The sequence below is a fragment of the Carya illinoinensis genome, chromosome 16 (genome assembly GCF_018687715.1).
Source record: "Carya illinoinensis cultivar Pawnee chromosome 16, C.illinoinensisPawnee_v1, whole genome shotgun sequence".
Taxonomy (NCBI): Eukaryota; Viridiplantae; Streptophyta; class Magnoliopsida; order Fagales; family Juglandaceae; genus Carya; species Carya illinoinensis.
The window spans coordinates 10,490,116-10,562,204 of record NC_056767.1 but is presented as its reverse complement, the minus strand read 5'-3'; the positions used below and the strand labels follow the sequence as shown (position 1 = coordinate 10,562,204).

Sequence of the window (72,089 nt, the reverse complement as noted above, 5' to 3'; positions counted from 1 at the left end):
AAGCCGCTTGTAGAGAGTCCAGAAAAAAAAAATGTTGAGTGAACAGAGCTTCGGCCGAAGGCCTCTGAAGAAGTAAAGAAAAGCTTCATTTTTTTCATTGTGGTTCGTATTCATTCCGTTTTATTTCCCTTTTTCCAGCATTTCACCACTGGTAATGGTTGAATGGTACGCAAGAATCTGACCAACTATCAGTTCGGTCTGGGGCAAAAACAGCTGCTGGAAATGGTCCAAAATCCAAAGGGCTTTGCTACACGCAGTCGGGAAACGCAGTCGGCTGTACGGAATGAATAAAAAAAAATTATAAAAAAATTATTTTATATTCAGGGAGACCTGCATGAATTATAAAAAGCTATAAAAATAATTTTTTTTTTTCATGTAGGTCCTGTATTAATTTTTTTTTACAGCCGACTGCACGCCGACTGTATTTTCCGACTGCACAAATCATTTCTCAAATCGGAATCCCGAAGACCATGGCAGGCTACTAGTACAGATCTTGTTTAGCCATTCATGCATACACATATAATATATATACATATATATATAAATATATATGCATTCATCATGGCTACTACATATACCATATTTGGTGAGCTATATCCATAAATGGTACGTGTGTTTGAGGGAGCTAATGAGTTTATCCACAAAATTGTTTACGAATGTTAATCAAGTCGAGCGAAACGTATACGAGTTTATATCATTTTATAATTGGCTCCAAGTGATTGTAATCAAATTGAGCCAAATTTGAGTTTAATCAAGTAGAAGGCCAACATCTCTAAGTTGACCTTCTACTCTATTTCTCAAATGAGAAAATGTATGTGTTCAAGAAATTAATTGAAGGAAAAGAAATGATATATAAGTTTTAGATGCCTAAGTCTCATATAAGTCTTTTATAAAAAAAAAAAAGAAAAAGAAAAAGACTTTATTCTTGTAGGAAAGTATGAAAAACTCATTTTTTATTTTATGAGATCTATATTTGTACAAAAAGTTTGTACAAGATTTATACATTTGAGATTTATACTTAGCATTAATATCGAGTGAAATATTCGTGTAAACCCTTGTCAAAGAAACAAAAACCTCATTGATTCTTACGATGGATTATTGTTCCATCCAATTATTACCAAAACCAATACCAAAATCATAAATGAAGAAGCACTTACCCTGTAATCTGCCAATAATGATCCCCACTCTGTTGGGCAAAATGTGATCAAGTAATTCGACCTAGAGCAAGTGAAATGGCTTGAAAAACCATCATAAGAGCACTAGTAGTGAAATAACTATAGTCAAATTTTGGCCAAAGTTTATCTAAGTTGCATAAATTATATTCACATCAAACTCAACAAATATATAGTATTTTTAACCAACACCAAACTCATTGGCCAAATCTGGCTAGTCCAAGTTGCTGGCCACATCATATTTTGGCAATAAAATATTCCTTCCCATTTGTATTCATCGCGCACCAAAACACACGAAAACTCCAAAAAGAGAAACGGAAGAGACACCAACCTCTTCAATGTCTCCCATACAATCCAAAGCAGCCATCAGCCACTAGCAGCCACATCCACCATTCAAGAATCCCACCGTCGCCCTCAAACACCTTCCGGTAACCCTTCTCTGCTTTTTTGCCTTCGACTCTCTTTCAAACCTTCCCTCCCTCTCATTGAAAAATCATCTCTCTCAGTCTTCGTTTATAAAGAATTTTCAGCTTTCCTTAATGGATTGATTGGGTATCGCTGGTTTGTTGTGGAATATCGATCTTGGTGGTAAGTATTCACCTTTTTTATGTTTGGTTTCATATTGGGCATTCTCTGTATTTGATGAGATGTCTTATTGGACACAAGTTTTGATTTTTCATTAATTCCGTCGGTTTTAGAACTTTTGTATTTTATTTTACTCAAATCTCTACTTTGGAACTACACCGATTACATGTGGAATTTGTGTGGGTATGTGTCATTTTGGGTTGGCATCTCTCTTGTATAAAATAAATGTGGTAGTACTCTCACATGCCCATTAGGGGTGGCAATATATTACACGATCCATTAACCCAACACGAATACAACACGATAATAGCGGGTTAGGGTTTAGTCCGGATTTGGGTCAAAACGGGTTGACCCGTTAAGACACGATTGCTTAACGGGTTGATAACGAGTCAACCCGTTTTGACCCGTTATAACCCGTTATGACACGTTAAGAAAATTAAAGTTACAATTATACCCTTCTACCCAAAAGTAAAATTGTTAGAATTTTAATTTCGATATTTTTATTGTTTAGATTGTAATTTTGGACTTGTAATTAGTTTTATAATTTTTATAGATATTGTGATTTTAACATTTATAGAAAATTATGTTAAATTTAATCAAGTCAAACATGTTAATTTCAGGCCTATTCAACCTATTTATATAAACAGTTTGAAACAGGTCATATTGTTTCGTGTCAACCTATTTAGTAATATTCACTAATTAGTCAAAACGGGTTGACACGACACGACACGTTATGTTAATAGGCCGTGTTAGGGTTTGAGATTTTGACACGATAAACTTAACGGGTCGGGTTAGGGTTTACCTATATAATATAATATACATGCTTTAACACGACCCGTTAACACGATTTGACACCCCTAATGCCCATTTATGTTCTCTACTTTAGTGCCCTAAAGTTGATGATTGTGTTTATGCAAACACCATGCAACTTCAAGCTTTTTTTTTTTTTTTGATTTATCTGCATACTGCCTTTGGGATAATTCATTATTGAAAATCCTCATTTTTTTTTTTTTGGTGTGTGTTTTACTTATTGATATGCTAGACTTTGTTACTTTAGTTTCACTTGTTTATGCTTGCACAGATGGAGAGCAATCTTACTAAAGCAATGCTTTTGCTTAGCTTATGAAAACCTGATCTCTGAAGGACCCAAGATTCCCGATACAACGATACCTTCATTGTGTTTTATTTGAATAATTAATAAATAATCCAGTCCCAAAAGGCCTCGCATTTTAACAACCTTCTTGTACAAAGCCCTCAGGTTTTAATAAATGAAAATATCAAAATCAATATTTTAATATAATAGTAATCGATTTAAAGAGTTTGTTATTTGGTATTATTGAATAGTGTCTAGTTAAATTTATAAAAGTGAGTTTCCTAATAAAAAATTGGCCAAACTTTAGCTAGGCTACTACCAATGCTCCAAGGGTAGCTATATGCGCTCGGACATGCTTTCTTGAACATCTCAGAGTACTGAGTCCACGATCAAGTTTGTGGCATCGAGTAATCGTCAACACAACAAAACTGGGCCACATTGAACACCTTGCACATGCTCTTGCATCAGACCACCGATCCAGAAACATTAACCACATGCAACTCTAGCAGACAGTTGTTGTTCAAGTCAGCGATGCAGCCTGCATACTGGCAGTCACTTGTTTCGCCGGTGGCATTGATGCCCATGCTGGCGTTGTAGCCGTCGACCAAGCTGACATCGTAGAAGTTATTGTTGGTGGTTCCCAATGCAATGATGAATTGGGCTAATGTGACAGGCGTTTGGCCGTCTATGATGCAATTTAGCCTGCCACAATCACCGTTGAGGCATTTACCATTGCTTGAGGAGTCGAAGTTGCACCTAGTTCAGGCCCAAACCTTACCAGACCAGTCGGGGTTGGCAATGAGCTAGACCAATTTTCCTGGTGCCATGGAAAACCTGCCATCCCCAAGGGTGGGACCATTTACGGAGAAAGTTACTGGCTATAATGTGTACCTACATTCATTCACGAAGGAAAGAATGGATGTTAAAGCCATAGTACCTGCAATTTGACAATATACAAATGAGTAAAACTTCTTAATCCTTGGTCGAAAGTTAATTTGTAATTTCTGCACAGAAATTTCTAGATAAAAGAAATCCTAGTATCCCAAGATAAGGCTATTGATATTCTCAAGGTTTAGTTTTATCTAGAATTCTCTTTTCTTCTTCCTTTTTTTTTTTTATTATTTATTTAAATTAATAAGAGTTTTATTATAAAAAAAAAATAGGTACAACCCAAGTAAACAAGAGTTATACAAGAGAAATACCTACATACAATAGCTAAAATGACATAACAAACAAAAATAAATCCAAAATATCTTTACCATTCATTACATTAGCCTTAGCCCAAAAACATAAAAGTTTTGAATTTTTTTTTTTTCTAATTTCTTCCAACAATCGTTTTTTTCTTTAAAACATCTCCTATTCCTTTTTAGCTATAAACACCACATCAAGCATAAATGAATTATTATTCATATGGCAGCAATACGTTGACTCCTCTCTACACCTCTCCAAAATGCTAGTAAATCCATCACATGCTTAGTCATCACCCAAGCAATATCTATGATTCCAAAAATATCGTGTCGCGAACTTTTAGCCACCTCACAATAGAGAAACAAGTGATTTATTGATTCACCATTTTTCGTGTACATGGAACACCAATCTACAACACAAAGTCCACCATTCCATAGATTTTTTAGGGTCAGAATTTTATCATGAGACACCAGCCAAACAAAAAAAGCCACCTTACTTGGCACCTTAGCTTTCTAAATGTTTTTCCAAGGGTAGTCGCATACACCTTGAAAGATTAATACTTTGTAATAGGAATAAACAGAAAATCTAGAATTTCCTTCGTGAATCCACATCAATCTATCCTCCATTCCTTGAACAATCTTCAACTCATATAATCTACTAAACTAATTAGAGATAACATTAACGTCCCAGTCATTCAACATACTCTTTTATTAAAGTGATTCTACCCCTTTTCGACAAGTATAACTTTTTTAGTCGGCTAACCTCCTCTCCAATCAAAACAGATTTGTGCGTAGTGCCCAGGGGAAGACCAAGATACCTCAGAGCCAGCGACGATATCTTATACCCCAAGATATTAACCAAATATGAAATATTCGAAATTGAGCCCACTAGAACAATTTCAGACTTGGTTAAATTAATTCTAAAATCAGTTTCAAAACATAATAAAAAAGCTATTAAAGACTGAAGATGTTCTTGATTAGCTTCACTAAAAATTAATGTGTCATCAGCAAAAAGGAGATGAGAGACTTTAACACTATTTCAAGAATCATAGCCCTCCCGAAAACCCGACAAAAAGCTACATCCCACCACTGCTTCAATCATTTTACTCAAAGCATCAATGACAAGAACAAAAAGGAAAGTAGATAGCAGATTTTCTTGTCTTAAACCACAAGAACTATTAAAGAAATCAACCGGGTGGAAAATTTCAAAATAGAAATACAATGCTTAATCCACATACACCACTTCTCACCAAAAAAATATCGCCCAAGTAAATACAACAGAAACTCCCAACAAACATGGTTGTAATGTATTTTCCATGTCCAATTTTATCAAAACTCTAGAGTCACCCATTTTAATTCTATAATCCAAAAATTCATTAGCTATTAAAACTGAGTCTAGTATTTGTCTCCCTCTCACAAAAGTATTTTGTGACTTCAATACAATCTTTTTCATCATCACACTCATATGATTAGCCAACACCTTAGAAGTTATCTTGTAAACCCCATTAATCAAGCTAATTGGCTTGAAATCCCACATAGCCTCTACCCCCACTTTTTTAGAGAGCAAAGCTATAAAAGTAGCATTGAGAATTTTCTCAAATTTCATAAAAGAATGAAATTCTAGAAAAACCTTCATAATGCCTTCCTTCACTATGTCCCAACAAGCTTGGAAAAAAGCCATAGAAAATCCGTCCAAACCCGAAGCCTTGTCTTTTGACATTCCTTTAACAACATCAAGCACTTCTTCTTCTTCAAAAACTCTCTCCATCCATTTTGTAATCACCTAGTCAATAGAATAAAAAAATAAGCCGCCTCACCCTTTCCACAAAACTCTTATCCTCCAGCCACATATTTTCAAATTTAAAATATCTACGGCCTCTATTATGAACCCCCCCCCCCCCCATCCCCAAAAACAAATCCAATATAATAGAATTGTGGTCAGAGCATAATCTTGGTAACCTTTTATGCGACATTTTAGGAAAACAAATCTCCCATGAAGCCGTAACCAGAAATTTGTCCACTCTCGACCATTTACTTCCATTAGACCACGTAAAATCCCCTTCCACCATAAATTAGTTCTAACACAAAAATCAAATCAAATAAATCATTCATCGCATTAGTGAAATGAGAATCCGCCACTAGGAAACCATGTAACGTTGAAATCCTCCCCAAAACACCAAGAAAGATCCCAACAGCAGCAAAGGCCCATCATTTAATCCCATAAAGCTCTCATATTAATCTCCAGATTAGAGCCATAAACACTTGCAAAAGTCCATTCCACTCCATCCACATTCTTAAAATGATACACCAGCAAGTATTCTCCAACATAGTGATCTATCAACTCCACAACCCTTTTATCCCACATAACAATGATTCCACCTGACGCCCTATTCGCTACTAATTCCAACCACCTCACGTAGTAAAAACTCCACAAACTACTAACAATTAACCAATTTAATTTGTTTTCTTGAAAGCAAATCACATCAGCCCTCCACTTGCGGATCAAATTCTTCATATGGAGACTTTTTTTGGTAATCGTTAAGTCCCCATACATTCCAAGAGATTACCTTTGGTTTCATTAATAACTATTGGCAACCCTTCCTTGCCTTTATCTCTTAAGGCACTTCCTCCCCTTATATTATAATTAATCGAACAAGACAAATGTTGCAATCCTCTCTCCTTTTTTGAAACTGATTTAGTTAATAGTGGATGTCTAGCTTCAATAGCTATAAGGAGAGCTTTGAATTGTTCCTCATAGCCATCGCATGAAATTCTTATACACTCCTTAATTTCTTTCACCTTCCTTAGCACCCAATCAGAGAATTTATTGTCCCATTCAATTTTGGGAGGGATAGAACACAATGGCTTAGGAACAAATTTCTCATTCGACGCAACCAACTCCCCATATTCATTACTTTCCTCACCACCAAGAACCAGCTGCATCTTTGAATTATTAAACTGTGTACAAGGGACACCATTGACACACTTCTCGGCAGCCCCTGAGACCTACTCCTCTCCTTCATCTTCCTCAAATTCCTCACCCTTTCCCATCTGTACAATGCCATCAAAACATAGTTTATGAGATGCCAAAACTTGATTCGATGCCTCTTGAGCTTTAGCTTGTTTATTATTGCCCAGATGACTAACAAAATAGGGGAGTGAATTGGATTAGTTTTAAAAATTAACAATTATAAACCAACTACATAATATAAAATATGAACAAAATATGAAGCAACAGTAAATATAAAGAGTAAGGGTAAGAGAGAAGTAAACTCAATATTTTAACGAGGTTCGACCCTGCTGCTTACGTCATCACCTCAAGCTAGCCCTTGAAGATTCCCAAATTCACTATTCAACTTCTTTCAGGTGGAGATAGAAATCTATTATATCTTTGAGCAGCACCACTATAAAGAATTTGTGTAGAATATCTTCTATACTTGTAATCACCTTATACGTGGTGATTTAAGTATTCATTGTATAGAATACCGACACGCACAAGAGTTATACACACCATTTTACTGATACATGAGCTGGTAGTGTGTAGGTTATCAGAAAACACTCTTAATTAGTGAAATAAGAACAATATAACGCAAAATATATTTTTCTCAAAATGAACAAGGTTAAATACTCAATGATTAGAGAAGAGATTGAAAATTTTGAATGAATGTTGTAAAACTTACAATTGATTGTCCGTATGATCTTGTTGTGAATTTTAAATCTTAATTGAGCTATTTATAGGCATATAAGACTTTAATTTCAAATTTAAAAAGATCCACATGACAGAAAGGAACACCACTCACTTTTTAAAAAATTCAAATAAAAGTTTCTTATTTTTTCAATTGTCAAAAACAACATCATTCACTTTTCAAAATTTTCAAACAAAATCATCTATTTTTGCATATGTTAAAAAGAACATCAATCACTTTTCAAAATCTTCAAATCTAATTTTTTTACTTTTCGCATATGACAAAATTAACATTATTTACTTTTCAAAATTTTCAAATAAAATAATCTACCTTTTACATATATCAAAAAGAATATCAATCATTTTTGAAAATTTTCAAACAAAACATATACATGTGAAAGATAATAATCAATCATCTTTCAAATTTTCAAAATTCAAATTTTTTATCATGCCATGCATATGTGAAGGATAACAATTAATCATCTTTCAAAAATTTAAATTTAAATTTTAAAAAATATACACATGTGAAAAATGCAATTTAATGCTTTATAAGCCTTAATCTAATTTTGAATTTTATCAACAGATTTACAAAATTATTCTAAGAGCTTTATTTGTGATTTCGTTTCCTTTCTTTTTCATACTTGGTTTGTTTAATGTGCTTAACTCCATTATGTAAACAACTTGAAGTTGAGACTCCTTTATGCTTGAATTCATTTGTTATTATCAAAATTCATATGTAGATATATAATTATATGAAATTTGAAACCTTAAATTTAACAATCTCCTCATTTTTTATAATGATAAATACTTAGTAGAACTTTAAGGCTTGTAGTAATACTTAAGCCCCCGTGAGAATGTGCGTTATTTTTTCAAACAATATATAAACATAATTCCAAAAATATATAACAAGCTTAACAATTCAAATAATATTATTTTAAAATAAAGCATTGTAAAGAACATGTTAGAAATATTTGCAATCATACTGTTTTTCTATCTTTGATTGAACCCAAAAATATTGATGAAACACTTCTTGATGAATTTTGGATTCTAGCTATACAATAAGAGCTAAATCAATTTGAAATAAATGATGTTTTGACACTTTTTTCTAGACCCAAAAATCATATTATTATTGGAACAAAATAGATTTTTAGAAACAAGAAAGATGAGTTCGGAGTCATCACTATAAACAAAGCTTGACTTATAGCCTAATCTTTTTTTCGAAGATTTTATAAGCTTTACTATTAATAAAATATTCGAGAAAAATACATTTATCAAATTTTGCATCAAACTTGTCTAAATTATCTCTATCATTTAAAATGAAACATTTGCATCTAAATACGTGAAAGTAACTAATGTTGAGTTTTTTCCTATTCCAAAGCTCACAAAGGATTTTATTTAACTTTATTTACAACATAACTTGCAATACTTACTACTTCGCCCAAAAAATAATAAGGCAAGTTGTTTGAGTACTACCACAAGGGTTAGATGCTGCATATTGCTTTTGGACCTATATTTATCAAAGTTTTAGGCTAGAACAATAACATGTTCGTTGCTATGCTTTAATTTAAAATAAAATTATTTAAATTGTTAAGCTTATTGTATATGCTTAGAATTATATTTATCAATTGCTTGAAAAACTAATGTACATTCTCAGGGGCAGTTTAAGTATTATTACAAGATTCAGAGTTCTACTAAGTATTTGTCATCATAAAAAAAGGGAGAGATTATTGAGCCTAAAGTTTCAAATTTCATATAAATACATATCTACATAAGGATTTTGATGATATAACAAAAAAATTCAAATAAATTTTTTTTTATTTTTTAATTGTCAAAAATAACATCATTCAGTTTTAAATTTCTCAAATCTAATTGTTTTACATTTTTCATGTGAAAAAAGAGCATTATTTACTATTCATAATTTTTAAATAAAATCATCTACATTTTGTATATGTCAAAAAGAGTATAAATCATTTTTTAAAATTTTCAAACCTAGTCTTTTACTTTTCTCAAATAACAAAAGGAGTATTATTTACTTTTCAAAATTTTCAAACAAAATAATCTTCCCCTTTTGGCATCATTAAAAAGGAACCATAATAAATAATGGATTGACAAAACGTTGCATTAGTAAAAACTATAGAGAGTTGAATAGTTGGAGCCACTCGGGTCTCAACAACTACTGCAAAGTCTTGAAGTCTAGCACTATTAACCTAGTGCAAAAGGAGATTTAAATCGCCTGATATTGTTGACAACGGGATTTTGCAGATATTTGAAAGCTTTGGATTTCTATTTAAAAAGGACCATTTTCTCTCATTGGATACTGACAAAAAAAAAAAATCTCATATTGCTCCTTGACTTAGTTTCTGTTTATCTATAATGATAGTATGGCTTAGCAACTTTTTTCCATTAATGTTTCATATTTGAATCAGGAACCCTTTACGCCTCAACTACCAATTTTCTCTCATGGGGCTTTCAACACCATGATAGGAGTAGAGATGCATTTTTTTAATAGGACTAATTATGAGATTGTTGCATAATCAAGACTGATCAATGCTTAATATGCTGCCTCTGTTACAATCATATATCGGAGGTTACTAGTAAAGGTGAGTTAGGTTGGTCGCCTTAACAATTAAACATCTGAGTTGCGTCAAAGGCTTGCTAATAAAGATAGAAAGAATAAAATATTAAACTAAGAAAATAAGAAGTTGAAAAAATTTATGAATTGGTATGCTCATGAGCTGCAACCATGAATAAAGGAGCTGGAACAAGAGAAAGTTCAAATACAAAGTCAACATCAGCAAATAACAACAGAGGTTCAACGTTTATGAGGAAAATAGGGACAAGCTGCAATTAATCTTCCTGGCTTAGCAAAATAACTTTTGATAAGATGGGTCTAGCATATCTTGTAATTTTTGACTAAGTAAGATTTGAAGAGATGATCGCTTGTCTTATTCTCATTCTTTTTTTCTATAAAATCAGTCTTGAGTTTCATCTAATTCGTATCAAATATTCTTTACTCTCTATAATCCATCTGCATTCTCACTCTCTAAGCTTTTTCTTTTTATGATGAATCGGCAATCTTTTTCCAACAACCACCTTGATCATTATATGAGGTATTTTACATCTCAACCACCAGTTATTTCTGCATCTGCCATAGGTGCTATGATAGAACATGAGAGTGATATGATTAATAAGTCAAATGATGATGCCATTTATGAACTTGTGAGTCTTGGTACTCGATATTCATCGCCCATTGTCGCATTTTCCCGGCAGTTACAATCTAGAATTCGTGAGGTTGAGAAGTTTAATGAGAAGATTTATGTAATTCAACGATTTGTTCAAGAGTCTAACAAAAAAAAAAGAGACTTAAAGCAGGAGAATAAGAATTTAAAATCCTTACTCATCTCTTCATTTCGACTGCCTAAACCTTTAGATAAGGATGGCATGTTGATATATAAAGAGTAAAAGTGCTTGAAAAATGAGGCTTAGAGCCTCAAGGTTTTGTAAGTCGTTTCGGATGATAAAAGTAAATTTTTTTAATAGATATTCATAGCATGTGCATTCCTATTTATCTTCTAATCATGTATAGTCTATCTTCTGATAGAGGTTTTGTGAAATTGCTTGCCAACTGATCGTGTATACTTGTAAACTCTAATAGAATATTACCCTCTGTATAGGATCTCAAAGAAAATGATATCTAATATCAATATACTTAGTTTTAAAATGTTGTATTGATTTCTTTGAAAGATTTATAGCACTTGTATTATTACATTTGATTGGAATGTGATTATATTGAGTTTAAATTCTCAAGTTGTTACTTTATGTAAAGAACTTGAGCACAACAACTACCCATAGCAACATATTCTGTCTCAGCAGTAGATAATGCAACAGAGTTTTACTTTTTATCAAACCATAAAACAAGTGCATGGCCTAAGAAATGATATGTTCCACTAGTACTTTTTCGATTAATTTTGCAACTAGCATAATCTATATTTGAGTGGTTGATTTGATCGAAAAAAGTGTGCTTAAGATACTATAACTCTAGGTCAATTGTACTAACAAGATATTTAAGAATACAGTTAACTGCAGTCAAATGAGTTTCTTTTGGATATGATTGGAAACGTGCTCATAAACATACAATGAAAATAATATCCGGTTAACTAGCTATCAAATATAATAAACTACTAATCATAGCTTGATATACCTTTAAATGAATTGGCTTACCAATTTCATCCCTTATCAAGTTTGGCGAATGAGCTCATTAGTGTTCCAATTTCCTTTGTATATTTCATCCCAAACTTTTTGAGTAATTCTTTGATATATTTTGACTGTTTAATGAATGTTCCACTTTTTACTTGCTTGATTTGCAATCCAAGAAAGAAGCTAAGTTCTCCCATCATGCTCATTTCAAATTCTTTCTGCAAACATTTATAAAAAACTTAGCACATATTTTGTTGAGGAGCTCAAGGAACAGATAAATTATGCACAAAACTATTTGCATAATTTTTCTGCTCCTCAAACTCTTCAAAAAAATATGTGCTAAGTTTTTGCTAAGAGTATTGAGGAAGAATTTGAAATGAGAATGATGTGAGAACTTAGCTTCTTTCTTGGATTGCAAATCAACTAAGCAAAAAGTTGAACATTTATTAATCTGTCAAAATATATTAAAGAATTACTCAATAAGTTTGGGATGGAAGATACGAAGGAAATTAGAACACCAATAAGCTCATCCACAAACTTGATAACGATGAAATCAGTAAGCCAGTTGATTCAAAGGTATATTAAGATATGTTTGGTAGTCTATTATATTCGACAACTAGGAGGATATTATGTTCAATGTATGCTTATGTGCACTTTTTCAATCATTTCCAAAAGGATCTCATTTGACTGCATTTAAACACATTCTTAAATATCTTGTTGGTATAATTGACCTAGGGTTATGGTATCATAAGCATACTTTTTCAATCTAATCAGCTACTTAGATGCAGATTATGCTAGTTGCAAAATTGATCAAAAAAGCACTAATGGAACATGTTATTTCTTAGATCATGCACTTATTTCATGGTTTAACAAAAAGTAAAATTCTGTTACATTATCTACTGCTGAGGTAGAATATGTTGTTGCAAGTAGTTGTTGTACTCAAGTTCTTTACATTAAGTAATAACTTAAGGATTTAAACTCATGTATAATCACATTCTAATCAAATGTGATAATACAATTGCTATAAATCTTTGAAAGAATCCAATATAATATTCTAAGATTAAGCATATTGAGATTAGATATCATTTTTTACAAAATCATGTCCAGAATGATGATATTCTACAAGAGTTCATAAGTACAAACGATTAGTTGGTAGACATTTTCACAAAACCTCTAATAGAAGACAGATTATGCATGACTAGAAGAGAAATCGAAATGATGCATGCTATAAACATCTGTTAAATATTTTTATTTTTATTATTCGAAACGACTTACAAAAACTTGAGGCTCTTAATCTCAATTTGCAAGCACTCTTACTCTTCATATATCAACATGTCATCATTATCTAAAGGACTAAGCAATCAAAATGAAGAGACAAATAATGACTTTAAATCTTTATTCTCTTGCTTTAAGTCTCCTATTTTTTGTTAGACTCATGAACAAGTCATTGAAGTACATAAATTTTCTCTTTAAGCTTTTCAACCTCACAAGTTCTATACTGCAATTGCAGGGAAAATGCAACAATGGTCGATGAGTATCAAGTACTGAGACCTACAAGTTCATAAATGGCGTCATCATTTGACTTATTAGTCAGATCTCTCTCATGCAGCATCATGACACCTATGGCAATTGCATAAATAATTAGTGGTTGAGGTGTGAAATATATGATATAGTGATCAAGGGGATTGTTGAAAGAAGATTGTTGAGCCATCATAAAAAGAAAAATCTTAGAGAGAGAATACAGATGGATTATAAAGAATAAAAAAAATTTAATGCGAATTAAATAAAACTCTAATACTGATTTTATAGAGATCGAAATGAAAACAAGACAAGCTATCATTTCTTCAAATCTCACTTAGTCAAAATTACAAGGTATGCTAGCCAATGAGATTAATTGCATGTTGTCCTTATTTTTCTCATAACCGCTGAAGCTACGTTGTTATCTATTGATGTGAACCGGGAAAAAGCAAACCGGATTGATACAAACTGAACGAGCACGTTAAAACAAACATACCATGTACGACTTGAGCTTGGATATGGAACTCTGCATGGGCTAGAATCTGTTTAAGGAAACACCCGGCAGTCGTCTTCCACCTCGAGATGCAGGTCAGGTGACCACAGAGAGAGAGAGAGAGAGAGAGAGAGAGAGAGAGAGAGAGAGAGAACAAAATGAATTCTAAAGATTAAACTAATACACAAGCAATCAAAGCTAAATAACTAACAACAAGCTCTATGTTAGATTTTAAGAAAGGATTTTTTGTTACGTACCTGAGGAGATCAAAAGGAGAAGGAGAAGGAGAAACGGCCCTGAAATTTCTGCCCCCATTGGTGTTTCTGTGAGAGGAGGAGGATATTGAATGGAGAGACTGTTAAGGATACCTCTGGGGGGTATATATGGTGAGTTGCATATGTAACTTTTTATTACGAGGGCTGCTGCTACTGAAATATATATAAGAATCCCAGCTACTCACGTCGACCTGAAAGTATTAATTAAGTATCCATGATCATGTACAGTATTTCACCTACCGAGCTGTAAATTAAAGCAATTATGTTGTGCCACGTGTTGTATGATACAAATTAGTCAATACATTATTGAGGGACAAAATTATGAGCGGTGATAAATCTTTCCTTGTCCTTTCGGCCCCTGGAAAAATTGGCGTATGCTGCCGAGAAAAAGGACTAAAGTCATACGCATTTTTCATATTTACACCTGTCAGTATTTACGCATCTCTCTCGCCACAAAGCTCTCATTCGCTCCCCCCCCCCCACTTCACTCCATTTTCCTTTATTTTCATTCCACTGCCATGAATAATGCAGTGAAACTCATAGTCGAGAAAATTTTCAGGCTGTTGGGAGTGATGGTGGGGATGATGATGATACCTGGAGTGATGCTTGATTTATTGTGGTTGGGTCCATGATAAACAACTCACCTGTAGCTTTGAGTCCACAAAGTCGCCCGACAATCTACTTTTTAAACAATTAGATGAATTTTGGAGGTGGAGCACAATTTATGGTTCATATTTGAGGCAGTAATTTATGCATAATGCCTAAAAATATGATGATTTTAATGGGTTTTCTTCATCTGTTTGCTTCTCATTCCCATATTTAGTGTTGTAACTTATGAATTACACCTTGATAATTCTCAATTTAGGTCGTGTAACTACTATTTATTATTTTATTATTATTTTTTATCTATTTTTTATTATTATATATTACTATTTAATACTTTTTCATTACTATTCACAGAGTATCTGAGATCACCTTACTATCTAAACACAACCGTAAGTTGGACATCATTGTCTCAGTCATATCACCATGGAAATTTCGTGGCTACATTGTTGTTTCCCTACAATGGTTTGCAGGTCATCTTCGCTGTACGTTGGGTACTGAAAACGATCAAAGAAAGGGAGTTAGACGAGATATAATAAGATTTTGGAGACTAGAGAGTGAGGTGTGTGGAAAAATTCGCTAGAGAGAGAGATACGATGACCTGATCAATGAAGAAGAATATGATCAGATGATGCCTAGCTAATTTGTTGACAAGAGGGAAATAGAATCCAAAAGAAGAGCATTAATAGGAATAGTTAGTTCTGAGCAATATATTTGTATTTGCAGCACTTCCACCTATATATATTTGCAATGCTAGATATAATCGGAAAATGTGCAAACGTCGTACAATTATTTTAAAAAAGAGTAAGATATATTATTAAAAAATTAATTTTTTTATGTAGATCCTGTATTTATTTATTTTTTTAAAAATGATTACACGACTCTTGTGCACTCACGATTGTAACTATATGTAAATATTAGGCATTACATGATACATATATGAACTATAAATATCTTCTTCTTTTTAAACTTAATACTGATCGATTCTGGAATAAATTCTGAGATCCTGTACTTCTGGGACAAAAGGAAAAACCAGAAAGATTACCAGCATTAATAAATTTTTTTTTATAAGTATCAGAACAGAATCGAGTCTCTTTCATGCTGGATGAATTGAATATCCTCGTAGCATTATGATTGTGACGCAGTAACATCATCATAAGTCCCATTACCATTTCTCTGTAAATCTAGCTCTTTTCTACCATCAAATTCATATAAGGATCCAACAGAGGAAAAATGAAAAGCCACATCCAAATGAACAAATAAATAAGAAATAATCGCACAATAAATGCATCCTCAATGGTGCCTGCTTACTCTGAACAAATAAAAAGATATCAACCATCCCCACACGTTACTTTGCGGAGTGTAGCTAAAAGTCATTTTGTTTTACATTTATCTAATCAAATGTAGGACACTTTTATGCTCTATTAGTTATTTGATCATTTAGATTTGCATTTGGCTACTTCAATGCTAATGCTCGGGAGAGACTTAGGAGATATTTGTGGAATGATGTGATGAGAATCTTATAAATAGTAGTACGATAATTTATGAATACTAATAAGATAGTTTATAAATAGTAGTAAGATAGTTTGAATTAAATATATTTTAAGTTTTGAGATAGGAGAAAGAGAATAAATTGAATAAAAAATATTATAAAGTTAAAATATTATTAGAATATAATTTTTATTTTAAAATTTAAAAAAATTAAATTTTTTAATTTAAAATTTTAAAAAAATTATAATTATTAATTTAAAAATATTTATATTTAAACGATATTTAAATAAAAAAAAAATCTGACTAGATGAGACGAGAATTATATTCAAACATCCCTGAAAAGAGAGTTTCGTATGTGTGGCTATGCTTGCTTCTACTATAATTAATATGGAGATTATTCGCGCCCCTTTCATTAGATGGTGTAAGTATAGGACTGTTCACAATATCTTCGTAACGTCATAGTACGGACTCATCAATTGAAAAGCAATTATTCAGACAGCAGATTCTTTTTGACTTCCCTTCCCTGTTCTCTGTTCGTCTAGCACACAAAGAAGTCAGATGAGACGAGAATTATATTCAAACATCCCCTGAAAGAGAGTTTCGTATGTGTGGCTATGCTTGCTTCTACTATAATTAATATAGAGATTATTCGCGCCCCTTTTATTAGATGGTGTAAGCATAGGACTGTTCACAATATCTTCGTTCAACGTCCTAGTATGCACTCGTCAATTGAAAAGCAATTATGCAGACAGCAGATACTTTTTGACTTCCCTTCCCTGTTCTGATCTGTTCGTCTAAACACACAAAGAAAGTAGGCGGGATCTCATTTTCATGGCAATCGGCAACCGACCAAAACATCACGGGAAAATGATAGGTTAGTATCCTTCTATTACTAATTTATTATTATTTTATTTAATTTTTTTAATTTTTATTTTATTTAATAGTTAAAAAAATAACTATTAGTAAAATTATTTATTTTTTTAATTTTTTCTTAATAGTTAAGGATGTTAAAAAAATATTTTAAAAAATAATAAAAAAATATAAAAAATTCCTAATACTTTATAAATAATAAATTGATAGTAATAGGTTAATGACCTATCACTACCCTTTTCTAAAAGTTCTCTGTCCTGAAATGTTCAATTCAATTTGCAACACACACATACACACAGATATATATATATATATATATATATTAGTAGTGGGGCAATGTGCGAGGCAGTTTGCCCGGTTGTGACCCATTGTACCTTAAGAAATGATTTTTTGTTGATAGCTAGTCCGTTTGATCCTAATTTAAATGTCCAAAATTATTTTAATGATGTGTATTTTTTATATCATTGAACCAAGCCTTAACCATAAGATCTATTATTGGCTTGCAAATTATTAAAATAGATGAAGAAATAATTAGATGTAATGTATATGCTTTCCTTATATTTTAAATAATTATTTTACTAATTATTCTTGTGGGTTCTTTTTTCGAACTGGGCCTTTTGTTGATGGATTTGTATGTGTTTTATTCTATTGGGCCAATGGTGTGTATGAGAGAGCCCAACCTATGTGAATGTAGGAAGCCCAGCTCTTAAGGCCAAAAACGGCGTCGTTTTGGAATCGTTTTTCCCTCTTTCCCCCTGCTGCACCGCACCTCACTTCCCTTTGTCTTAGGGGTGCTACCCATATCATGCGGGGCGGGTGCACCCCTTCCCCGCACCCCGCCCCCGCATGATGCGGGGATGAATATTTCATCCGCACCCCACCCCCGTGAGGCGGGGGCGGGGCGAACACCCCATCCGCCCCGCCCCCGGCCCACTTCAAGAATCCCATATTTCAATGGGCTTAAAAAAATTTTTGTGTCTAAAAACATTATTTTTAGACCCAAATTATTATATAATTAAATCTTAAATTAAAATTTATATATATAATAATTTAAAAACTAATAACATAAAAATTATGTTACTAATTTTTAAATTTGTTAAACTTGTTCACAAGAATCACAAGACAGTGAGACTTATTCATCACAAGCTTGCATATGCCATAGGCACCCTAGGCCTCATTTATATAGAACTCTAAGGCCATACAAGAGTCTTACTTGAGCAATGTGGGACTTAAAAAAATAAAAAAGTAAAATAAAATATCCGAATGGTAATTTTGAAGAGGCAAACTTATGGGACCAAATATCATTTTCCTTTATTTAAATAGGTTACAGTGATTATAATAATAAAATCTAAAGATTAATAGTGATATTACTCATCCCTAATGTGTAGTTGATATTAAAATTTTAGATTAAGGCTTAGATTTCACCAAATCAAAATTCTTGAATTGAAATAAACATTTTATGGTGGTTTAATGAAAAAATGTGGTACTGCTGTCTATAATAGTTCATTCATAAGTTTAATACAAAGATAATAATTAATAAAAATAAGTTTAATAAAGCTTATTGGAATATGATTTTATATAGTAACGAGACTGGATTAAAAAAGAAGTGAATACATAAATTAGTTGTCTATAAATGTTCTAAGTATCATTTTATATATTTCCCTTAAAAGTTTCAGATAAAAGCGGGGCGGGGTTGAGCCCTGTTTGCCTCCCGTTCCCGCTTAGTGTTTTTCATGCAGGGAGGGATCCCCCACCTCGACATGTGCGATGCGAGATATTCCGTCCGCCCATGCAGAGGCGGGGCGGACGGGGGCGGGGTAGCGGGGGGCAGACCCCCGCTGCCCACCCCTACTTTGTCTCTCCAATTTTTTTCTCCGTACTTTTGCTTTTTCTTCCGTATTCTTCCTTCATGACGAGCCCCTGCATCACCGCCTCTTTTCAGTGACGTCACCCTCATCTTTCCCTCGTTCAACCATCTTCTCGTGTGAACTGGTTTATTATTATAGTAGAAATTATAGGAAAATGACAAGAATTAAAAAAAAATTAAGATTTTATTTTCTTATTACAAATTTACGAGCAATTATCATATTAATTTTAAAAAAATTGAACAGACTATAGACTAATAATTAAATTCAAAATCATTTATAAGATTATCTATTTCTCACATGTCAATCTGATGAGAAAATTTATGTGTTTTATGTATTTCTTAACTCGTTTATTTATAATTTTAGGTGTCTTTTGATAAGTGTGATTTTCACTCTTTTACTTATTAAAAGTATTCTTTTTTTTTTTTTTTTATAACTTTGATTTTGATTTACTTACTTTTATTTTTTTATTTATTCTTATTTATTCTTTTATCTACTTACCTTTGAAACAAGCATCAGGCACATGTATGGAATTTTCAAAGGAATGCAGCTACTGTGTCACCTCCACTTTACCTATCACGTGTACCGTTAGTTCAAAATCATCTTATCATTTTTTTCAATTTTCTTATTGATAATTTTTTATCATTTTAAAATATTTTTTAAAATTATAAAAAATATCAATATATTAAAAATTATTTCCTTAATCATTAAATAAAACAAATAAAAAATAATTAAAAATAATGAACGATAGATTTGAGCGGTACATTGCAGGAGGCAGCGCAGTGTTTTTGTTTTCAAATGTACACATGAGAAAGATGTGGGACCCACCAAATTGATGAAATTGTAAACAAAATACACGGAAGTGGGTTTTATTTTCTTGCACCTTTCGGTTTTCAATGGCCAACACAAGTCAAAATATAAAAATCAAAGGAATAAAAAAAAATAAATGGGGGCAAGTTGAAGATAGGGAGCATATTTTCAGAACACACTTAGATGTTGGACGCATGAGATCAAAAAGCAGATGCCATACACAATGGCTAGTTGTTCCCGTGGGAACCAGGAAGGTTAGGCACTTATTTGTTGGCTGCACATGGGTCTTTTGGAAATGAAGAAAAGAAACAAGAAGTTTGCAGGGAGGATGGGACACCGTTCATACATTAAACCCTAATTTTTTTTTTCTTCCCCACTATTTCTTTCTCTCGACGCTGACACCTCCCTTTATTTTCTCACAAAACCCTCTCAAACTATCGGATTTTTTATAATTTAAGGTTTATTAAAAAGTTTTGATCAAAATATCTCATGCATAGGATACGAGAAAACATTTATGGAGTGAACAGTAATTTTTTATATTTGGAGAACCATTATTTATTTCTTAAACTATTTTTTATCAATATTTTATTCTAATACATAAAATAAATTATTCTTTCAATTATCTACACTTTTTATCATACTTATATTTGTTATAGTTTTAAATAATAATTTTAAAAATAATTTAAATAATTACGAAAATATAAAAAAAATAATTTTAAAAATATTATCATACCCACAAAAAAATAATTTAAATTTTTGTTTAAAATATTTACTAGAGTAATAGTTCAAAACATAACAAAAAAAATATTGAGTAGTTAAGTTGGTAAATAAAAGTGAGAAAAAAAGTAATAAAGAAAGAATAGAAAATTATTATTTTAATAGAATAGAGAAAGTATAGGAAATGAGATGTATGAAGTTTTTGAAAGATGTATAAAATTTAGGAAAAACTTTTAGAGAATGTCATTTTTAATTAAATTATAGGAAATTTTTATGGAGAACACAATGTGAATGCTCTAACCCACCCTCTAGACACCTCTCTCCCTTCTCTTTCTTTCTCCTTATCTCTATTCTCTCTCTACCTCTCCGTCTCCTGCCTTTACCCTCAGCCACACCAACGCCAACCCCAACACGACACTGTCAACTTGCCTAGCCGTCGCTCAACAAAACAAAGAAGAATCCCACTTCATCATCTCTTTAATCTCTATGTCTCTATGTTTCCTTGTTTGTCAATTTATTTATTTATTTATTTTTGCAAATCCTTAAAAATCTTAAAAGTTTATTTCTCAGATTTGAACATTTTCTTGTTCATCTTTCTGCATATTGGGTTTTTCTTTTCCCTTTTTTGGATGGATATGCATCTTCTTGTGCGATTTGTGTTCCTTAGTGTAGAGAACATTTGTTTGGGTATGATCTGTGGATCTTTGGAAGTCATAGGTTTGGAGAAGTTGGATTTCGTCTTTGAATTTTTTTGCCTAATTCAAAGATTTTTTTAAGATCTACAAATGTATTATAGATTATGTTTGGATTTACTTTTGTGTGATTTTTTTTTGTTGGATATGCATCTTCTCGTGTGATTTCCATTGCTCGGTATGGAGCATATTTTTTTGGGCATGATTTGAGGCTTTGTGGAAGTCATTGCTTTGAAAAAGTTTATAGATGAGAGGTTTAACGAAGGAAATGAGGGTCTGGCTATCTCCTACCGTGCAGTCCAATATATTTTTTAATGGAGCGCCTACATAGCGATCAGTTATTGGTGGACTATTTTTATAACAGTACAGACAGATCGTGTGCATTAAGGTTTTCTCATTTACTATTACACGTTAACGGGAAATAAAAGTGAACGGAAAGAGAATGAAAACTAACGGGAAAATAAAAAGAATCACTGTAACAGTTAGATAGAATCTTATATAATAGAATAGATATATATATTATATATATACACACATACTAGATGTGTGCTTTTCCATTGATGGATCATGCATAATTGCATCCAATCCGGACGGAGGTTGCACCCATCCAATTTATTGGCTTATTGGCATCGCTATATATCTGGCACATGGTTCTCTCCTCTCCTCTCTTCTCCTTATTATTACTTAATGCCTTGATGCGGGGTGGCCGACTTCCTAGTTCCTAAACTTCTCCATTAATTTTTTTTTTTTTTAATTTTTAAAAAAGGGACTGTATATATATGACACTTGTATATAAATTTGTATGCGAGACCTGTATCCGAAAACGATCTGTCTGATTTAGGTGTAGACGTGACTTGACTCTCCAGGATCTTTCTAAAACTTTTTAGATCTTATGGATCAAATTTTCCGTAAAACAAAATAATAATAATAATAAATAAATAAATAAATAAAAAACCAAAGCCAAGCTAGAGGCTAGATCTTTTTATATTATATAATAAATTTTATGAAAATATCTTATTCCGTGGAGTAGTCTAGCAGCCGACATCACTGGCATTAATAGAGCAGTGTCTAGAGGGTACCGACTCCATGAGAACCCGACATAAAATATCTTGCCTAATTTTCTTTATTCATTATTATTGTTCAATCAACCTCTTTACGGCATTTTATATAATTTACTCAATCAACCTCAAGCAAACATGCTCTGAATTTATTTTTCAATCAACCTCTTTACGGCATTTTATATAATTTACTCAATCAACCTCAAGCAAACATGCTCTGAATTTATTTTTCAATCAACCTCTTTTTTATATAATTTACTCAATCAACCTCAAGCAAACATGCTCTGAATTTATTGATCGAACGGCATTTTATATAATTTACTCAATCAACCTAATCAACCTCCATCCCACCCAATCGCCATTCCAGACGTGTGGGATGACTGTCTCTTTACTGCAGATCTATTCTTTTGATATTGATCTATCTAGATTATCGTTTTTCCTAAAACGTGATCTTGTTAAAGAGATTAAAGATTTTTTCAAAAAATATCTCAAGATAATAGATTGCAGTACATCCGTTTAAACCATCTCCAAGAGTGGCTTACTTTCAGAACGTCTCTTAAGACGGTACCCTCTTTATAGAGCTTGGGTTGTAACTAAGCAATTGGTCTCAAAACCTATTTTGTTTTTGTTTTTTTTTTTTCACCACTTTTGCGCTATGGTTGTTGTACTAGAGTATTTTTTGGAGAACCTCATCCCCCTAACATGTATCATTTTTTATTTTAATGAAGTTTGATTGTTAAAAAAAAAAAATATTATGCATAGTATAATATATATATTAGGTCGGAACAACATGCAAAACACGTCCTAGTTGGGTGAGACAAGATTTTTAATAAATAAAATAAAATGATTTTTCACAAAAAAATTAATTAATGCATAATTTAATGCACAAAAACAGAAAAAAAAAACAAATTTTAGAAAACATCTTTGGATAATGATAAGTTAATGAAATATAATAATGACATGTTTGGATAGATTAGAAATGAAAAGATTTCTTCAAAATGGACCATAGTTTAATACAATTTGTGGAGTCGAGTAATATAGACAAATTAAAGTCCTAGTTTTTTTCAAAAGTAGAATAGACAATGCAAATGTTTTTTCAACACATGAAAATACTACTTGGCTTGTTTGAGGGATAGGTGATTATTCTATGTCTTCTTCTATGGGATTAATTGAGAGCACATTCAATTTTTTGTGACGCTGTTGGTTGAGTTGATCAAGGTCTGCACCAAGTTAATCACCTTTTCTCTTTGTAAAGTCTGTGTTGTAATGTTCTCCAAATATGGCAAATGCTCCTATATGATATGGATTTAATGCTTGTGTATAATCAATAAAAAAGTAAAGAATATAAATGCAAAAAAGTTGTGCTCAGTAATCATGTGACTACAATAACTTTTGTTAAATAATTATCACTTATAACAAACAAAAAGTGTTTTCAATTATGAGTATAAATTTTGAAATGCTATTTATTAATCAGTGATATATCAAATATAGGAATCCAACGCAACGCTTTCAATTATAGAGTGAATTTCAAAATTATGTTTGTTATTTTACCAGTTTTTCAATAAAATAGATCAAATAAGAATAAAAAATGTTAAATTTGTTATTTAATCATATTTTCATTTGTTTTAATAATTTACAAACTAATACTAGACCCTCAGTAATCAGTATAATAAAGGTAAAGGCTAATATGCATAAATATTTTCTGAACCCCATAAAGAAGATGGTCATGCTTGTGTTTTGAGAGAAGAAAACAAAAAGTACTACCATTTTTTAGTCCCCCGTGTGCATTAAACAAGAAATGAAGCAATAACATGGTGTAAAAATAAACTAAAAAATCAGAAAACCGGACTAGACCGGTTGATTCGGTCTTGTTTTTGACTGGTGTAGTCCGTAATTGGTTTCTTCATTTTAAAAATTGGTCAAATTCGGTCCGAAATTAGTTTTGTGTTTTTCAACACCAGATTAGACCGGTTCACATATTATATATATGTTTTATTAATTTTTAATATTATATATAATTTTTTATATATAATATATATAATTATGTATGAAATAATATGTTATAATTTATAACATAATATTTTAAAATTAAACATGAATATTTATTTGATCATATGTTTTAAATATAAAATATATATTAAATATATTTTATTGCCTAAAACATTCTCAACATATTTCTTTTGATAAATATATTAATAATACTAATATACTTAATATATTAAAACCGAAAAACCGGACCGGAACTGATAAAATCAAAAGTAATTGTTTAAGAGAGTAACCGGTGCGTAATCGATTTTATAAAATGTAAAACCGATTTTATCGATTCGATCTTAGATTTTGTCTAAAACCAGAACGGACCAATTACACTCCTAAGCATTAATTACACTCCCTATTTTATGTTATTTAATATTCTAAAGCATTTAACTTTTGTTAAAAAAATTAGATGGTGAGTTAAATGGATTAATAAAATTACATATTTACATAACAAAATATCTAACTAATTATAACTAAAATTGAGCATGATTTCTTATGTACCATATTTTGTTGATGTGTGACTTGAAACATCGAAATGTTCACTTGTAGTATTGAAGGATATTTTGCACGTGCTTACCCTTATAGTGTTACTTATTAATATTTATCGATTTAATACACGAAAAGTAAAATAATTAATGCCAATAATTTGAAGATAAAATAGTGCTTATAATCATTTCCTTAGGAGAAAAAATATTATCATGCTTTTCATCAAGGATGTGAAAAAAAAAATTAAAAAATTAAAAATAAAAACTATTGTTCATTAATGTAGCGATACTGTTTATCAAGGATGTGAAAATTACTGTTCATTATTATAGCTGCTGGATAGCCTCTTATTATAATAGAATATATATATATATACAATTTTCTTAAATTTTCATACAAAATAAAATAAATAATTTAACTTTTTTAAATTTTAATACAAAAATGATATTAAAATAATATATTTTATTCAACTTTCAGCTTTAATCTCAACTCATCTCATCTTATCTCTTTTTTAAAAACAAATGAAACTTTAATGAATAGTCATGTTGGTTGAGATATACAAAATGGAGCACCTCAAAACAAATCACATTTATTAACTTTGTAACACCACAAAAATAGGTGCACACGATACACTTAAAAAAAAAAAAAAAAAGGAAATTGATACTTGGACCTTCAAAGTTATCATAGAGTATTTAAATTTTTTTTTCTTAATAATTATGAAAGTGATTATTAGTAAAATTATGTATTTATTTAGTAATAGTTAAGGATATTTAAAAAAAAAAAATCAAATGTACTAGGGGTCACAACACTCTAGCATTGTCTAAAAAAAAAAAAAAGTAATGTTAAATATAATTCTATAATGTGTAAATTATGTTTACTTCATTTTAAAAAAAAAAAAGGTAAGGTCCAATGCTAGTTGGCTACCCAACTCTCATCATTGGGTGTGATCACTAGTACATTTCTCACTTTTAAAGCATTTTTTAAACATTTTTAAACACTTAAAAAAATATAGATACACTAGGGGACAACCCAAGGAGGCAAACTAGTATTTTCTTAAAAAATAATATTTTAATATGAGTCTTAAATTTACCTTATTTTTTGAAAAAACAATACGCTAAACTTACACATCAACTTAAATGTCATTTCTCTAAAAAAAAATAATAATAATAACTCTAACAAAACAACTCTTAATAACAGCCCGGTAGTTATACATCTCACACACTGTCACTGTTTTGCACTAAAAATACACAATAACGCCATAGAACAACATTTTCAACGTACCCAGCAGTGTACACCCACAAATGTCCTAAAAAGAATCCACTCGACACATGTCACTCACAAAGTAGCACAAATCTCTTACATCTCAGATTCTCAGGTTAAATTGTTTTGTTTAGAGTTGCACTAAGAGTATTAAAAAATATTTAAATAATTTTAAAAACTCTTTAATGGAAAATTTGAGTTATTCCAGTGTTATATATTCAAACACTATTAATTTGAAATAAGTAAAAAAATATGTTTGAGAAAAAATATTAAAATTATGCTTTTATTCAAATGTGCTTTTTCAGATAATACAGAACGTATTTCGAATTTTTAAAAAATTGTCAATAAAAGAAAATATCTTTATAATTTTCAGATAATTAGAATTTTAAAAAATATGGTCATAATCTTTCAAAATTCAAATAATCGTTTCTACATCAAAATGTATTTTTTTTAACTTATTTCCAAACAAATGTAACATATTTAAAAGTACTTTAAAAATATAGTTATCAAACAATAAATAACTTTTTAATAGTAAAACTTATTAATTAAGTTATAAGCTATAAGTTATAAAACTATAAGTTATATTTTCCACCACAATCTTAAACATGCACCAAGTATGATGGGCGGCTCAATACAAATTGAGATTTATGATAAAATTGAGGTAATTCGTAATTATAATATGATAAAATATAAATTATTATATGGAATATTTGTAAAAAATTTTAAAAGAAATGAGATTTTAATTAAAATCTTTAAATAAATATTTTTTAAATTTATATTTAATATAACAATTTAAAATGAGGCTCAATGAAAATTTTCTATCTCAATTTAGTAAGACTTTAAAAAAGTTATTTAAAAATAGAAATAATTTATTGTATTAAATATTAAATATAGTATTATGAGACCTTGTACACATTGAAAATATAAAAATTATTTAAATTTTTATTAATGAAATAGTTTTTTTTTTTTTTAAATTGAAAATCTCATTTTTATTTTTAGAGGTCTTGGATAGATTGGAAGCCCAATCGCCTAAAATGGGCTTGCCATTGAGTCGGCCCTCATTATCTCCCGCAGATTCTCTTTTATAGCCTTTTTAAGTCGGCTTCACTAAGCACATTCAGCTCAGCTGTCATCAAACGGCAGGAAAAGAGCTCTAGAAGGTTGAGTCCAGCTATTCATGGGCTGCCAACCGGTTGGGCATGAGCTTTTAACCTTTAGGCTGCGAAGAACTACATTACAAGGATAACTCTTTCAAAATGTAAACAAGCAGAGTGCCATATCGCTATTATAATTATAAATACAACAACAGGGGATTCCCAGTGACTCATTAGAAGCTGTTCATTCAAATGTCTTTAATACCGTCTACTGTTATGATTCTGAAGGTTAATGGCTTAATCAAATTAATATCTAACAGTTTTAAAATTTTTGAACTTATGTTAAAAATATAAATAATTAAATATACAATTTTCATTAACTTAATGAAATTTTCAAACCAAGTAGTGATTTCATAATATATTGCGGTTGTCACAAGAACTACAAATAATTATTTTCTTATGGATCTAAATTTACCTATTTTTAAAAAAACAAGTATGCAAAAATAGTATCTTAAAACTATAAATATCATTTCTCTTATTCAAAATTTCTAACTTCTTATGTTGCTAAGCATTTGGTTTTCACTAATCGTTTTAGGATCTTCACTAGTTTCGGCTAATTTAGATAAGGCATTTCTAATTAATCTATGGAGCATGGGATCTTATGACTTTGACACTTTCAATGCGACTTTCACAATGTGTTTGTGATAATTGGTTGACAGTCAAAATACCTTATCTTGTAAATCTTACCACTTTTTTTCTAGAGGATATAGCTTTAAGACATGAAAGACTTTAATAAATGATTTGATGATTTGTATGAGATATTTCTGTTCCCTTGTGGCACCATTTACTTGCCATTAAGACTTGATATGGTGGCTAATATACTAGCTTTTGGGCCATTTGAATCCAAAATTGGTTTAGGTATCTGTTTGACTAAACGAGATTGGCTTGAATCACAAGATCTCAATCCAGAAGTGTGACAAGGATGGCGATAACAAGCTTCGGGTCTGCCATCCAGCATGTTAGTCATATAATTTAGCATGTGGAGCTTCACTTAACTGCTCAGACCAGACCTTATTCAACAGTGAGGAGGAAACTGAGGGGCAGTGCACCGGGTCCAGTGAAATGAAACTCTCATTGCTTGATCGGATACTGAGTATTTTCTACTTTAGCAATAGTTCCTGGAAAGGAATGTCTGTAAAAAGTGGTAGCGTTAGTATTTTATTTTTTGGGGGGTGGGTGGGGGCTTAATCTTTTTTGTGTTTGTTGTTTTATCCATCTTGGCTTGTAATTGTGCCCCCGGGGGGGGGGGGGGGGGGGGGGGGGGGGGGGGGGGGGCTATGGTTTATGGGAAATGATACTATGTCGCTTGTTAATGCATAAAATCGACACAATAAGCTAGAAGGGGAGAAAGAGTTTTTCCCGACTTGCTGTGACGATTTGAGCCTTAATCAGTGTGGTGTGGGGCCCTCAGCAGTAGTTCAATGCTGCTATACAGTGTAAGTGCATGCATCCATGACAGTGAATAGTAAATAAATACAGAGAAAATAAAGAGAGATAGACACACAGATTTACGTAGTTCGACATTGGGCTTACATCCATGACGGGAGTTCTGGGAGGGAAGAGTCCACATACTTGTTTTACAACCTCTCACTCTCATGGTCTCTCATTCTTACTGTATAATTGATATCGGAGGTTTATCTTCTAGTGGAGACATCGTTGCTGAAGCTCTTGTAAGGAAGTTGAAGAAACCTTTTTGGATAAGTCTTACCAAAAGTCCCTTAAGTCGTCCAATTTCCTCCATCTTATCTTTTGCCCCCTCCTCTTTTAAGTTCCATCATCTATCCTTTATGTCACATCTATCATTTTACTCCTGACACACTCTTTCCTTAGTCTTTTGTCCCCTCATTTTTTCTCTCTTTCTTCCCTCCTGATGAGTCCCTCACCTTGGGCTGGACTTGGAAAACATGGGCCTGGTATATTTTATCAATTCCATCACTTAAGTTTGTTTATTCAATTTGATCGCTTATGTATTTTTTTTTTTAGAAATTTTTTTATTTAATGGTTAAATAAGTAACTAAACGTATATTAATGTTTTTTTAAATGTTTAAATATGTTTAAAAGATATTTAAAAGAAAAGACAAAAAAAAAAATACAATTTGCATTACAAGACATACCTAGTGGGCAAACCAGACGGAACTGGTCCATAACCCCATGGCATGCCCTGCAGGTACAAATCCATTCATACATATATCATATGAGTAATACTAGGGATCAGCCCCTGTAGCGACACACACAGCACACACCTTACGTGGCATTTTTTTCAACAAAACGAGCGTTTTGATTCAAACAAAGATCGGTGAGAATTTTTCTTTCCCATTCGAATTTTGTCCCGCGAAAGTTTGGAACCCCCTCCTCCCTCGACAGTAACTTGCGTCGCATCACCTTCCTCTGCCCGTGCCCTCCGGTGATGCCGTCTCTCTATTCAACGCCACCGAGAGACGCTCCTCCATCTACCTAGCGCCGCCACTCCTCGCGAGCTCATTGAACGGAGCAAACCCGATTTGAATCCCACAAGACCCCCTCCTTCCTCGCCAAGCAACCCGCGTCGGCCTCCTTCCTCTCCCATTCAAAATCTGCAATTCACTGGGTTTCATCTCCCCATTCAAAATCTGCAGTTCACTGGGTTTCATCTCTCCATTCAAAATCTGCTATACAACCTCCTCACCAACTTCTTCCTCACGCGTGGTGTTATAATTAGTATTGCCTGCAAAAAGGTGCCAACCCACCCATGCTCTCTCTCTCTCCTTCTCTCCCTCTTTGCAGATAATCTCCAGGGCCTCCTCTGCCATGGCCGCCTTTCCTTGCTCTAGGGTTTGTCTCTCTTTTCCTTTTTATTTTTCTTTTAATGTTTCTTTGTTTTTTTCTTTTGCATGAGTACTAAGTTATCACATGCGTACTTATTTTCTCTTGTTCCTTTTTTTTTTTTTTTTCTTGTTGGGTTTTGATTTATTGTGAGTTTTTGGGTCTTTGTTCCGATCCTTGTTGTGTGAATCTAATGAAATGACTTGTGGGTTTTCCTTTTGGTTGGGGAGCATTTGATCTGGAGTGGAATTGAAGAGAACAATTGGATTTTTTTTTTTGTCTCATTGTTTAGTTCCTTTTTCCCATCTTGAAAATGCTGTGTTTACTTTTGAAAGATTGAGCCAGCCATTCTTATATGCAGCGTTTGTATTAGAAAATATTATTCTTCACCATTTAGTATATTGAATTTTAATTACTTTCTCATAGGTGAGGAGTGGGCTTCGCGTTTGGCAGGGAGTGAGAACTTTGCTTTAGAAAAGGCCTTTTGTATGGGTTCCTTCGATTCTTGTCTACACCGTTAAAAACCTTGCGCAGAGCTAGTCGATCCCTTAGAGCGAATCAATTTTGCAGTGTTGTTAATCTGTTTTCGACATTGCAAATTGAATTGGTAAGCAGTTTTTTCCTTTCTTTTTGCTTTGCTGATGGGGGTTGGTAATGCTCAGCTGCTGATCGATTGGATATAAGCAGTATTCTTTTCAAATGATTCTGTTTTTTTTTTTTTTTTTCCCTTTGTGATAAATAGTTTCGCTTCTTTACATGTTGATCTTTCTTTACATGTTGATCTTGTACTACTCAGAATCCTATTGGGTCATGGCCCTCCCTGCATGTGATGTTATTTGGACTTTGGGGACCAAATAAACACAAAAATGATTTACTGCAAATCAAAAAGGAGGTTTTTTTTTTTTTCCACTCTTATTCTCTTTTAGGGTAGGTCATGAGTCTCAACTGACTCATAGATTTTTGTACCAGCTTCTCAAGTAATTTGATTTACCAGCAGTCACCAAAATGGTAAACATTTGACAAAGTAAACCATTTTCTCAACATTTTTAAGGAAACAAATCAATGTATTCCCAGTGGAGAAGCTTTTAAGTGTTAAAATCTATGGATTATGTTTATGGCTAGGAAATGCTTGCTCAATTTTTTTTTTAGGAAATGCTTGCTCAATTTTTTTTTTAGGAAATGCTTGCTCAGTTTTTTACTATCACATGATTTTGATGATGTTGTCTATGCAAGTAAACTGAACTCCATCTAGCCTTCTTTCCAACATTGCTAATACAAATGCCAATACCCAAACAGGCCAGGAAGCTAGTTTAGATGGAGCTGATATGGAGGTTGTCTCTTCATTGCTGCAAGCGTCTAATGCTTTGTGATGGAATGCTCTCTTGTACTATGACACAGTGTTATTTGTGATGGAATCCTTTCTTGTAATAAATATTTTGCTACAGTATTATTTGTGATGGAATACTTTCTTGTAATGCTGATTTTAATATTTTTTTGTGATGGAATGAGTTTACCATTTTGATTCAGTACAATCTTTAGTGTATTAGTTTTTTGTGATGGAATCAATTTACCATTTCTTACAATTTCCAATAATAAATGAATGATAGATAGCTGCTCCATTGAGTGGCCTTTTTTTAACCAAGGGCAAGTCACCATGTGCTTACCATTTTGATGGATACAAATCAAAATAGGACATATTCATCTGTTAGGAAAGATAAAAGTACCACTGTGCAAAACTACCACATGAAGATAAAATGCAAAACTGAAACTGATTATTCATTCTCAAGTACAAAATATTTACAATCAAGAGAGTAATGTTTACAACCAAGTTCTCAAATACATTGTCTTTACATTTACCCACCATAACTCTTGGTTACAAATCCTATATTATAGCGGAAGGCTCTTTTGAGAAAGCCAAAGCAATGACAAAATGATCACCTCCATAGATTTCAATATCTTTCCATTTTTGCCTTTTGGATGACTTGGCCACAAAAGGTTCTCTTGGAGGTGGCTTGGTACTGCATGCTTTAGTAAGGTCTTTACATAAAAAGTTGACCAATGAATCAAGTTGTGGCTTGGAGCTATATAGATATTCAGCAACATCAGTATCAGAATATCCCATGACCTGGAATATGATCAAACAGTGATTTGATCATAATGCTAAGTGTGGTATCCAAAATAATGTAAAAAGAGCCAAAAACCAAACAGAATCGTTTGGACAGTGACAAAATCCACATGAATGCCACAATTTAGAAGCTATTAAACATCCCTTTTGGCTTTACATGGTAGTATCTTAACCTGCAACCTCACCCAAACATAACATCAAACTCAAGTCCACCTTTATACCACCTGAGCAAGATCAAGGGGCAAACAAAGTTAAACAACTTGGTGCCAAGAATTCCATTAGATTGTAACATAGGACCTCTCTCATACTATTCAAAACTCTACCCATTTAAATGGTAAACCAAATAAATAAAAAAAGTTCACCAGTTTTGTCCATATTATAGCTACTTACTTTAAAGAAACAGAACTCCGTTGCCAATATAGAGTTACATGATAATAAGCAGACCAAGATATAAAATAATGCAAATCAAGTGACAAAATCTCACCTCTTGTCAAGCCCGCTCAATTGTTTTTGCACTCTAAATTGCATTGTCCTTCAGAGTCTTGTTCCACTAGCTGAAAACAGACAAAAATAAAATGAGTAGCCAATTCAAGGCATTGAAAGTCAAAATTATATTTTAGGTTGCCCAGAAAAGTAGAAATACATCAATACAAACTGGACTTATCATAACTTCTATTGACAGTAATAATTGACAAAACCTAACTAAAAATACAAAATCTCAAATACACAATTCATCAAACAGCTCCAAAAACAAACCTAGATACTAAATTCTTCTTACCTCCAACTTATTTCCTTGTTCCACAACACCTACCTATAAAATCCAATCCGCCTCAGCTTTCTTCAGATTACAAACATTCTCCTCTATCTCAATTATTTGATACTCTGAGATCTGATGACAGATACACAAGATACAACAAAACCATAGTGAAATTTAATGAAGGATTACCCACTTCTAGAATAAGCATATTGAAGGGAATACGAGGAAAGCCCAGATGAAAAAAACAATAAAAGTACCTTCTTGGGAGTGATCTCAGCTTGCTTCTTTTGGACCTGGTGGTAGAATTGTGCTGCGAGATTTTCACAGATTTCTGGACGCAATTTCATAGTATTTGGACTCACACCGTCATGAGGCTGAGATGAAGGGTTCGGTTTTGTGAGGGGACTGAGGCCTTCACAGTGAAGAACAAGAAAGGTCACGATGTGAGGGGGATTGAGGGTTTCAACGTGAAGAAGCAGAAGAAAATTTACAGTGAAGGGGGTTTTCGTTGAAGAGGATTTTGGAGGTGCTGGTGGGGGGATGTTGACGACGGAACGACTCGGACACACGTTCGGGAGAGAGGAGCTCGAGCTCTGTTTCTCAAAAATCAAATGTGAAAATACTGAGGGAGGGAACGGAAAGCTGGGGAGAATTTGGTCATTTACCCAACGCCACGTATGGTGTGCAATTGGCTGCTCCCAAACAGGGGCTGCTAATATTTGTTCATATCATAGAGTAATTCTATAGGGTAGCCGCTGTAGCACATCAGCCGTTGCACACGTTATGTGGATGTACTTAAACTAGCATTTGAATTTTGAACGTCGACCTTATGAATTGAACCCATCCCACTCCCGCGTCCCCCTCCCTCCCTCCCTCCTGTCGCCCATCACCCTCGAGCATCGCCGTCTTTGTCGTCGCCCAACACCGGCGAGTCGTCGGCCTGCCTCTGCCCATCGTCCCCCAGCCTTTCTTCCCCACAGTCCATTTCGAACAAGAGGGAGGGGTTCATGGGGACCACTTGTCGCCCAGCACGCCCTCCCTCCACCAGCGCCACCCAGCACCCGCGACTCATACCTCTGTTTCGCCATCCATCTACTCAGCAGCAAGAGGTAACTCCACATTATTAAGTTCTTTGTACTGGTTTGAGGCATATTTTATCTTTCAGATATGGGTATTAGGCTTAGGGCATGGAGATATAGAACTCCATTTATGCGTATTGATTAAAATGTTAGTGAGTTGCAGAAAATGCTTTCTTGAAGTTAATGCTTGCTAGTGATGATCTTTGTTGGTTTGAAGTCTCGGTTAGCACATTATTTGTAAGTTGTTGATGACTTGAGTGTTTGGGTAACAATTAGTTGAGTACTTGATATTGGCTGTGCAGCTAGAAATCCTAAACAACTATCTCGTCTGAGCGCTCTCTACCAATTGCATACCGTAGTTTATGGTATATTTTCTCTATATAGGAGAGATATAAATGCATCTTTGAATTTATTTGATTTTGACAAACTGAAAAACCGAATAGTGTTCTCCTTCTCTTTTGATTTGGTGGGTTGGGGAAAACTTATGGCGTGACTGTTGTGCCGATTCTCTCCTTTTGTGAAAACTGAGGTGATGCTGCAGGTCATTTTACAAATTTAAAGGCACTGTAAATAGCTTTAAAATTGTGTCAAACAATAGAATTGAATTGGAGACCTTCGTTTCACGGTGGTTGCAAGTGCATTTGGACTTGTGATTAGTTTTAAGTTGGTACTTTCATGCTCCATTTGTGTGCTTGCTGAAATATAATGACCTATATTGTTGGGTGGCTTACATATTACTTACACTACTTTGGATTGGTTGATCTTAGTCTCTTCTCATGGCTTAAAAATAAGAAGGGGGAAAAGAAAGGAAATTTGTTGTACAGATATAAATATAGACACATAGTAACAGTTATATCAGCAAGATCTAAAACATGATCAGGATTTACTTCCCAGCTAGTAAACCATGTAATTGCATTCCTTCCTAGATGAACCCAAGTGGATAAGTATTTTGTTGACTCGAGTGTTTGGGTAACAATTAATTGAGTTCTTTTAAGATGAAATGTCAAAATCTACTTCGATCTAGACAAAGGGAGGGGGAGGTCCTATTTTAGGATGCAGATTTGTCATCCATAAATATTCACAGATTGGTTAAATTGATAGAATTTTTAAGCTCGAGTTTCAGTAAAAGCCAACAAAGCTAATTAAGTGAAACTCCAGCAATAATAATATTACAATTTCCCCTTCAAACTAACTCCACAAATAAAATCATAGTTAAATATACGAATTTTATTTAAATGTTTTACCAAACTTCATGACTTCAAACCTATTTTTTTGCTTGTTCTATGACCCACCAACATAAATGGCCATGAAAGGTTGAGTAATCTCTACAAACTCGATATGTACTTTGTATTTAAAATAGTCGGATGAGTTGGATCATCTTTGCTTTTTCTTTTTTCTTGACAATTGGGTAAATTCTACATCACCTCAAGAAATGCTTCTGTTTTGCAACATCTAGTATCTTGGAATGAAATTAGATTCCAACAAGGAATAATACAGCCCCAATAGTACATGACATGCTTTATGATTAGGATTGTTGGAGCAAAACTTTACTGAAAATACATAAATTAACTCTCTCTCTCTCTCTCTCTCTCTCTCTCTCTCTCTCTCTTGCTCTCTCTCTCCCCTCCAGATTAACTTTAATTTTTCTTATGCATGCTTCCCTGCTATATATATCATTTTTAGATTAAACTTTACAGATTAGGAGTGATTCAAACTCTGTTTCTAGTCATGGATAATGTTTTTTTATTTTTTATTTTTCTTTTTGTAATCTCTATTTCTCATGCTTTGTTTACCATATTAAGGAATTCGATCGGTTGATATTTAATTATTTGCTTTTAATATATAAGTAAAGGGTTCTTAGAATTAAAAACCCACTTTAAGTAACTAAAGACTATATATAACTCAATAATCATAATATGTAAAAGCTTATCTCATCATGATCACTAATTAACTGATCTCATTTTATACAGAGGTAATTCCAAAGTTATAAGTTGGGTGTCAGGGGAAAGCATATAGCAATTATGGAGGTAATTACTGATCTTTAATGGAAAAACTTTTCCCTTTTCTCTCCATTTCCCTTTCTTGTGGTTGTTTCTGAATTTTTTGAAAAATAACCTCTTGATTTGCAGGTTATGGCTCTACAATGGGCGGCTACAACTCTAATTATGGATTTGTAATTACAGAGGATTCACTGAACAAGTTACTCTTTTTTGCAAAGATTTTGATTGGATCTCAAAATGTTCATTCCTGTTATGTATTTAGATAGCCACAATATTTATATAACTGAAATGATTTTAAGTATGGGGATCTATTCTTGTATTTGTATTAGTCATTTATAAATACTTTGATGGCATTTATTTCATGAACATGTGGTAAAAATTCTTGTTAAAAGCATTTGTTGAGGATCATCTATATTAGTTGAATGTGGTGATTCTTAAGAGTTAAGCGTAGGGGTAGTGTCGATTGATAGTAATTATGGTCAATGTGTTTTCCAAAAGCTGCATAATAACCCAAAGTTGCAGAATAACCAAAAAGTTCCAAAAGTTGATGCTCATCTATATTAGTTGTTCAACAGCGAGCGTATCTCATCTTAATGTGTTTTTATGGAAGCTGCATGACTACTCCAAAAAAGAAAACAAAAATAGTTAACAAAAGTGATTCCGAATGGAATGATGCCATGAGAAAAATACCTACGGCTTGTTTGAGCATTGAAAACCAAAACACATTCAACAGAGTCAGGACAAAATCCTGCAACAAACAGTGTACATAGCTAAAACCCAGGACAACATATAATGTCATTAACAGCGGCTACCAACAAACAATAGCAACAAAAGGCTACAACTCAATTTATGCAAAAAACAATAATTGAAGTGCATGGTTAAACATCCCAATTTCAATAGCTAGAGAACAAAAACCAGAAAAGAAAAATCTCATGAATTATAGAGTATATGATCATAATCGAGCAACATAACTACATAAAGACTTCACCTAAAGTTTACAAAGTCGATTGAAGTGCACAAGTTGTTTTCATTCAAAAACCATCTAATCCATACAACGTGCTTTTTAAATGAAATTTATCCGAACCAAGTAAACACCATTACAAATGTGACAATCCAGTACAAATACAATAATTTTTTCTTTTCTTTTTTCAGATTTGTCACTATCTCTCTCTCTATCTTCCCTTTTCCGAACTTCATACTCGCGTTGTAATATATCATCCCATGTCTTTCAAGCCTTATTCTCTCCTACACAAATGTTTTCTTCTAGAAATGAAGTGTATCTGCCTGTACGAAACATTCACAGCTCGCATCTCCCTGTACATAGTATGAATTCCCAATTAACATAATAAAGTACACCTAGCAAACAACAAATCAATATGCAAATATAACAAATATAATGTTACTCATAAGCACAAAATAAATTAAATCATAAATACATAATAGAAAAGTTAGATGCACAACTCACACCTCCTAGACTAAAAGTCCCAGGTCCTCAATTATTTCAGCTTGCGTAGGGGAAGAATACCCACACAGTATTGTTACAATATTTTCACAAAAATATGGAAAAAAAAATCCAGATATGAATGAGTCACATCATCATGCACGAGAAGCTCAAACAAATTAATCGAACATAATTGCTTACCTCTCCAAACCTGATCCATGGTGTGTATCGAATACGAATGATTTGACAATACATGCACATGCACAATATAATCATATATAAAATCATATCCAAATGAAGATAAAAAATACATCAGATTCAAAATGTATGCCTAAACCCTACAATTAAATAGAAAAAAAAGAGATGGAGTAAACCCTAGAATTTCATAAAATTTGTCACAAACCCTAAAATTTCATATAATCCTTTATGAAGAAGAGTACTTATACGAATAAATACCTTAGCCAGTGGCGCCGTAGATATCTTTCATAGATTTAATCCGGATTCTTTCTATTACAGCTCGCTCATTTACATTTTGAGGGAAATGTAAAGGAATGGAGGGGATTGATTTGAGAAGATGGGGAGACGAAGTTCATTGTTGAGAAGATGGGAATATGAAGAGGGATGAAGAGATGAAGATTTCGCACTAAGCCAGGAGGGTCGACGGGGCAACTTTGCAAAGGGGAGGAGGTGGGGGTGGGGGTGGGAGAATGCTGGGGGGAGGATGGATGAATTTGAAATGAAGCAAAAATCAGAAAGAGGGAACGAAAATGTACAGCAGGGAGAAAAAGGGAAAATCACCTAAGCCACGTAAGGTGTTCTCCGGCTTCAGCCAAATAGTGGCTGATGCTAAGATTAATTCTATCATATATGCATTCATCATTGCTACCACCACATATACCATGTATAGTGAGCTACATCCATAAATAAGGGAGCTAACAAGTTTAGGCAAGTTTTATACGAATTTGTTTACGGACGTTACTCGAGGCAGCAAAATACGAGTTTATGTCATTTTATAATTCGCTCCAGGTCAATAACTCATTTAATAATCGAATTGAGCCAAATTTGAGTTCAATCAAGTGGAATTCAAGTTCTGTCGGATGGCTTGTTTCTTAATAATCATTTTCTTTCCGACCAAATCTCTAACTTCATAGCTTTTTTTACCAGATAGAGCAAATAGAGGGTAGAAGGCCTATTAAATGAGAAAATGTATCTGTTCAAGAAAATCTCTTAACTTCATTGCTTTTTCCCTTGACTAGGGTTCTCAAGAGAAAAAATTCTTATGATAAACTCTTGTTCCATCCAGTTATCACCAAAACAACAAAACCATAAACGGAGAAGCACTTACCCTAGAATCTGTCAATAATGATCACTATCCAGTTGGGCAAAACGTGATTGAGTAATTCGACCCAGAGCAAGTGAAACGGCTTGAAACATCATCGTAAGGGTAGCTATATGCATTCGGACATGCTTTTTTGAAGTGTTCAGAGTACTGCGTTGGCGAGCAAGTTTGTGGCGTGGAGTAGTCGTCTCCACAACAAAACTGGGCCGCATTGAATGCCTCGCATGCGCTCTTGCACGCCACCACCGAGCCAGAAACAACCACCTGCAACTCCGGCGGACAGTTGCCGTTCAAGTCGTTGATGCAGCCTGCGTACTGGCAGTCATTTGTTCTGCCGGTGACATTGATGCGCATGCCAACGTTGTAGCCGTTGACCAAGCTGACATCATAGAAGCTATTGTCGGTGGTTCCCGATGCGATGATGATCTGGGCTAATGTGACAGGTGGCTGGCCGTCTCCGTTGCAATTTAGCGAGCCACAATCACCTGTGAGGCATTTACCGTTGCCTGAGGAGTCAAAGTTGCACCCAGTTCGGGCCCAGACCCTGCCGGACCAGCCGGGGTCGGCAATGAGCTGGACCAATTTTCCCGGTGCCAAGGAAAACCCGCCATCCCCGAGGGTGGGACCATTTCCAGAGATAATTGCAGGCCACACCGTGTAGCTGCATTGATTCTCAAAGGAAAGAATGGCAGCTGAAGCCATGGTACCTGCAATTTGACAATACACAAACGATTAAAACTTTTCAATCCATTGTTGAAAGTTGATTTGTAATTTTTGCCTATAAAATTCTGAATAGAACTATTTTGTTTTTCTCTTACAAAAAATATGGTATATAGGATGATACGTAGAAAAAAAATAGTTAGTATAGGAAGAATAAAACTATAAAAAAAAATTAAAAATTAAAAATTAACAAAAATTAAGAATAAATATGATATATGGGGATGATGAGTAACAAAACTCATAAAAGAAATCCTGGTATTCCAAGCTAGCTATTGATATTCTCCTTCACTAGATGTATCAATATTTCTTTTCCCCGAGAATAAATAGGTGTAGCTGCCAGCCTATGTATGTGTGAAGAAACCTAACAGTTGTAGGTGCAGGATTAAAAACAGACTGCTCATTGTATTCTATTTCTCTTATCAATAAAAATTCTATTTTCTCACAATGCTAGTTGCATATGCCAACAAATTTTGGTATGCTTGAATTATTTTTCCCCAAGTTAGAAACATTCTCCTGCAATGCTCCATAGCAGCAAATTGTAGAGACACTTTGTTTGCCTATACACCCAACCAAGTCCCTATTTTCAATGGAAAACACCATGACTACTGGAGCTCTCAAATGATGACAACATTCATCTCCCAAGATCTTGGACAGAAGAAAATCAAAAGCAGCATAAGGAGAATATGAAGAGAAGTGCTACTGCCTTAAGGATTACATCCCTGTATGTTAAGTATGAAGGCATTGGAGATGTTCTGGTTGTTTGCTTATATGTTTGATGATTTCATCTATATGGGCACAAGTATGAAGATTTTTGAGGATTTTAAAATAGCTATGATGAAAGAATATGATATGACTGATTGGGATTGATGACATACTTTCTAGGTATTCAATTGACTAGTAAGACAAACAAAAGTTGAGTTTTTATTTACCAAGAAAAGTACATAGAAGACTTGTAGAAAAAAATTCACATGACAGATTGTAAGCCAGTATCTAGACCTATGTCACCTAATGAAAACTTATAACAAAATGATGAAGCAGAGAAGACAAATGCAAAGGCATATAGAAGTCTTGTTGGTTCCTAGATTTATCTCTCAAATACAAGGCCAGATATTGTTCATTCTGTCAGTCTTCTATCGAGGTTTATGAATTAGCCCAGTAAGTTTCATTACGCAGCAGCAAAAGGAATCCTTCGCTACTTGCAAAGCACTAAAAAAATTGGCATAATGTACAAGAAGAAAATTGACAACAAACTCGTTGGTTTTACTGACAAATTTGAAAAGCACATTAGGCTACATTTCTTGATTGGGTTCAAAAGTTATTGCTTGGAATTCAAAGAAGCAAAAGACAATTGCCTTTGTCTTCAACAGAAGCCGAATACATTGCAGCAACAAATTCCGCATATGAAGCTTTATGGCTAAGAAGAATACTTTCAGATTTGAAGCAAAAAAAATCAAAAATTGGCATAATGTACAAGAAGAAAATTGACAACAAACTCGTTGGTTTTACTGAAAAATTTGAAAAGCACATTAGGCTACATTTCTTGTTTTGGGTCAAAAGTTATCACTTGGAATTCAAAGAAGCAAAAGACAATTGCCTTTGTCTTCAGCAGAAGTCGAATACATTGCAGCAACAAATTCCGCATGTGAAGCTTTATGGCTAAGAAGAATACTTTCAGATTTGAAGCAAAAAAATCGAAGAACCTACGGTAATTTGTTGTGACAACATGTCAGCAATTGTATTGATTAAAAATCTCATTTTTCACAAAAGAACAACACATTGAGACCAAGCATCACTTTATCCGAGATCTGGTTCATCAAGGAAAAATTCAATTGAAATTCAATAGAACTCCAAGTTTTCTAAGATAGGGCTATTGAAATTCTCAACGTTGATTAGATGTATCTAGAACTCTCTCTCCAAGTATAATAAATATGTATAGCTGTCAGCCTAAGTGTGAAAAACAATGTAACAATTATAGGTGCAACAGCTCTGCAGAAGTAAAAAAACTAAAAAACGGAGTACTCATTGTAATCCGGTGCTCTCTTATTAATAAAAATTATATTTTCTCACATTAGAAAAGGAACAGCAAAAAAAGCACAATAGCCTTCCAATACTCATACAATTGACATATGCAGCAGGTCAAGCACGATGTGATAATGAAATACTCCAAACAATCTCTCTCTTAACACCAGCAGGTCTTGTATAACTGTGTTGAAGACAGCCCATATTAGTCCATTGGATAGCCCAGATTTGAGAAGGCCAAAGGAAGTAGAGAAACCCATGAAACCAGAAGGAAAGAGAGTACCCAATGGAGAAAGATTGAGTGGAAAAGATAGAGAGAAATGGAATAACCAATACACAAATGAGTTATCCCAAGAGAGAGTGAAAACAACAAGTTGATTGGTATGAGAACCACCGTAAAAATACTGGGAAATGTAAAGAAAAGACCGAAAAACACCCTAAAATACCAACATTTTGTTGGGAAAGGCCAAAAAATATCAGAGCCGTGCCGGAAACGACCAGAAAAACCAGAACAAAGCTAGAAATAAGCTGAACAGGTAGAATATGTCCTAAACCGATCAGAAATTGTACTGAACGGGAATAAAAACAACTTGAGCATGGATATGGAACTCTGAATGGACTAGAATCTGGTTAAGGAAACACCCAGCAGTCGTCTTCCACCTCGAGATGCAGGTCAGGTGACCAGAGGAAGAGAGAGAGAGAGAAAAGATTTGAAGAAAATGAAATCTAAAGATTAAACTAATACATGACAACCAATCTAAGCTAAATAACTAACAAAAAAAAACAACAAATTCTATATTAGATTTTAAGGAAGGATTCTTTTTTTTGCGTACCTGAGGAGATCAAAAGGAGAAGGAGAAGAAAGAACGCGAATGCATTTTCTGCTCCCATTGTTGTTTATGTGAGAGGAGGAGGATATTGAATGAAGAAACTTTGAGGGAATCCTTTAGGGTATGGTGCGTTGCATCTGTGATCACTTATTAGGGGGGCTTGCTGCCTATAGTTGCTATGAGGAACCCAGCAAAGTTAGCAAACTAATGATCTCAGGCCTAGTTTGTTTATTTGCTAATGATCTCAGGCCTAGTTTGTTTTCATAAACTTTCATCTCATCTCATCTCATCTCATCTTAATCATTACAACTTTTTTAAATTCTTATACAAAATAAAATCTCAATATAACTTTTTCAAATTCTAATACAACTTTTTAAATCTCAATATAACTTTTTTAAATCCGAATACAACTTTTTCAAATTTTAATATAAAAATAATATATTCTAATAATATTTTATTTATTCTAATAATATTTTATTTAACTCAACTCATCTCATCTCATCTCTCTTAAACAAATTAAAAGTATCCATGATGTACAGACAGACAGACTCTACGGTATATCACCTAGCAACTTGTAAGGTAATGATACAAATTACGCAATTATTTGAGTGACAAAAATTACGGGTGACTGATAAAACTCATAAATATTTCCTTTTTAGCTCTAATATAAACTTTTAGATAAATTAATTCATATTAGACTATCTATCTTAAATCTAAATAATAATAAAATATTATATATTTTAATAATATTTATTTATTTAATAATAAAATAATCCATTGATTATATCAAACTAATTTCGATTATACTTTCTTTTGGATTCTCTGGTTCCAAAAGATAAATATCAAAGTAACAAAAAAGACCATTATTTCTGTTGCAAGCTTTTTTCCAAGCAACCAAAAAGGTCATAAAGACAACTCAACGCATCTGACATTAGGATTTCAGAGCTTTCCAATCTCGATTACTTTGAATAGAGAACAAAACAGAACCTGACTAGAACCAAACAAGCTGATACCGAGTTTCCAGAGATTTAAGATCTTAATTTCCGTTTCTTTTTCCACGATCTCTCGGGAAACAAACCAAGCATAAGCATTTGAACATAAAAAGTAGAATAAAGGAGATTATCACCACAAAAATCGACACTTTCAATCGGCAATCAAACAATTAATCAGATCATCAGCATAACAAAACAGAGCATAAAACTCATCCAACAATATAGAAATTCCCGTTCTTGTCTTTTCCAGTTGTCGGCAGCCAAAGAGAGAATTACTAAGCTAAGAACAAGAAAAGAAAAATTAAATTGAAACAAAATAAAAAAGGACAGAACCATTTGTGCAATGTCTGGCTTTGAGGATCTTCTGGGCTTCAACAGGAGAGATTTGGGGGCTGAAGAACGGCGACAAGTTGAAGAAGAAGGCGAGGCAGGGAGAGAAAGAAAAGAAAGGGTTGGAGCCTTGGAGGATTTTGGGGTACAACGAAAAATCGAGGGAAAAACAGACGGGCAGATAGTAGAAAACAAATAAAATATTCTTTGCTCCTTGTACAGTGTCTCGCCAAACATGGAGAGGTCCTAGACTCCTAAGAACTACTGTAGCACTTATGTCAAACAAATCACGTTTGGCTAGACCATTGCAGATGAATTTCTGCAAATTTATGGCTACTTTAGACTTGCATTGGGCAATGGCCATTGCCAATGCTCGGCAGTAATTTATGCATAATGCCTTAAAAATATGATGATTTAAATGGGTTTTATTCATCCATTTGCTTCTCATTGCCTGTTATAACTTATGAATTACATCTTAAACTTTTGGTCATATAAACTTGTATATGTTGGAGTTGATCTCATTGCCAGACACGATCAGTTGTCGTGGAAACGAGAGAGAGAGAGAGAGAGAGAGAGAGATTCGGGACGTGGCTTGAGGGGAGAGAGAGCTTCACATCAGAAATCTATCAACAGGCTTGAGGCAGAGAGAAAGAGCGAGCAATTGATGGGTGAGAGAGAGAGCTTCAGCCTTCAGGCCCTGCTTGAGGAGTTAGAAAGAGAGATCGACCAAAGAGGATTAGCATTGGAATAGGGAAATGCAGACTAAAATTTGGATAATATCACATGTTTTGCCGTTTGTCTATTTTTTTTTAAAACATTCTCATATTGAATTATCATTCTATTATTCAAAATAATATTAATTTAATATTTTTATTATTTTTTTATCTAATATATTTTTTTCATATTTTATAATTCAATTGATCATATGTTGATTAATATTTTTTTTTTTTAATAATTAGGAGATTTGGGAGGAGGGGATGAAATCCCATACCTCTCTTTTGGAGGCTGGTGTTATGCCAACAGACCACAGGTTTCTGGTATATGTTAATTAATAATCAAATTATAATTAATTATACCAATTTTTTTAAAAATAATTACATGATACTTACGCACTCATAATTATAACTATAATTTTTCTTTACGAATATTTGTATTTCCATATGCATTTTTAGTACTTCATTGAGTTGAGTAGCACTGTAAATATTAGGCATTACATAATACATATATGAACTATAAATATCTTCTTCTTTTTTAACTTAATACTGATAGACTCTGGAATAAATTCTGACATCCTGCACTTTTGGGACAAAAGGAAAAACCAGAAAGATTATCAGCATTAAGAAATCTTTTTTTTAAGTATCAGAACAGAATCGAGTCTCTTACATGCTGGATGAATTGAATATCCTCGTAGCATTGTGATTGTGATGCAGTAACATCATCATAAGTCCCATTATCATTTTCTCTGTGTAAATCTAGCACTTTTCTACCATCAAACCCATGTAAGGAACCAACAGGGAAAAATGAAAAGCCACATCCTAATGGACAAATAAATAAGAAACACTCGCACAATAAATGCATCCTCTGGTGCCTGCTAACATACCAACCATCCCCAGCACACTTTATTCTGCGTAGCTGAATTATTGTAACTAAAAGTCATTTTGTTTTACATTTATCTAATGAGTGTTGTTATATACAGTCCTTTAAGAGTATTGTATACTGCGAGTGTTAGCAGGCTTGAAATGAGGACTGTATAGTATACCAACCATATTTTTAGGCTTGAAATTACTACTTTACCCCTCCTTCTTCTTCAACCTAAAGCTAAACCAAAACATCTGAAATTCTGCAATATGAATACTGCTGCACCCCAGACCAAATCTGCAGCATCGTTGACCACCACAACCCAATCTCTACCATGGACCGAAAAATCATCTCCACCATCGACGACATCACATACTCAAGATTTGTTTTCTTTCACTTTTTCTCTACCACTAACGAACATGCTGTTTATTTTCGTTCCATTTTCCTCAAGATTTTTTTTGGGTCTCGAGCTCTATTTCACTCGTTTCTCTTTTCTTCCATTTTGGTCGTTTACAGTTCTTGTTTTCTAGACAACGAGAAGGGAGATCGATTGCAAGGATAGTGGCCATCCTTTTGCAAATCACATGCTCGAGTTTCACTCATATGTGGAAATAAATAAATACTATCTACTAATTAGTGGCACATCAAGAATTAGTAAGACATTATGCAAGTTTCTTAACAGAAATAATACAGAGAGGGCCACAGCAATGGGGCAGGGGGCCGATGTCATCTAGGTATGGGGGGCGATTTCAAGAGAAATTTTTTCTACATATGGGATGTTTTGATTTCTTGTAATGAAACATAATGTTTCATTTAATAATAAAATACTTCATTTCATTATGCTTGCAATGCCGTCTCTATTGGAGGACTATAATAAAAATTTCTCTTATCTAATCCAATGTAACGTACTTCTATGCTTTATTAGCCATTTGATTCTTTATAGAATTTTGCTACATATAAGTAAAGTCGCGCATTAATTTACGTATTAATACTGATTCTTTCATACTTAAAATTTAAATTAGTATTATTTTTAATAAAATCTATTTTTTAACTCATTACAATAAATTGATATATATATTAATACATAATTATATTTATAATTAAATTTTTTCTTCTTTATATTTGTACATTTGACTATTTCAATACTAATGCTCGTGAGAGAACTCTTGTTGATGGTGTGAATATAGGATTGATTGACAGTAAGTGGCGAGTATCTTTTTCAAGTTAGTGGCGAGTATCTTTTCAAAGTCCTGATATGGGGCTAATCAGTTGAAAAAGCAATCATGCAGTCAGCAGACAGCAGCCATAAACAGTAAATACTTTTTGCCTACCCTTTATCTCTTCTTTGTTGCTCGTCATGTCGGTAATATCCGCAAATATTAGCTAGAGTTTTTGCCGTTGAATAATGGGAATGATTTGGTGAGAGTCGCCTTTATTATTGATATTTTCTATTCAAATCTCGCGTGTCCCTTCCAAAGGGATAAAAAAAAGGTAATTTAACATGATTGATGGCCTTAAGTTTAAATTATGATTCTATATTTTATTTTATTAATTACTTATTTTATATATTGAACTCATTTATTAAAGAGAATGCAAAATATATTTTAATTATATCATTAACTTGATGAAATTTTTTAGATAAATAATTTTATAATATATTGCGGCTGTCCCAAGAACCAATCGAGGACGGATTGGAGCAGTGAAACACACGAGGGGTCATGAGACTTGCATTTGTAAATTCTATTATATAGAATTTAAAAACTAGTCCTACAAAATTGCCCAAAATTGAGCACGTCATGTCATGTAACTGTGTAAGTAAATTAACGAAAATAAAAGAGTATTTGCGTCTGAAAATTGAAAATGTTTTCTAAGAATAAAACTGATTTTTTAGTGTTTCAGATGTTTGGTTGACACTTTAAAAATCTATAAAAATGACATTTTATGTTTCGGGCACAATGAAAACCAATATAACAATTAAAATGTAAACGTTTTATGAAATATTGTTTTATTCAATGAGCAACGTTAGATTATACAGTTTTAAAATATGTAAATCTACAAACTTCACTTTGGTCTATTATTAAAAAAATATTTATTTTTATGTGGGTCTAAATTTACTTATTTAAAAAAATATATATGCAAAACTTATATTTTAGAATTACAAATATCATTTATTTTATTCAAATTTTTGAACTTCCTAAGTTCCCATTTGGTTTTCACTAATTGTTTTAGGATCTTCTCTAGTTTCGGCTAATTTAGATTGAAAATGCTAGTCCCACAAACGGGAATCAGGATTCTGACAACTGCCAAAAAAAATTATTTTATTCAATAATTAAGGGAGTATTTTTTTAATAATATTGTAATTTTTTTAAAAAAATATTAAAAAATATATTAAAAACAAAATTTATATTTAGCAGGATGCAGTCTTTCCACGTGTGACTGTAGAGCCACACAATTTAGATAAGGCATTTCTAGTTGGACCATGGGATCTTGTGACTCTTTCACACTTTCAATGCGACTTTCACCGTGTGTTTGTGATAGTGGGTCAACACTTTCCTTGTCACGCTTTTGGATTGCAGCACCATTTACTTGCCTTTAAGACTTGATATGGTGTCTAATATACTAGTTTTTGGGCCATTTAATACTAGAATTGGGTTAGGTATCTGTTTGACTAAACGAGATTGGCTTGAATCACCAGATCTCAATCCAAAAGCGTGACAAGGATGGCGATAACAGGCTTCAGGTCTGCCATCCAGCATGTCAGTCATTAATTACAAAAAGTCATTAATTTCGACTGGTACATTGACCCAATACGGCCGGTATTTAACCTACTATGAAACACGTATCTTCCCTATGCCGGTTATTATTCCGACATGGTAAATACCAACCGTATAGACCGGTACAGCACGGCATTCAAAACCTTGGTTTTATCCATATTGCCTTTTAATTGTATGAGGGGGTTTGTTTATAGGAAATGACACCCTGCCGTTGAAGTTTGCCTCCTAAATTTGACTGTTTATGTAATTTTAATTTACTTGATAGTTAAGGAAGTAATTATTGGTGTATTTGTATTTTCTTTTAAATGTTTAAATATGTTTAAAAAATATTTAAAAGAAAAGGCAAAAGAAAAAATGTAATTTGCGGTAAGAGGCATAACTTGGGTGACCCTGCCCGAACTGGTCCATAACTCCATGGCATGCCCTGCAGCTGCTAGTACACATCCATTCATACATATATCATATTTGCATTCATCATGGCTACCACCGCGTCTACCATATACAGTGAGCTCTATTCATAAATAATGTGTCTGAGGGAGCTAACGAGTTTAGGCAAGTTTTATATGAATTTGTACAGAATGTTAATCGAGGCAGCGAATCTTATATGAGTTTATATCAATAACTTATTAAATAATCGAATTGAGCCAAATTTGAGTTCAATCAAGTGGAATTCAAGTTGTCTGTCGGATAGCTTGTTTCTTAATAATCGTTTACTTTCCAACCAAATCTCTTAACTTCATAGCCATTTTTAACCAAATAGAGCAAATAGAGGGTAGAAGGCCTATCAGAAAATGTATGTGTTCAAGAAAATCTCTTTAACTTCATAGCTCTTTTCTCTTGAGAACCCTTGTCAAGAAGGGTCCCAAGAGAAAGGAAAAAAAAAAAAAAAAAAAAGGAAAAAGACATATTCTTTTGCTAAACTCTTGTTCCATCCAGTTACTACCAAAACAACAAAACCATATATGGAGAAGCACTTACCCTATAATATGTCAATAATGATCACGACTCTATTGGGCAAAACGTGATCGAGTAATTCGACCCAGAGCAAGTGAAACGGCTTGAAACATCATCATACGGGTAGCTATACGCGTTCGGACATGCTTTTTTGAAGTGTTCCGAGTACTGCGTCGGCGAGCAAGTTTCTGGCGTTGAGTAGTCATCTGCGCAACAAAACTGGGCCGCATTGAACACCTCGCATGCGCTCTTGCACGCCACCACCAAGCCAGAAACATTAACCACCTGCAACTCCGGCAGACAGTTGCCGTTCAAGTCATCGATGCAGCCTGCGTACTGGCAGTCACTTGTTCCACTGGTGACGTTGATGCCAATGCCAACATTGTAGCCGTTGACCAGGCTGACATCGTAGAAGCTATTGTCAGTAGTTCCCGATGCGATGATGATCTGGGCTAATGTGATAGGTGGCTGGCCGTCTCCGGTGCAATTCAGCGAACCACAATCACCGGTGAGGCATTTACCGTTACCTGAGGCGTCGAAGTTGCACCCAGTTCGGGCCCAGACCCTGCCGGACCAGCCGGGTTCAGCAATGAGCTGGGCCAATTTTCCAGGGGCCAACGAAAACCGGCCATCCCCAAGGGTGGGACCATTTCTGGAGATAATTGCGGGCCACACCGTGTAGCTGCAGTGATTCTCAAAGGAAAGAATGGCTGCTGAACCTGCAATTTGACAATACACAAATGAGTAAATCTTCTCAATCGAAAGTTAGTAATTTTTGCACAGAAATTTCTAAATAAAAGAAATTACGGCTATTGATATTCTCAAGGTTACTCGATGCATTTAGAATTCTTTTCTCTAAGTATAAATATGTACAAATGTCCGTCTATGTATGTGTGAAGAAACAATTGCAGGTGCAGCAGCTCTGCATTAGTGAAAAACAGAGTACTCATTGTAATCCGTTTGCTCTCTTATCAATAAAAATTCCATTTTCTCACAATGCTGGTTGCATATGCCAACAAATTTTGGTATCACATTGCTGGTTGCAGGAGCTCTCAAATGATGACAATATTCATCTTCCAAGATCTTGGACAGAAGAAAGTCAGAAGTAGTATAAGGAGAATCTTGAGGGAAGTGCTACTGCATTAAGGATAATTCACCAAGGAGCAAGCAAGTCTATTTATCCCATAATATTTTGTGTAAAAAAAAGCAAAGGATATTTCAAGGCTCAACCAAGGTCATCCCTGTTAAGCTTCAAAACTTATGGAGAGACTTTGACAACTTGGGCATGAAAGAAAGTGAATTTGTCGAACATTTCCATTCAAGAGTTGCTGAAATATAAATCAAATAAGAAGCTATGTAGATACCATTGAAGAGAAGAGAAAAAAAAAAAAAAACACTTGCCTCAAAAGTGTGATCATACGGTAGCAGCAATAGAGGAATCAAAAGATTTATCAAAACTCACCATATTTGAGTTGAAGGGATCTCTTGACGCACATGAATGAAGAATGAATAGATTTTCAACTTAGCCTTTGGAGCAATCATTTCAAACAAAACTTAGTGTTCTCTTTTTCCTTTTTTTTTTTTTTTATAAGTAAACAAAACTTAGTGTTTCACGGAAGGATTTCATCAAAGGAGGAAAAAGAGAGGGTAGCAGCCAAAAGATTAATATAGAAAAAGCCGTAAACTTCAAAGATAGGCAAAAGTGCGGAAGAGGAAGAGGAAGAAATGGAGAAAAATACCAGCAAAAACCAGGTACCTCCAGTAATCATTGTCTCATTTGCAAAAAATCTGGTTACAGATCTAAAGAATGTCGTTTTAGATGCACTAAATGCAAAATTCCTAAACATTTTAAACAAGATTGCTGGTACCGTGATAAACAATAAAAAAGTGATGCAAATTTTTTGGACGACAAATAAGAGGACCAGCTATTTTACTCTTGCATGAATGCTGAACTAGAAACACAAAACACATGGTTTCTGCCTTCTGGACAATGACTGCTGCAACCACTTGGCGATGAATTCAGGATTTTTTGTGAAGCATATGTAGAACAAAAGGGCTCTGTGAGTAAATGTGAAGAATACAAAGTTTACCGACTTCAAATGGCATCAGGCCTAAAACAAGCTCCAAGAGCATGGAAAAACAAGATTGTCGACGCATTGCTGAGCATTCCTGAGCTCCGACGCATTGCATTCCTTTTTCAGCCCTAGGACTGCATAGAAGTCGTTGCTTTTCTCTTCTACATTTTCCATTCTCCAACCCACCAAACAAACACACGGAAATCAGGGGGGGAAAAACAACAGCAACACAAACCAAGACACTTTCGTTGTCGACGAATTCACCCAACCTATTGGCCTAAATATCAATCTCATAAACTCCTGAAGGATATACATATTCATATTACCAAACTTGGACATCTTTGTGGGTTAGAACACTGAACCGCATTTGGTTTTCGTGGCAAGGAAGGGGAGGAGAGAGAAGAAAATCAGGGAGAGAGATCATAATCCTCCCCCAAAAGCTAAGGCTCAAGAACACTCCAGAAACCGGTCTATTTCTATATAGTTGTTCACTTTTACATTTATGTAGTTGTTCACTCCAGAAATCAGGAAGACCGTTTCAGCTCTCCGCTTTCATTTGATAGGATCTTCCTCTCCCTTCATATAAATTGAATCATACCAACACAAACAAACAGAAGCATAGAAACCAAATCTTCATGAGTACTCCCAGGTAGTAGATCAGTTTGATTAGAGAAAAAGAGAGGTAAATTTACCAAGTTTAGAGAAGAAAAAAGAGAGAAACTTCCAACCGGTACATCTGCTTTTCCTCCCACAACAGCCCACCATTAAATTTGTGCCACGTAACTCTTCTATTTCCCATCCTGTGTGCCTGTCTACAACAGCCCACCAACTTCTTCCCCTCAATCCACTTCTTGTATCTCTACAAACCCGTCGAAATCTCTTCTACACCATTCCAGCTTCACAAATCTGACCAAGTCTCCAAATGGGTATTCGTTTTTTCACCGTTTGGAGCGAAGTTTTGGCTCCTTCAACTCCCAGATTGGGTTTCGTATGGATTTCTCATGTGGATATTGGCTGAATTGTGCCAATTTTAGAATTTTCGAGAGAAATGGAGGTGGGTTTCGTACATTTTCAGGATCTTTGAGGATTGGGCGACAGACCCAAAGAGGAACTGTGTCTTCTTCACCCCCCTCTCGCTCGGTCCTCTCCAGCCCCTCGTCCCCCCTCCCCCTCTCGCTCGGAAATAACACGGACCAGTCAATGGGTTACGGACAAGTTAATGGTCTTCCATTAACATAAGATATCTTCTCCTCTTCTCTTCTTTTTTTTTCTTTCAAAATTTCAAAAAAAAAAAAAAAAATCGCCACCTGCGCCTTGTTGCACATGATTTTCCATCAGCATCGATTGAGTTTTAAAAATACACATGATACTGATCAAGTAGTCTTCTGTTGCTGTTCGGAAGTTGGTTTTTCAAACTATTTTGAGCATGAGAGGATTAGGAACATGGGATTACAATGGGATTTGGATCTATTAGCTAGAAGCAGAGAGAAAAGAAAGTACCATGTTTATTTTCCCACTGCGAACGTACAAATAATAGTGAAATGGGAGGAAACTTTGTAGCTTTATGGACTAAATTAGCTTTTCCGATCCTTTCTATAGAAGAGTTTTTCTATAGAGAAGCAAACAACACGATCGAGTGGGGAAAAAAAACAGCTAGCATGATAATCCATTTACAGGGAGATGGTAGGTGACGGAGATGGTGTTCAAGGGCGAAATTACTGGAGGGTGACGGAAGTGGTGACGTGCGGCGGTGGGCGACGGCTACGAGATCTGATTTCTATGATGTCGAGGTTGAGGCCGAGGTTCGACTGGCTTAAAGGCGAAAGCGAGGTTGAGTTTCTACAGAAATATTTCTATTTTATCCAGTGCGATGCTCATCTTCTAATTTGTGTGAAACTGTTGACGTGGTGTAATTCTGGCTGTTAAAGCCTCAACAATAGATTGCAGGTGCTCTGCACAAGTTAAAAAGTGAGAATGCTTGCATAAGCCAACATCCTTCCCAGTGTTTCAAAATCTTCACTCATAAATAAAAACAAAGAACCAGCTTTTCAAAGTTATAAAACAAAGGTTGAGTTGAAAAAAAAAAAATATAAAACAAAGGTTGAGGGAGAGGCGAGGGAGAAGACGAAGAGATCGGATGACATAGTGCAGTGCATATTAATCTTGAATGCAAATAAGGTATTTATACACAAAACCAAACAAAAATCAAAGCGAAATAACTAACAACAAACTCTATATTAGTTTCTAAGGAAGGATTTTACGTACCTGAGAAGATCGAAAGGAGAAGGAGAAACAGTACTGAAATTTCTTCCCCCATTGTTGTTTGGTTTCTGTGAGATAAGAAGGGTATTGAATGGAGAAAGTGAGCAACTCTTAAGACCTTTGGGGTATGGTGCATTGCTTAAAGATCCAATGGTCCAATGTGTTTGTGATAATGGGTCACGTATCTTTGAAAATCTTTCCACTTTCTATAAGTGGATATACCACATGATTATTCATATCGAATAGAACCAAGAGTCTTAACTTACGCACTTGCTAAACGTATCTTATCTGCGTCTCGTTCCATGACGCTCTCAAACTCGTCTCCCCTTTCTCTTTACCAGATGAAAGTCTCACCGAGTTTTCCTTCATAGGAGATACTCTTCTCCCTTCTGCATTCCTTGCTGCTCCGTAACCCCCCCTTCTGCACTCCTTGCTGCACTTTTTAGGAGATTATCTCGACCCATCTGTTGCCCTCAAAGTTACCTTTAAAGCAACTGTCTTCTGGTTCCAGCAACGTGAACGATGGACATCGAAGCTCTCATCTCGCAAACCGAAGCTCTATCGTGGCAAGACCTTCAGCTGAAAACAACTCCGGAAGCAGCAAAGTCTTCATCCGAAAAGATTCTGGTGGGAAGGTTAGTAGCCGATAGACCCTTGAATAAATTTGCCATACATTCATGCATAAAAGCCTCATGGAAATTCGTACAAAACTTTCTGATTGAAGACATGGATGTAAACAAATTTATATTCACCTTTAGAACCCCTCAAGACAAGCTTAGAGTCCTAAACCAAGGCCCTTGGAACTTTAAGGGTCACCTCATGATCTTAAAACAATGGTCACCCAGAGCAACCATAGAAGAAGTAAGCTTAAATGAAGCCATCTTTAACGTCCAGTTGCATGGACTCCCTCTAGATCACTTCAATCTGGAAAATGCAGTAGACATTGGGAAAGTGATAGGAAACCTTATAAAAGTAGAAGTTGACCCAATCTATGGATTGGCTTTCCGTAAGTTTATCCGAATTAAAGTGGCCATTGATGTAACGATTCCTCTGAAGAAAGGCTTCCCACTCAAACGTTTTGGAAACAAGGAAGTTTGGATTGCATTTAAGTACGAAAAGCTGGCTAATTTCTGTTATGCATGTGGTCGACTGGGTCACTCCCAGATATTCTGTGGTTTTCCCACTTCAACATTACAAAAGATAAGGTTCGGGCCAGCCTTAAGAGCAGAACACTACTCTCCACAAAACCTCCCCTCAATGCAAAATACAGAGGATGAAGTGGGTAACATGGAGTCAGAAGATATCCTGCCATCCCAAAACAATGCACCAAGTGCCGAACTCGCAATAGGAATCTGGAAAAAACTGGAAGAGGTCAGCGGCAAAAGTGGGAAGGAATATGGAGGACCCTCATCGGTTCTAAACCTGCAATCTTACAGCTGTGAAGAAGAAGACATCCACCTATCAGAGAACAATATGGAACTGAGAAACTTTTTTCCTCCATCTTCAATGCATGGGAAACAAGACACGAGCAACATCCTCTCATTTTCTCAACCGCCAAACACTCAGCATGCACAGTCCAGCTACAGTGACTTTTCCTCATTTATTACCCCACCATCCGGAGTAATACCTCACACTGTTATTTCATCTACCCAGTCAGATATCCCATGTACTTACCGAAACAATGTCCCCCTACTGACTCACGGAGTAATGTCGCAGCCCCTGTTAGAATCACAGCTACTCTACCCTGTCAAACCCGTTCCATCAGAGTCTCTATCCACTAGAAGAAACGCCACATGGAGAGCACAGTGGAAGAAAGTATATTCGGCCCTGCAGAATCAGAAAGAAGGGAAAATAAAGCACTTTTATGAGTCAACGTCCAGACTGGAAGATTTATCCACTCGGCCTCAAAACTGTAGCATTGAAACTCGTCCTCTCTTCATGGACCGACCGGAAGCAACGTAAAAAAATCTCCTCTCTATAACTCCTCACTTCCCGCAAATCAGCTCTTATTTTTCTATTGAGCCACCACAGAAAAACATGAAGATGAAATCCATATCCTTGCTTTCGAAAGAAATAGAACCGGCCACGATAGAAGAGTCCAATCAACATGATGAGGAAAATAATGCTCAGGTGATCACCTTGGTGCTGAACGAAATCATACCATGCCAACAACTCTCTACAGACAGTCCAAATGAGGTTATAATTATTGACTCAGAACCATCTCATACCCCCCCATCTACGGATCTGCTCAATTGCACCTTTCCTCTGAAAAGAATGTTATTAGCAGAGAATAAGGAGGCTCCCAAGAGAAAGTCACAGCGACTGATAAAACTGGAAAAAATTGAGTCAAACAAACAGGAAGCAAATGAAGCTCAGTCAAAGACAGAGGAAGCTATTTCAGCGCTTACTCTCATGGCAATGCAAAACAGTTCAGGTGGAAAGGAAAAAAAATTCAAAGGAAAAGGAAAAGTGAATCCGTATTCTAGACCAGCAACTCAGACCCAGAAAAAGTCCAAGTCAGCTCTTGAGGCAAGCTCAAACATGCCTCCAAAGATTCCATGAGGACTTTAGTGTGGAATTGCCGAGGGCTTGCCCGACCCAAGGCAATTAGAACCCTAAGGGCTAGTATTAGATCACATAATCCGGATGTCATTTTCCTTTCGGAAACCTTAGTGTCGGATGACCGCACTAATTTTGTTGTTAATAGTCTTGGTTTCCATCTTTTTGCGCACTCGCCTGCTGTTTGTAAAAAAGGGGGTTTGTTGTTGTTATGGCGTCCGGGAGTTGATCTAGAACCTGTGAATATTAATATAAATGCTATCTCTGTTCTTGTTTACTCTGATCCTTCACACCATCCTTGGCTGCTTACTTATGTATATAGTCCGGCTCACTCGAATCAAAAAGAAAGGTTTTGGAGTCACCTTGACTCTATCTATCAAAACTTTCCGGGTCCGTGGGCATGCATGGGAGATTTTAATGATCTGATAAATCAGACAGAAAAATATGGGGGCAGGCCAGTTCACATCAACCAGACTAGTGGTTTAAAAACACTAATGGATCGCAATGGACTTATAGACATCGGATTCACAGGGCCAAAGTTTACTTGGACAAACAACAGAAAAGGAGTTGCTCTTATTAAAGAAAGATTAGATAGAGTCATTGTCAACCAAGAATGGAGACTTCTCTTTCCTGATGCTTCTCTGCAACACCTGGCTTCCTTAGCATCTGACCACCACCCCATTCTACTCAACACTTCAGCTAATTCGAGATATGCTTCATCCTTTAAATTTGAAGAATTCTGGACCAGGGAGCCGCTGAGCAAACAAATAATCCAAGAAGCGTGGAACTCAACCTTTCAAGGCAATCCTGCGTACATTCTATGCAAGAAAATAAGCTCAACAAAGGAAGCCTTAAAAAAGTGGAACAAAACTCATTTTGGGTGCATTCAGAATAACATCACCCAGACAGAAAAAGAATTGCTAGAAGTTCAAAGTAGCACGCCAACACCAAGAAATCAAGAGCTGGAGATTGTATTGCAGAACAAAATTCACAAACTGAGAGCAAACGAGGAGATACTATGGAAGCAAAAATCCCGTATTACTTGGCTCACTTCAACGGATCTCAACACAAAATTCTATCATCTGACTACCACGATTCGCCGAAGGAGAAATGCCATTGAGTCAATCAAATTGGGGCCAGGTAATTGGTCTATGGACCCTTTAATCATTGAATCAGCTTTCATAGATTATTTCAAATCTGTATACACTTCATCAAAGCCTCAAATTCCGGAACAATTGGGTCAGCTATTCGAACAGCAAATAACAGATGAAGAAAACAATATGCTCAGCAAAATCCCGGACGAAGCAGAAATTCTCAGTGCTCTCAGACAAATCCCAAACAATAAGGCTCCTGGGCCCGATGGCATGACAGCTCTTTTTTTCAAGCACTATTGGGACATCATAAAAGTGGAAGTTACTCGGGCAATCCAAAACTTCTTTCTAAGCGGAAAGCTTCTAAGACAGATGAACCACACAAATATTGCGCTGATCCCCAAATCATCTTGTCCAAGCTCCCCAAGCCATTACCGCCCTATTAGCCTCACAAATGTCAGTTATAAGATCATAACCAAAATCATGGCAAATCGACTAAAGAAGCTGCTTCCCAAAATAATTTCCCCTTTGCAAACAGCATTTGTCCCAGGAAGAAATATAAAAGAAAACACAATGATTGCACATGAGCTTTTCCATCTACTGAAAAAGAAATCCGGGAAAAAAGGTTTGATGGCCATAAAACTGGACATGGAAAAGGCTTTTGACAGAGTGGAATGAAACTTTCTTTTTGAAGTTATGAACCGCCTGGGCTTCAGCTTAAAATGGATTAACTTGATAAAGGAATGCATATCAACGGCTACATTCTCAGTGACGATCAATGGCTCACCAAGAGGTTTCTTCAAAGCAGAGAGAGGCATAAGACAAGGAGACCCGATATCGCCTTTCCTTTTTACCTTAGTCACAGAAGCTCTATCCAGACTAATATTAAGAGCTGAAGCACAAAAAAAGATCGAAGGGATAAAATTAAGTAGAACCAGCCCGCCAGTCTCCCATCTACTCTTCGCAGACGACACAATCATTTTCGCAAAAGCTTCTGAAAAAAATGCAAAGGCAATAGCAGAATGTCTAGAAGAATATCAAAGCTGGTCAGGTCAAAAAATAAATCTCTCAAAATCATCCATTTTTATCACAAGGAATGCAAGCAACCAAGACAAAATCGACATCTCAAATTGGCTCCCTTATAAAGCTTCCTCGGCAAAAATGAAGTATTTGGGCCTTCCAACTTCCTTTAACAGAAGGAAAAAAGAAAATTACGCAGATCTGCTTAACAAAGTTAGACAAAAACTAGAAGGATGGAAAGCAAAACTCTTATCACAAGCAGGGCGAACAATGTTGATAAAATCAGTGGCAAGCTCCATTCCCTCTTACAGCATGTATACTTTCCAAATCCCAAAATCAGTATGCAAGACTCTAGATCAAATGCAAAAAAATTTTTGGTGGGGCTTCTCGAAAGATAAAGTTCACAATCTCACCCTGAAGTCATGGAAATCTATCTGTCTACCAAAAACAATGGGAGGACTGGGCATCAGATCAACAGAAAACATGAACAAGGCTCTCTTAGCAAAAACAGGTTGGGAGATAAGTGGATCAAAATCTGGAATATGGCATTCTATACTATCATCCAAATATCTAAAGAACACATCATTCTGGATGGCAAACCCAAAAAGTTCAGATTCTACAATGTGGAAAGGAATTCTAAAGACAAAAGATCTGCTTCTAAAAGGAAGATGCTTCCAAATCTCAAATGGTCAATCGGTCAACATTTGGCAAGATCCGTGGATTCCTACTTTAAAAGCTTACAAGCCTACTCCCATCAGGGATATGGATACCATACATCCCCTTGTCAAAGCCTCTGATCTTATCCAAAACCATCCAAAATCCTGGGATATGAGTAAATTGCAAAGCCTCTTTGACCAAACCAGCATAAGGGAAATCTTGAAGATCCCACTGTCTCAAACATCGCAAGGCGAAGATAAAGTAATATGGGCACTCAATCATAGTGGGAAATTCTCAGTGAAGACAGCTTATCACGCACAAGTCGACTACCATGAATTGATTCACCAAAATCAAAACTCTCTTTTTAAGCCTTTGTGGAGTCTAAAAATTCATGACCGTCATAAGCTCCTCCTATGGAAAATACTGTGGAATATTTTACCAACTAAGGCAAAGATCAGTGAAAGACTTTCTCAGCAAGTCAACACGGAATGCACTTTCTGCGACCAGGAGGAGGAAACAACACTTCATTTATTTATTAAATGTCCTATTGTCAGAATACTATGGCAACAAGGTAGCTGGCCTTTAAATATAGAAAGACTGCCAATCCACTCCAGTGCAGATTGGATAAAAATGATCATCTATCCGGATAAACTCCTGGGCCTACAGGAAAATGAGATCCACCATTTCCAACTATATGCAGTCGTTCTTCTGGATCTTCTGTGGAAAAACCGAAATGAGAAAGTCCACAACACCTCAAATTTCTCCCTGGAAGAAATAAAGAAGCAGCTCGCCACAGTTTATGAAAGCTACAAAAACGCCTGGTCCTTTTGCTCTCTGACCAAAATCCCAGCTCTCAATTGGAACCCTCCTCCTCTTGGATCCTTCAGTATCTCCTTTGACGCAGCCGTGAGAAATGAATTTTCTGTAGCATCAGCAATTCAAAGAAATCACTTAGGTGATATACAGAAGATATACACAGAAAAAATCGCCTCTTCCATCCCGTTGGTAGCTGAAGCAAAAGCGGCCTTACTTGCAACTGTCATGGCCAGTAGTTCTTTCCAATATAACTCAAGTTCAGTAACAATCGAAGGTGATGCTCAATCAGTTTTTTCGGCTATTGATTGTAAAGATTCTACCCTTTTCTGGTCAATATCTCCCATTGTAGAAGACATCAGATCATATGCAGAAGATCACCCATCGTGGAAATTTACCAAAATCCATCGATCTCAAAATCGATGTGCGCACTCAGTGGCGCAGTGGGCAGCTACGAACCTTGTGTTTGGTAACCTACCCATCTTTTCAATTCCTCAATGCTTTTTGTATCTGGACAGTGGAAAGGATCCACCCCCTCTTCTGTAATTCTCTTTAATATATATTATAAGCTTGATTAGAAAAAAAAAAAAAAAAAGAACCAAGAGTCTTGCTTATTATTGTTCGTCTCCTGCCGCAATTTGACTCTTTATTATATTTTAAGTTTATTTTATTTAAAACAAAAAGCTTGTATTCACTATTTTTGTTTATATTTATTTTTTAAAAAATTATTTATTATTTATTTTCTTATAATCTTAAAATATAATATTAAATAAAATATAATAAATAATCTATAATTATCTATTATCACGTTATAGAATAATAAAATGATAATAAGAATCGAAATAATAAGGACAATTAGTCATTATTTCATGCACGATAAATCTGACTTTTGGCGCCTTTCTAAGGTTGGTTGGGTTTTTTGGATTTTTGTGTGGGGGGCGGGGGGGGATGGGGGGAACCGTCGAGATGAAACTGAATAATGAAACTGAATAATGCCCATTCAACAAGGGTGGCTGTGCACACATGACACAACCATTCAAACAAGGGTGGCGCCTTTCCAAGGTTGGTTGGGTTTTTTGGGTTGGGGGGGAGATGAAACTGAATAATGCCCATTCAACAAGGGTGGCTGTGCACACATGACACAACCATTCAACAAGGGTGGCTTTGCACACATGACACAACGCCGACAGCTCCCAGCTCTCCCCGTTTGGAACCACTGTTAGTTTGAATTAAGTCTTTCTTGTTATATATAATTTTTTAACATTTTAAACTATTTTTAAAAATATATATATATAGTATTATTTTAAAAAATAATTTTTTAATTATTAAATAAAAATAAAAATTAAAAAATTAAATAAAAAATTTGAACGATAACACTGAATAATAAATTTGAGTGACAAGAATGGCATTTTTCATTAACAATGCAACACCCCAGTTAAAGTTATCAACAACGGAAAAGTCACACAAGGTACGCAACCAACATGCACGATCATAAGAATTTCAAAAGATATTTCATACATATTTTTGTTTGCTAGTGTTTCTTAGTCAATTAGAAGATATCTTTAGAATATTATAGTTGGACTTAATTTATGTATGGCTCATATCTTTCGCTAATTAATAAAATTAATAATTAAATTCTTAAAATCCAAGATGGTGTACAAAAAAAATATGTCAAAAGGATCGGAAATCCCAAAATCAAGATCAAAGATAAATAGCTAAGTCTAACAATTTGGACTAACCAAAGAATTTACAATTACTCGAGGAATTTTAATACGAGGTCTTATACAATTTTTTAAATATGATACCTTTTACAATTCAAAGAGAGATAGGCAATACGTGGATACTATTCTATTAAATGTTGCCCACGGATAACATTAAATATAGTAATATCCACATGTTATGTCTATTTTTGTGTGTGTATTTGGATCATAATATTATAAGAAACCTGTTAGGGAGGTGTCTCACTTCTAATCTTTCACTGCTCAGTCGATCTCCGTTGATGAAACTAGAGGGGGCTCCTTCTGAAAACACTTCGATGCTAAAGTCAGTTAAGATGTGATTATTTCAATATCTCAAAAATTACCTGTATATATAGACTCGTTTGCTGTATATATCTCATTCAGAATTTATCGGAACGGATCAAGGTTTAAGATTTTGAATAATCCTATCACTTCTTATTGTTTTTATCCTTCCGTTAAAGGTGACATCATGCACATCTCTCTTCGAATTCTTCTTAACTATCCTTCTATGATGGGCTCATACTCCAGGCTTCTTAGTTTTTACTTTACTATGGACCTTCTTATATGTTCCAAGGCCCTTCGTTTGGGATGGTCCCTCTAAAATCCAAATCCCTCTAATACACCTCGGCTTGAGTTAGACAAGTAAGAAATTTTAAAAGAGTAATGCTAAATACAGTCACTTTTACATATTCTTTGTGCATTCCACTTATATGATTAGCTGCATAAATTTTTTTAATACATAATTAATTATATCAATAAAATACATAAAAGAGTATATAAAATTAACTGTGCATAAATTTTTTTGATTTGGAAATAATAAGTTGAAGCTGGGAAGTAACATTGTGCAGTAAAAGAGATGCACCGAGTGAACAAGCAGTACCAAAAATCCCGAAGTTACCTCCTTTTGTAGGGTGAATGTGAGCCCACCATAAGCCCAAGGAAAGGAAGGGAGACCATTGAAGCCCAAAAATCCAAAGTTTGGCCCATTTGAGGGTGAATGGGCTTTCAGGTGATAAATATTAAAAGACAAAACAAGAAGCAATGATGTAACAAAGAGATACCGGTGAAAAGGAAATTATCTACACAACTTCTGCACAATTTTTTTTACAACTCGCTATTAAAACATTATTATTTTCTAATTTTATTCATCAAAATGAAATAAAATTCAACTAAATTTAACATAAATTAATAAATGAGAACTGTTTACAATTTGTATAATATGAAATATAAATTTAAGCTGTGCAAGTCCTTTTTTTTTTAAATAGATTGAACTTTTTTTCAAATGGACTATAAAAAACTTACGCACTCGACACTCTCACAAATCATTTACAAATTGATGTGGAGGATTCAAAGAGAGATGGAGAAAGTTCAAACTTCGAAAAGGGAAAGGATGATGAAAAACAAGGAAAGTGGGCAAAAGAGTAGGAAAATGTGTTTGTTTGAGATGGAGAAGATGAGCTGAAGTAACTCTGAACAGGGCTTAGCATAGACTTGAGCTTGAAGTGAACTAAAAAACTACATATACGGGCTGAAGTGATTTTTTAGTTACGAGGCAAAGATCCATCGGCTCTTTGCTAATGGGTTGGATCTCGAATGGGCTCAGAACCGAAAAGTATCAAGAACAATAACGTCTCTGAATCAAATAAAATGCAAAAATCCCACTAACAAGATTATCCAAAAGAAGAAATATATATATATATATATATATATATAAGTCACTATTTTATGAGCATAATTATAAAAATATTTATACTTTAAGAATTTAACATAATATCTGAAGTTATTAAAATTATATACTTATATGAATTTTCATTTTATATATAAGGCTATGAATTTATATACGTTATCATAAGTTTTAAAGAAAAAATTAAATTCATAAGTTTTAAAGAAAAAATTAAATTATAAATTTTTTTTTCAGTGTATTAAGTTTACACTACTGTCTCAAATTTTCAAGAATTGAAAGTAGTATTATAATCAAATCGAGTAGGAGTTGAGAAGTGAGTTCGAAGTTGACACGTATGGAAGAGTCACGATACAAGCGAAATGGGATGGCTTAAAGTCAAAAAAGGAAGGGAAAAGGGAGGAAAAGCCTTGACAGAAAACTAAAAAAAGTAAAAGCAGTCTAGTTTTGCTTTCTGGATTTTGTGGGTTTCTCTTTTTCTCTTTTTTTTTTTTTTTTTTTTCAAATTTTAAAATAATAATAATATTAAAAAATAATATTTTAATAATATTTTATTTAATTTTTAACTTTCATCTCATCTCAACTCACTATTTAAACTTACTCTAAATTTCATTGATTTTTTATGTTGCTCTTGCCACATTAGCACATATCTTTAAGGAGAATGGCTTCATTTTGAAGAACGATTAGTTCACATAAGTGACGAGCCATGTTTTGAAGTTCATGATTTAAACTTATCTAATTTCTTTGTGTGTAAGCTTTTGACATGGAAGCTATATTGTAAGAATAGGCATAATCAGCCAAGTGCAAATGCTGCAATTTTCATATGAAGTGCAGGGAAAGCATTAAAGTGTGTGTTTGAACACATGAGTCTCATTGAAATATATTAAAATATATGAATTAAGTTAAAATATATATTTAAATGTATGAAATAGGTTGAATTATGTTTAATCTTTTATGAAAAATTAACAAATAATGAATCTTTTAAATAATTAATTTCAAATAATTTCAAATGAATTTTTACATCCAAACATAATTTAACATATCATTGTGATTAGTTTTGCATGGTAGGATGAAGGCCAATCCTTTTCTCCCTTCCCTAGTCAAAAAGAGGATCTTTTAACGCGTACATAACACCAGCATTGTAATCATTCGAAACCTTGAAAAAGAAATAAAAAAAAACCTTTGACTTTAGTAAAAAAACAGAGATCAGAAAGAAAGGGTAAGAACATCTCCAAAAAAATTTACACAAAGATTAAGGTTGTACCTAGGACTTTATAGACTGGTCCTAAAGAATGGTTTACTATTGTTAAAAGATCCGGATATAGACTATAAAATTATATTTTATTATAAAGTAAATTTAACAAATTTTATAAAATTACATTAATTTTTAAATTTATTTCTATATATATATTTTTTATATATTTAGCACTTCTAAACAAATAATGATTTTCTTTTACTGTTTCTGTAATGACAAGAATGGATAACCAAAACACACTGTCCAAGGGCAAGATGGTGTCTTTGAATTTGCAATGCCATATATTTATTTATACGAGAGAAGTGGTGGAAAAGTATTAAAAGAAATAATAAACATAAATAAATAAATAAAAATCATGGTGGCTACCCACCCCCCACCAAATATACTTGTTCTCACTTCTTGTCTCCTTGCTCTTCTTCTCCCATTTCAGAAAGCAACCACGTATACATCACTGACAATCTGTTCGACATTTTCTTTCTTTTACTGTCACTGTCAGCGACTCGATTTGGAACAAATTCTCTGGAACCAGCACTTTGGGATCAGAACTCGACTTCTTTCACTCTCCGAATAGATATTTGTGCTAACCAAAACCCTAATCCGATCGTTCCCAAGGTGCATTCGTGGATTAGCCTCATTATTAGTCGATTGAAAACCCAAGGATAAATTGCATACGCGCCAAGTGCCTCAAGAAATGACCAAAGGAGAGAGATTGAGCAAAGGAGAGAAAAAATAATTAAAATTTTTTTTAGAGGTGTGAACTTCTCTACATCTAGACGATTGGTGTAGTAAAATATAAAATAAAAATGAAAATACAAAACCCATTTTCTTTATATCGTACAAAAAATTATATTTTACAAGAGGTATTAGGAGTGCTCTAGGCCAACACTCAAACCAAGCGATCGCTTGTCTTATTCAAGGTTTTAAAAACCGTTCCGTTCCGGCCGGAATGGCCGGAATTTTTCGTGCCGGAACGGGATAGGTACCTATTCCGTTCCGGGTCAAATTCCGGCCGTTCCGGTCAAATTCCGGCCGTTCCGGTCTAGAAGTATTTTTATTTTTAATAATTTGTCTATTCTTTAATTTTTTTTCTTTTATTTTTGTGTCTTAACTCAAGTTTGTGATTTTTTTCAATATATATTCATTTTATAAATCTTTAATTCTTCTATATATATACACATATACATATCACACACTTACATATATATGTATTTATTTTATTAATTGTTAGTTTATATATACATATAAATATTTATATATAATATATAATTAATCCCGAAACGTACCGGTACCGAAATATTCCGTTCCAGTGCCTCAACCGGAATGGTCTCCGGAACGGATTTCAAAACTTTGGTCTTATTTCATAGTCGTTTCCTTGAAACTCGAAGAGGCACCCTTTCATGAGTCTCAAGTGGCGCCATTTTTTCAAAACCAAACACCCTTGTCTTCCTCATCATGGGAACTCTAAAGGAACAACCACACGGGCATCAAGTGGCTTAATTCTAGCCAACCCGAGCACCTTTCTTCCTTTTCTCATGATTGCCTTCTAGAAACTCTAAGGTTGTTTGTGTTGAAAAACCACAAACAGCCTTAGCCCTGGCCCAAACCGAACCATCTTCATTTCCCGCCTTATTTCTAAGGTAAATTCAAGGGACTGTGGCATCAATGCCAAGTGTTTCCCTTACACTAGCGGCCGAAAACCAAAAGGGTTTAAAGCCTTAATGGGCTTGGGCGTCCACCTACATCAAAGTGTTGGGAAATAAACTACTTATCAAGCAAAGTGACTATAAGGGCCCTAGGTGCATTAATTCTATAATTATTCCGGCATAAAAGTGATGTAACATGACCTCCAAGTCCTAGCTTTAAATTGAGGTGGCTTTCCCTTTGAGGTAATGAGGATGCCTGAGGATGTTCCAGAGTTATAGAGTTAAACACTATATATGTTAATTTGTCAAGAATTTCATTTTCTGTTGAAATTTTAATTTTGGTTCCTTTATAGAATGCCTATATTTCGTGCAACATTCTTAACTTGATTGAGATTTTTTTTTTTCCAAGGTTTGATACTGCACTTGCAACAAAGCCTGGTTTAAGAAAGGGGTCATATACCAGGCAGTGAGCAATTCCTTTCATCTAGGTAGATCAAATCTATTATTAAAAGTGATATTTACAGTCATAGGATGTGTAACAGTCCGCTAGAAATTCAATTGTAAAATTTCTATTAGCTTTAGGAACCTCGTGAAGACTCTATAAGTTTTCACGAATCCATTAATCGTATAGGTTTTAGTCTAACTACATAATTAGTGTTATTATTTACTATGGTATCAGAAGTGTGTTTTTGATTATTGGAGATAGTTAGTAGTGTCAAAATGTATTATGGTTTGTGTTATTAGACTCGGAGGGTCATTTAAGGTCTTATGGCGCAATAACACTTTTTCATATTTTCGGACGAAACGTCGATTCAAAATTGTGGATATTATTGGATAAAAATATCTTAAGTTAATTTTGTGGATATTATTGGATAAAAATATCTTAAGCTAATTTCGTGAATATTATTGGGTAAAAAATATCTTAAGATGATTTTTGTAGATATTATCGGGTAAGAGAGTCCTAAACTTAACTCTCACTCTAGGTAAGAGAGACCTACACTCAACTCTCACTCTAGTCTCATCTCTTCCATATCTCATCCATAAGTATCTCCAGCCACCTCCCACGAAATTATCTTCATTTACACTTTCCATTAAAAGAATACCAAACACACTCTCTCGGACAACTTTTAGGAGTTATTTTGCACACCCATTTCGAAGCTTTTGTAAGTGTTTTATCATAAAATCTCATTCATATAAGTTGTTTCTTTTTTAGTCTAGTTTATGTGGATATCTTATTTGTCCTATTTGAAAATCATTTGGTCAGTCAAATATTATGTAAACTATAAAAAGGTCATTCTGGGAGATAAACTAGAAAATATGTTATAGTTTGGAGTTTTTGACCAAGCTAATGGATAGATATTGGTCCGAAATTTTTATGGAGTATTGTTAACATGTGTATATGATTATTGGTTGAGAATGTTTGCATGATTAAAGGTTTTGATAAAAGATTTTCTTAGATTTAGAAACTTAGAAACTGGAAGAGGAAAAACAGTTTCTGTTTTGAGAAAGTTTAACTTTTTGGTGGTCTAAACCTATTCCAATAACTTTGATAATTTTATTGGAGGATCCTAAGCATCTTATATACATGTTATATTATTATTTTGAAGATATTTGAAGTTATTTTCAAAGATATGAAATTTTATGCAAAGAGATATTCGGATAGGCCAAAGTGTATGGATGTTATTGGCTCAATTTATGTTTTGGTTAATGTTTAACCATGTGATCTTGAATTAGAAACTTATATATGCTTTAGGACATCTTTTTAAACCATGTGATGGTTTGGTTTGAAGATTACATCTTTATAAGTCATAAATCAAAAGGTTAATCAAAACAAGTTAGAAACAAAAATCAATGGAAATAGCATATGGGAATTTCTACCCTATGGAGTTTTAATAGTTGTGATTAGTTTTAAATTTTTCTAAATTGATATTTGAGTTGAGGATAAAATTTACATGAGGCATGTAAATTTTGGTAACTTTTGGAGTTAGTATGCAAAATCCTTAAGTTATGGGTAAAACGGTCATTTTCCTACATGTAGAGAGTAAAATGAAAATTTTACTCTTTAAATTAGTATTTTACATATTTCAAATTATTAATGATTTAATGCTAACTTTTAGAATCACTAATTACAGTTCTCATGATCGCGCTTGAAGTTTTATAAGAAACGGGGAGATCGAGATAAGTTAGCTTTTAACTTACTAGCAGTCTACTGTGTATGTGTGCTAAGTAAAAGAAATACAGTATATGTATGTGTGTTATCATATATGCCATGCCATGCCAAATCATCACGTAATTGTCTGTTATACAGAATTTATTCTGTCATCAGTTTTTATCTGTTACATAATATATTCTGTCATGTATTGCTATACATTACAAGTACATCATGCTAAATATGCCATCTATTACATGTATGTCAAGTCACGTAATATTCACTGTTGCAAGTATGTCATGTTAAATATGTTGTATATTATATGTTATGCCATGTTACGAAATGTTTCTATCTCAAGTTGGTCATGTATTTCAAGTTATGTTCAAGTCACGTTATGTTACGTCAGGGTTTCAGTCCTTTCGTATTCTAGTCACGTTTCATCTTGAGTTACATTTAGTTTCGTTGGATCCACAACAACTGTGGCACACGAAGTATGGGGTCACAGCAATTGTGACGCATACACTACGTGAGACACAGCAATTGTGACACTTAAAATACATGGGGCCACAACAACTGTGGAGTATGTATTTAACTGCATTGTGACTCGTAGAATATATAGGGCCACAATAATTGTGGAGTATGTATTTAACTGCATTGTGACGTGTAGAATACATGGGGCCACAACAACTGTGGAGTATGTATTTAACTGCATTGTAATGTGTAGAATACATGGGGCTACAACAACTGTGGAGTATGTATTTACACATAGAATACATGGGGCCACAACAACTGTAGATTATGTATTTTTCATGTTAAGTCAAGTTTTAGAACAAGTTCATGATAAGTCAAGTTTTAGATCAAGTTCATGTCAAGTCAAGTTCAGTTTACGTTTCAATTTAAGTTATGTCAATTATGCTATGTACATGGGGCCACAACAACTGTGGAGTATGTATTTTTTATGTTAAGTCAAGTTTCAGAACAAGTTCATGTTAAGATAAGTTTCAGATCAAGTTCAGTTCACGTTTCAATTTAAGTTATGTCAATTATGCTATGTTGTACGTCAAGTTATGCTTTAATTACTTATGAATTTGCTTATACATTCATGTTTTTACTGTCATCCATGCAACATTAGCCTGTATGGAAGTTGTTGTTAACTTCCTGAGATTTGTAATCAAATCTCACTGTGGTAGTCTCAACTACTATTCCTCCCGAATGGTAGATCTTGTTACAGGATCTGAAAGAGAATCAGGAGTTGACCAACTAGGCACAGTTGACTGAGTGACGATGCGATGTCAATGTTAATATAGTAGTTAACGTAAATTACTACTTGTACGATGAAGTTGCATCTCTAGTACTTTTTGGATCATAAGTATTTTGGACTAGTGTTATTATCTTAGTTGTTCAATAGGTCTTTATATATGAAGTATGTTTTAAACATTTGGGATATTTTCAATTTGGTGCACAGTATTGCTAAAGAAAAATTTATCCGCTGCGAATATTGCATAATGTTAGATGCATGTTAGGAACATTGCATCTTATATGTCATGAACGGGGGTAGGTAACCTTGTGTTGCATGTCTCGACGCTTCAAATGTCCGTCCAATCCCAAACGGAAATTTAGGGGCGTCACAGGATGTACTATTTCTGCCAACTTCTTGTAAAATATTAGGCCCTATTAGTTTGAGATGAAGAAATTTTAGAAATTTATATGAAATACTAGGTTAGAGCAGTGTGCAAAACACGTTTACCTAGTTGGTTAAGACAAAGTTTTCAATAAAAATAATATGATTTTTTTACAAAAAATTAATTAATGCATCAATTTGAATCACCTTTTTTGTGAAGTTTGTATTGCAATATTTTTCAAACATGGCAAATGCTCCTATATGATATAAATTTAATGCTTGTGTATGATCAATAGAAAAGTAAATAATATAAATGCAAAAAATTCAAAATATGGTAAATTAATACAAATTATGAACAGTGTGAGATTTATTTCTCTTATTTACCAAACTATTTCAGTTATTCCACACTAATATATTTTTTAGAAATCACAACTGTACACCACATGATGGACATAAAAAAATGTGATTAATTATTTAATAAGTTTTCTTATTCAAATTAATTCTTTAATTAATGGAAGTGTTTGCTTAATTACGAAATATTTTGGCTGTATCAACAGGTACTGTACGAATTCAAAACTATGGTAACAAAAGTAAAAGAGGAAGAGAGAGAAAGGCTTAGCGTTGGTGGAGTTCTTGAACTGAAATGGAGAGGTACGGAAGGCATGCCATTAATCGACTATGGAATGAAGAATTTCTGACAGTAAAAGAATTACATTTCTTCCCCTCCTGCGATGAACTTGAACTTAAATGAAGAATTTCTGACAGTGAAGAATTTGGTACATGGATAAGCAAACCGTCTCTAGTTAACTTATTGAGAAATAATTTATATAAATTTTTGTTTTATTTTCTGAAAATAATTAACTCTACATAAAAAAATATATATGCAAAACTTTTTTTAATAAAATTTATATTTTTGTAAGAGATTCACGATGCTTGTCTATTTAAAATTATTTATTTAATATTATTTTTAATTGTAGAATAATAGGCTATTGCTAACCAGAGATAATTTTAAATAATATTTTTATTAAATTTAAATTTATCAAATTAAGTTGAAATAAAATTTAAAATAATATTATTTTATTACATAATCAAATTTTTTATTTAGGGATAACTTTCTTATTTTTTTAATTTTAATTTGAGTTGTGTCTCAAGGAATCATGCTCCCAAATAAATTTTTGTTGTTCTAGATAAAAGATAAGATGATTTAAAATATAAGTTAAAAGTTGAATAAAATATTATTAAAATATATTTTTTTGATATTATTTTTATTTTAAAATTAAAAAAATTAAATTATTTACATTATTTTATATAAAAATTTAAAAAAATTCTAATAATTAAATAATATGAGATAAGAAAAGTTGAAAATAGTTCAAACAACAAGAATGATCATTTTATTACACACATTTTACCTAAAGTTGACACGAGGCGTTCCAATATATTAATTCAAGAAATTGCAATTAACTTAGCAAATATAGAATAAGTCATGAATATATGTATGAAGGTATACAATTTGAATGTTGTATAATTAAAAATTACAACTTACCCACATTGACCAATTGTTGCCGCTCTAATTTTCTTTTATGAGAAATTTTATTTTTAGATTTAAATACATCATTTAAATAATAAAATCTGATTTACAAGAAAATTTAAATTTTTAAAATTTGTCTTTCAAAATAAACTAATATTATGTAAGTAGTTTATTAAGGGGATGTTAGGAAAAGCTTTTCATCTCATTCAATCTCATCTCATTTGCTTTCCGAATATCAGTCAATCACAAACACATTTAAACTAATTATTATAATATTTTTAAACTAATCATTTTAACTTTTTTAAATTTTTAAATAAAAAATAAAAAATAATTGAACTTTTTTAAATTTTAAAATAAAATAATATTTTATTTTTATAATATTTTTTATATCTCTCTTTTATTAAAATCTAATAAATATTTATTTTAAATTATTAATAATGTGGTGTTCTACAAATCAGGTTAAGAGTATAAATTTTTTTTTTTTCTCGTTCCGTGTCTCCTTTTGCTTGTTCGTCTCTATCCACAACGACGTTTGTCATGACAGCAACTCCGAATAGTAGAGAAATTGGACTTTTCTTCTATTTCCTCTAATAAAACGGGGGTCAAGCGTTTCGTATGCGAATTCAGACGTCAAATTTGTGTTTATCTTCACTATAGGAAACCGCATTACTCAAAGTCGGTCCTACTCGGACTGGTTACGCGTATGATATCCTAGTATGCGTGAGATTTTGTGTTGGTGGGTTGTAGGAGAAGGTGCAGGACACAAGATGAGGTAGGGGTAGGCAACGGGGCCACCCACCCGTCCCCATCCGCCAAATGAGGGTGACAGGGCCACCCACCTGCATCTAGCCCCCTAGCTGGGGCAGGGGGCATGCTGGGCCCAACACCTGCATTTCTTCCACTCCGCTCCATACTTGTATACTTTTATTTATACAAATTGTGTGTATATATATATATATATATTACAACAATTTCATTGATGAGAAAAACTTAAACCATACAAACTAACATCAC

The 72,089-nt window shown here is 33.9% G+C and overlaps 3 protein-coding genes, 1 long non-coding RNA gene and 1 pseudogene across 9 annotated transcripts in view; 2 read left to right on the top strand and 3 right to left on the bottom strand.

Moving 5' to 3' along the window:
* The window catches only part of LOC122299251, a 10,912-nt gene extending 10,815 nt beyond the window's left edge, over nt 1–97 (top strand). For both annotated transcript variants that reach the window (XM_043109366.1, XM_043109367.1), the window contains exon 17: nt 1–97. This exon is cut by the window's left edge and continues 490 nt beyond it. The gene's annotated coding sequence lies outside the window, so the exon portion shown is untranslated.
* A 29,246-nt stretch (nt 98–29,343) lies between these two features.
* Nucleotides 29,344–33,273, bottom strand: LOC122298796 (annotated as a pseudogene).
* A 371-nt stretch (nt 33,274–33,644) lies between these two features.
* Nucleotides 33,645–36,455, top strand: LOC122299911. Its single transcript, XR_006239794.1, has 3 exons — nt 33,645–34,035; nt 35,976–36,032; nt 36,135–36,455. It is a non-coding gene; the product is annotated as an uncharacterized LOC122299911 (long non-coding RNA).
* Nucleotides 36,456–36,540: 85 nt separating this feature from the next.
* LOC122299910 (pathogenesis-related protein 5-like) lies at nt 36,541–42,556 on the bottom strand. 2 transcript variants are annotated; one of them, XM_043110394.1, is made up of 3 exons: nt 42,358–42,556; nt 38,792–39,492; nt 36,541–36,753 (listed from the first exon to the last, which is right to left on the bottom strand). In XM_043110394.1, the coding sequence occupies exons 1-2, from the start codon at nt 42,413–42,415 to the stop codon at nt 38,816–38,818; spliced, it is 735 nt and encodes a 244-aa protein (XP_042966328.1). In that variant the 5' UTR covers nt 42,416–42,556; the 3' UTR covers nt 36,541–36,753; nt 38,792–38,815. The 2 variants fall into 2 exon arrangements, with proteins under 2 accessions (XP_042966328.1, XP_042966327.1); XM_043110393.1 differs by lacking the exon at nt 36,541–36,753 and adding an exon at nt 36,923–37,319 and having other exon boundaries at nt 42,358–42,555.
* A 6,186-nt stretch (nt 42,557–48,742) lies between these two features.
* LOC122299577 (pathogenesis-related protein 5-like) lies at nt 48,743–53,495 on the bottom strand. 4 transcript variants are annotated; one of them, XM_043109955.1, is made up of 3 exons: nt 51,750–53,225; nt 51,073–51,633; nt 48,743–49,701 (listed from the first exon to the last, which is right to left on the bottom strand). In XM_043109955.1, the coding sequence occupies exons 2-3, from the start codon at nt 51,170–51,172 to the stop codon at nt 49,028–49,030; spliced, it is 774 nt and encodes a 257-aa protein (XP_042965889.1). In that variant the 5' UTR covers nt 51,173–51,633; nt 51,750–53,225; the 3' UTR covers nt 48,743–49,027. The 4 variants fall into 4 exon arrangements, with proteins under 4 accessions (XP_042965889.1, XP_042965887.1, XP_042965888.1 ...); XM_043109953.1 differs by lacking the exons at nt 51,073–51,633; nt 51,750–53,225 and adding an exon at nt 53,323–53,495; XM_043109954.1 differs by having other exon boundaries at nt 51,073–53,225.
* Nucleotides 53,496–72,089: the final 18,594 nt, after the last annotated feature.

Excerpts from the sequence above, each read along its gene's own strand:
- LOC122299910 (XM_043110394.1), bottom strand. The coding sequence starts at position 42,415 with ATGGGAGCAGAAAATGCATTCGCGTTCTTTCTTCTCCTTCTCCTTTTG. Across the intron at positions 39,493-42,357 it reads TCTCCTTTTGATCTCCTCAG|GTACCATGGCTTCAGCTGCC; the intron begins GTACGCAAAAAA and ends GTCAAATTGCAG.
- LOC122299577 (XM_043109953.1), bottom strand. The coding sequence starts at position 53,455 with ATGCACCATACCCCAAAGGTCTTAAGAGTTGCTCACTTTCTCCATTCA. Across the intron at positions 49,702-53,322 it reads TCTCCTTTCGATCTTCTCAG|GTTCAGCAGCCATTCTTTCC; the intron begins GTACGTAAAATC and ends GTCAAATTGCAG.